General features: G+C 43.3%; 1 long non-coding RNA gene across 2 annotated transcripts; it reads right to left on the reverse strand.

Moving 5' to 3' along the window:
* Positions 1 to 18973: 18973 nt before the first annotated feature.
* On the reverse strand, positions 18974 to 60477 carry Gm46770. Of its 2 annotated transcripts, XR_001783503.1 has the most exons (5): positions 60409 to 60477; positions 45896 to 45987; positions 25906 to 26016; positions 24851 to 24938; positions 18974 to 19029 (listed from the first exon to the last, which is right to left on the reverse strand). It is a non-coding gene; the product is annotated as a predicted gene, 46770 (long non-coding RNA). The 2 variants fall into 2 exon arrangements; XR_001783504.1 differs by lacking the exon at positions 25906 to 26016.
* Between the last annotated feature and the right edge of the window lie 11612 nt (positions 60478 to 72089).

Consider the following 72089-nt stretch of genomic DNA (forward strand, 5'->3'; position numbering starts at 1 on the left):
CCCCTGGGCCAGTGGTCTTGCATTGTAAGAAAGCAGGCTGAGAAACATGGGGAGCAAGCCAGTAAGTCTGGATGCTCCATGGCCACTGCTTCAGTTCCTGCTTCTGTGTTGCCTGACAATGGACTATAACCTGTGAACCAAATCAACCCTTCCCTCGCCATGTTGCTTTTGGTTATGGTGTTTTATCACAGCAATAGAAAGCAAACAAAGCCAACCCCCTTTAAGATAGTCTTATGGAGGTTGAGTTTATCTGTTTTCATGAGGAACTTCTGCAAGGGTTAAGGGGAGTGCTTCACACCTTTAAAAAGTATATCACGTACATGTATGGACATGTCAGAGCAAGACTCACTACTGTATACAGCTTCAGTATTTTATATACTAATTTGAAAATAGTGCATGTGTGCACGGGTTCGGTGGGAGGAGAGCTGAAAACTATGTCTCACCTAACAGGCATCAGGCAGAGTGAAATGAAAACAAGATTCAGGGCCTTGGTTTTAGCTACAGTGGCTTAACAGGGTGGGTAGTCCAAGAAGGATGTACTATCTGCCTATCAAGACCACACTGGTGAAGTTTATAAAGTTCAATGGCTCTAGAGCCAACCACTCCGTTTCTGGCCATGATTGGAAGGGAGAAGCTGAGGACTCTATCTTTTGTACTTTGGGTGCCAATAGAGCATTTTCTGATTTCCCTGGAAGAATACAGTCTGTGCCTCTCTGAAACCTGAGCAGTGAGTAGGCTTTGGAAGGAGACACAAGGTTCAAGCTGTGTTCCATAAATAAACACGGTCAGGGTTGGAAACTGAGAACAGGAGCAGGCAGAGCAGAGAGCTTTTGCCCTATGAGCTGCAGCTTGGAGGAGTTCGGAGGCAGTGGGGAGTGGCAGACATTGAAGGTTCTGCAGCAGGAGGAAAGCACAGGTTGGACAAAATCCATAGGTGTGGCCCCAAGAAATGCTGGATTTAAAAGTCACACCAAGAGCCTATTGCCAATTTTGGGCCCATCAGCTGTCTACACTCCTGTAGGGGACACACACTGGAATTTCATGGGGTTCCAGGAAGGAACAAACATAAGCAGTTACTGTCCTTGGGAACAGATTTCAACTGATAGAGATAAATGTGGAGGAAATTGCCAAAAATTCCTCACTCTCAATGGCTGAGGCCTACTCTCTCCCTCCCATTCTCCTCTTTTTCAGAGTCACCTCTGAGCATGAGTTCCTATCTGCTATATCAGAGGACATTCTTGGAGTCCCTCTCTATGACACACATATGTTCTATAAGTCAGATCTCCAGAGCCCAAGCCATGCCCATGCCCAGTGGCTTCTTGTCTAGTTTAGACACCCTAGACAGATGTGGGATAAGTGTCAGTACTGGCCTCCATAAAAAATAGTTAAGAAAGCAGGTTGTTGTTGTTGTTGAAACTTAGACAAGACTTACAACGTCTACCCAGTGCCTCTGGCTTGTCTGGTATTTTTGTCTCCCTGTGACAAAAATACATCATGCAGAAGCATGGACATAGCAAAACTGCTGAGCACTATTTCCAAGGTTGGTTCTGTCCCTGGATCACAAAACATCCAGGCTTCACCCATACAAAAGCTTTGAAGCAGTCAGAAAACAATTCTCTTACCACCTCCCACATAAAAGAGAACACTCTATACAGAAATAAATGTACAGTATTCCCTTATCTGCAAATATTTTGGCAGGCATTTACCAAGCTGCTGTCTTTGACTCCAGTGTGTGTTTATATATATTGCATTTAAAAATAAAAATAAAAATAAAGAAAATAGAAGTGTCTTGTCAAATGAGTTGAGTGTTATTTCCTTGTCACTAAATCATATCTGTGTTAGTACATGAAAGGCACCATGATTTGTAAATAAAAAAAAAACTGTTTTACTTTGAAGTGACATTTTCCAAACTTATCAATGTTTTCTGTCTGTGAAAGTCACATGAATTAGTATCCTGTAAGTTCTTATGTTGCAATAGATGGAATCTGGGTAACAGTTGGCTCCAGTGTTCTGCTACTGATCCCACCGGTAAAGTCCATGCTCTGTATCCAATATGATCTGCACTGCTTGCTTTATGTACCCAAAGTTCTATGAAAATGTTTGGCTTGTTCCCTTTCCCCGATCTTATTCCAGACAGGTGGCACATCCAGACAAAGGCCCAGAAAAGCCAGCATCCTGTCATTCTAGAACATCATTGACTCTACAAGAGAACAGCCCTTATGGTGTCGTATTTTTAAAGATACTTCTTATTTATTTTATAACAGAAAGACTTAGTCTCATGAGCATTAGTTGAGTCTTTAACAGCTTCCAGTTGTCATATTCATAAAGATTTAATGGCATGTGAGAGCTCACATTGGCCTCAAACTTCATGAATGTAACTGGGTAGCAATCTATAGGCTGCAACAGTTCCAGAAATTTCTTCCACACGTGAAATATGGTGAGGCCTTTCCAGAGTCACAAAACTGCATACGCCACTCACATTCCTCTGAATCTCCGTGGTGACTTTAGTGCAGTCCTTTTTCTTTATCAGTTAAACCTCCACTGATTGTCTTTCTGACATCACAAGTCTGTTTTCTGGTATGTGGATCATGCCCTGGCTATTTCCTGTTTCTTATCATCTCACACATACCCCAGAGCAGTGAGACTATCCAGTCAACCTGGACAGGGGTTTGTCTTACCTTGAAGGTAGCTTCCAAGATGACTGATACAGAGGTCAAAGAATCTCTGTCCAATAGTTGGGAACCTACAAACAAGTCACAGCAGTCTTTCCTTCGAGTCCTCATGGAGCTTGTTAGGTCCATGGTGTGGATCCAAGGGAGGAGGGCATGAATTGCTCAGTGGACAACTGCAGTGCCCTCTCTTGGATCCTGGACTCACTCTATGGGCACCTCTTGGCTTACTTTAGCACTGACCTAAAGGACAGTATGAATTCAGTACTTGAAGTCCAAACCCAGAAAATAATAGAATTGTCTTTGCTATCTGCATAAGTGAGTTCTTCATTGTCTGAGAAGATCAGAAACCATTAAAATGGAGAAGACTAACCCCATGCAACTTCTTTCTTCTGGAATGGATATGGTTGAGGGGAAAGACTTTATTGCTTTGGGGAGTAAAGACTACTCTCAGTGCACAATAGGAGACAGAACAGGCCCTGAAGCTGAGAGGTGTGGGTAACCAATACCAGAGCTTGGCTCTGCCACTCAGACAGTGCAATGGATATTTGCCGAATGATTGGGAGATTGTCCCATCCCAGGAGCAGACTCAAAGTGAAGGAAGAAGTCCTATGTGATGAAACCTCAGGAATGTCCTCAGTCGAGGACAAGAACTCAAGCATGCTTCTACATGCCACTCTTCCACTCCCGAGAAGGACCCTGCCATTGCCATCTTTGAATTATGTATGACTGTTTGCTTGCTTATTGGTTTGTTTGTTTGTTTGTTTTGTTGATTGGCTGGTTTGTTGGCTGGCTGACTGGTTGGTTGGTTGGTTTTTCAAGACAGGGTTTCTCTGTTTTTTCTTTGGCCATCCTTGAACTCACTCTGTAGACCAAGCTGGCCTTGAATTCAGAGATTGCCTTCCTCTGCCTCTAGAGTGCTGGAATTAAAGGCACATGCTACCACCACCATCTGCCTCTGAATGACTTTTTAATAAGAGCAAAGCATCACGAGCTTTTGTGTAGCCACTTATGCTTCAGTGTGCCTTAGCAGTCATGTGTCTCCAGGGCTAGCCTAATGAGGTCATTAGGTAACTATGGGTGAAATCTTATGTACTGTCAGGATAGGTGAGAGCTGGGGAGGGGCTAGGTTTCTCTGTGTGTCCTAAATGTCTGTATTTCATATTGAAAAGTAGAGGTATAAGTTGTATGAGTTGAATAATTCTTTAAAAGTTTCCTTTTGGGGGAATTGAACATATATTTGTAGAGTCTTGTCTTACTTCCCCATTCTTGTTGGATGACCCAGCAGAAGACAGTCTAACTCCTTCTCAGGACCCCGAGTGTGGTGGGGCTCCAGCAGAGTTCTGCAGCCAACTCAATCTTTTCCTTCTTTGTGCGTGAACAGCAGCTTGAAGGGTGCAAAGCTGGCTTTGACTTTCCAAAGGGATTGTCCTAACAATTCCAGGAACTTAAAGTCAGAAAAGGTTACAACGGGTGGAGTGAGATCATTGGCCTTGCTCCAGAAGTGTAGCTAAAGATAAGGCACCTTAGGGCGGTGGCTAAGCTCCCCAGCTTCCAATGCCCAAATAGTTCCCCTGGAGACTGCAGATCTTAGAGACAGCAGCATCAACAATAGAGGATCACTCCCTCCCCATAACAGGGGTAATCTGAATACTTTCCCTGCCAAAAAGCATTGCTCTTCAAAGAGAGGGTGAGGGCCATGTGATGCTTTCCCATCTCTGTACCTTTGTGGTTACAAGCCGGGTGTCTGTGTCTCTTTCCTGCATTGCAATTTCAGCAAACATCTATTTATTTATATTTTAATGTCTGTTTATCAGTTCGGTTTATTCAGGATGAGACGAGAAGGAGATTGGCTGAGCTCTACAGAACATCAATTCTGATTACTGGTTTGTTTTATGTGCCTGAATCACTGATAAGCTACATGATCACTTTCAATGTCCATAGCAAGCATAATCTGAGAGTTTTAGCATCTTCATTGGGCAAAGCATGACTGGGCCAGGTTTTTGCTGCCATGCTTATCCAGTGAGCACCGGGTATCATGTGGGCACTGAAAAAAGCTGGCCTATATAGACTCATGTTCTTTCTCCAGGGCTAAACTGAGGGTGCCTAGGGCTCTTTAGCTATGCAGGTTTCTAACATCTTACTGCCTTAGCTAGATGACAAGCGACACCTACCAGGGCAAAGATCTTACAGAATCCAGCAACAAAGAACAATATGACGAGGAAATTAAGTAAACAACTCCATTTACAAGAGCATAAGAAAGATAAAACACATAGGAATAAACTTAGCCAGTGAGGCAAAAGACTTGTGCACTGAAAATACACATCACTGATGGACAAGATAAAGGAAGTAATGAGTGAGTGGAGAGCCCTTCCAAGACCATGTATATAAGGCAAGATGTACCACTGTTATTATGGCCAAGGTGATCTGGCGATTTAATGTGATTCCTATGGAAATCACAACTGGAGTGGTTTTGCTTTTGTTTTAGAAGCATAAAATTCCATCCTAGAATTCAAGATATTTTCTTAATTTTAAAATTTTATTTGTATGCTTTCTATGTTTCTATATTTGTCATGTTCACTCATATTACTCTCTTTTCTTCCCTTTCCATTCTTTCCTACTTTTATGTTGTTTTATTTTTAATTCATTGACTTTAATTAGGGTTTCTTGCGTGAACGTGGTTGAGGAGTTATTTAATAAAGCATGGGCAACTTACCAGTGGTTATACTACTAAAGAAAAATGACTTCCAACCTCTAGCAACAATAACTGCCAGTAGTCCAAGGCCAGGGGTGGGGACATGTGAGCCCCTCCCTTACCTCTGTAGGAATGTGGACTGGCTTGATTTTATGCAGCTGTGAGTTTCTGAGTGTGAGGTCATGTCATGTCCAGAAGATAGCACGTTACAGCACTCCTTCCTTCCTTCCTACCCTCCAACTTTTACATACTTTCTACCCACACTTCTGCAATGCTCCTTAGCCTTGGAAACAACACTAAAAATGTTCCTTTAGGCTGTGTGCTTTATGATCACTTATTTTCAGCACCTTGGCCAATTATAAGTCTTGTATTCACTACTGCTCAGGGCTAAAAGAAGCTTTTCTGACTAAAAGTGGAACCAATCTATGAGTATAAATATTTAGAAGACAGTTTGAGGACATATCCATCAGTGAAACACAATGGTAGGTTTCCTATCCCTCTTAGAGTCCACAGCCTCCTCAATCACAAGCTTTTGACCAGGTTTTCAGTATTAGATCTGAATTCCTTCCTGTGAAGTCAGCCTCAAATCCAATTAGAAAGCCACAATAGCTATGACACTATTGTACTAGGGAGCACATCTTGCCTGGCAGGTGGGTACTTTACTAGGCAGGATCCACCCCTGCATTACAACACCACTGATGACTTCATCCAACCCCCAGTAGCACTTTCTGGCACTGAGAAGCTAGCTAACTTCAGGCTCAGTTCTAGCATTGTTTTAATCTGTCCTGCAACCAAAGTATATTGTGTTTTCAGCAATGGGTCTTATCTCTAGTTCTGGTGGGCAGTCAAAAGAAATGGTAAAAGCCAAGAGGAATGTAATAAATGTGTAAAGGGTCTAGGTTGTTGCATAATTAGTGCCTTTCATCAGCGTGAGCTTGGCCCCCTCTACGCAAGATTTTCTGTAAGTATGTCTATGCGTTTGTTGTTTCTTTATTCCCTCACCCCACTAGAGTTCCCAGACACAAGCCATTCTGGAAGCTGTAGACAGTCTCTTCAATAAATGATGCTATAGAAATTGGGTCTCTACAGAAAAGAGTAATGACAGCCCTTACCTTACACCATATACAAAATTACCTTAGAATGTACCAAAACCTCAAACACAAGACTTGATGTTTTAAAACTCTGAGAAGAAAAAAGATAAATTCTTATGACACTGAATTTTTAATAACATAACACCCCAAAACACAGAACATAAAACTAAAAATAAATAAATTATATCAAGATCAAATTGTGTGTCAAGGGACCTAATTGACAGAGTGGAACACAATGCATGCAGCTGGAAGAAAGAAAACACCTACAAATTTTACCTGATGGGGGTTAAGATCCAGAATATGTGAAAGATTTAAGATTCAGGATATATATAAAAACTCCTGCAACTGAACAATACAAAAATAAATAAATAAAAGTTAAAAATGGCCAAAGAACAATTCTCTAAAGAAGACAATGTACAATAAACACAAGAAAGGAAATTCAGCATTGTTGGTCATTAGCAAAATTCAACTCAAAAACATCATGACATCCTAATTAAGGTGCTATATTAACAAACGGCAGCATGCTGCTCACCATGTTCAAAAACTCTTGAGCACTGAATGGTACTGTCACCATGGGAAAGAATGACTCTTCCAAAGAATACAACTCAAAGAAAGGTAAATGTGGAAAAATCATCCAATTCAGGGATCCTATTTCTATATATACACACAGAAGAAGTGAAAGCAGGGATATTCATGCTTTCACATTCAAAGCTGCATTGTTCTTAATAGCCAAGAAGTAGGAGCAACTGATGGACCAGGTGTCCATCAATAAATTAATGAATTAATGGAATGTCATCTCTGTGTGCAGTAGGGTATTATTTAGTCTTAAAAGAATAAATTGTGGCACATAGTACAAGAATGAACCTCAAAAAACTATGCTGAGTGAAATAACCCAGTTATAAAAGGTTGCACACAGCCTGGTGCAGTAGTGCACATTTGTGATCTGTGTACTCAGGAAGACAAGACAGGAAGGAGGCTCACAAAGTTGACGTCAACTTGGATTGCACAGTAAGACAGTGTTTCGGAAAAATAAAGAGCATGGGACAGGAGAGCTAGCTCACTGGATAAGAGCACTCTTTGAGCAAGCATGAGGACTTAAGTTTGAACCCATGTAAAAAGCCAATTGTGGCTACACATGTATCCATAACTCCAGTCCTGGGGAGGGTAAAGGTGAAAGGGCTTGCTGGCCAGAAGCTTAGTTAGCTCCAGGTTCAGGGAGAATCTCAAAAGAATAAGTGGAGTGTATCAGAACAAGACATCCAACAGGCATCTAGGTACATGCAGCAGCATTCACATGTACACATATACCACGCACATACTTACACCACCTCCCCCTTAACACATGCAGTAAAATAAATAAATGGGAAATCATAAAAGAATGAATATTGTGTAATTTCCCTCAGGATGGAAACTTGGCGTAATCAACTCCTAGAGACAGCAAACAGAATGGCAGTTGGCAGGACTTGGGAGTGAGCTGGATGGATCCAGAGGACTAGTTTTGGATGCTAGAGTGTTCTCGAGATGGGCTGCACAATATCGGATATGAATATATACTGACTGTGTACATGATGGTCAAAATGACATACATTCTACCACAGATTATTTTTTAAAACATTAAAAAATAGATGCCATGAGCAACCAGTAAAACAGTCCACAGGGAAATCTCACATTTAAGGAAACTCAAGGCATCAGAGAGTCACACTTGGGCTTTGTGTGATCCCCTTCCCTGAGCTGAGTGGGGCCCACCAATACCGTTATCCACTATGATTTTCAGGCAACAATTTTATGTCTCCAAGGGGCTGTACAACTGGTGCAGATGAGCCCACAGACTTATCCCTTGTCCCCCAAGGAACAGCTTTTATGGGGCAGCCAGGAGAAGGGGCTTTCTGTCCATTCGTCTCATACCCCTATCGTCTTAGCTTGAATTTGATGCTGAGGCTAGAGTATCACAATCACATTTCTTTCCGTAATAGCCAATAAAGCCTTTCCCTCGCGGTTGGATTGGTTAGACTGATTGTAATCCCCCCCCCCCCCCCCGTGCTGGGGTCGCCGTCAGGGCCTTGCACATATCGGTCAAGCATTTTGACGCTGAGCTACACCCTGAGCCTACTTGCATTTTTTTATGATCTTGATCCAATCAAATAAAAAGAAAAGAAATTCAAGGAAGCCTAAGGAACCCAGCCAGGCAGATTTGTAAATTCAACACTGAAAGCGCTCAGGCAGGTTTGTAAGACTCCCATGACAGGTCCTCCACCCACTGGCGGAGGACTTGCAGCTGCTTCAGACAAACCTCGCTAAGTTTCATCCCATCTTCACCTCTCAGATCACCCTTCTGAGGTATCAATCTTATCAGGACATCTAGATGGGGCTCTAAAGTCCATGTGGCCTTTGGTAAGGAAGGACAGCTGGTTCCTTGGCTACAGTGATATGGCACTTGAGACAGTTCTACATAAATCCCACTGGTATGTTTTTGGCAAGTATATACTGGCTCTGACTGCCAAGATGCTGTTCTTCCTCCAAAAGCTAGCTGAATAAGGACTTCCAGATGCACAAAGTGAAGGACACATGCTCTTGTCTAGGACAATTGCATGGAAACCTGCATGGAACAGAAGGGGAAGAGAGGTATAGAACTCCAAGTCCTTCTGGGATGCCAACACATTTCCTGCACTCGTGAGTGTAATAATAGTAGCTTCCTGGGGAATGGACATGGACATGTAGGCTCTGGACTTTTATAGACCTGTTTCCTTTCTGCTGACCACAGTGATAAAATAAACATTAAGATCCATGTTTGGCATGGCACTGGGGAAGAAGCATCAGGAGGATTCTTCAGGCTTGCTTTGGCTAGCCAAATCAGGAAGCTCCAGGTTTAGGAAAATACCTTGTCTGAACAGGTAAAGTGGATTATAATAAAAGAAGAAATGACATTGAAAAAAAAAGATACATGTTTGGCTGACAGTAAGAATATTAGTGTAATGTCAGACAGGATATTTGAAATTGAAAGTAAGTTTTAAAAAAATAAGCCTGCCAGGTGACTGGGGAGATCATTCACTCAATGCATATCATCCCACATCCATGTAAAAATCTGGAAATGGTGGCATACTTTGTAATCTCTGCGTTGGTGTCTTAGTCAGGGCTTCTATTCCTAGGCAAAACATCATGACCAAGAAGCAGTTTGGGGAGGAAAGGGTTTATTCAGCTTACATTTTCATCACTGAAGGAAGTCAGCACTGGAACTCAAGCAGGTCAGGAAGCAGGAGCTGATGCAGAGGCCATGGAGGGATGTTCCTTACTGGCTTGCTTCCCTTGGCTTGCTCAGCCTGCTCTCTTATAGAAACAAGACTACCAGCCCAGAGATGGCACCATCCACAAGGGGCCCTCCCTCCTTGATCACTAATTGAGAAAATGCCTTACAGCTGGATCTTGTGGAGGCATTTCCCCAACTGAAACTCCTTTCTCTGTGAAAACTCCAGCTGTGTCAAGTTGACACAAAACTAGCCAGTATAATTGACCCCTTGTCAACTTGACACACAAACACATTACTAGTAAGCCTCAACCCTTAGTTCTTTGTTTTTTTTTTTTTAACTCTTTTTTACTAGGTATTTTCTTCATTTACATGCCAGTGCTATCCCAAAAGTCCCCCATACCCTCCCCACACACACACACTCCTACCCACCCACTCCCACTTCTTGGCCCTGGCATTCCCCTGTACTAAGGCATATAATGTTTGCATGGCCAATGGGCCTCCCTTTTCACTGATGGCTGACTAGGCCATCTTCTGATACATATGCAACTAGAGACATGAGTTCCGGGGGGGGTACTGGTTAGTTCATATTGTTGTTCCACCTATAGGGTTGCAGATCCCTTTAGCTCCTTGGGTACTTTCTCTAGTTCCTCCATTGGGGGCCCTGTGATCCATCCAATAGTTGACTGTGAGCATCCACTTCTGCGTTTGCTAGGCCCCGGCATAGTCTCATAAGAGACAGCTATATCAGGATCCTTTCAGCAAAATCTTGCTAGTGTATGCAATGGTGTCCATCTAGAGACTGCCATATCCGGGGATCCATCTCAACCCTTAGTTCTTATTCATCCCCAAGATCTAAATAACTTTAAAAGTTCCACAGTCTTTACATATTAAAAGTTCAACCCCTTTAAAATATCCAGTATCTTTTAAAATACATAGTACTTGAAAATTCAAAGTCTCTTAACTGTGGGCTTCACTAAAAAACTTCCTTCAAGAGGGAAAAATATCAGGGCATAGTCAAAATCAAAATCAAAATTCAATCTCCAACCATCCAATGTCTGGGATCCAACTCACGATCTTCTGGGCTCCTGCAAGGGCTTGGGTCACTTCTCCAGCCATGCCCTTTGTAGCACACATATTGTCTTCTGGGCTCCAGCTGCCTGTACTCCACTGCTGCTGCTGTTCTTGGTAGTCATCTCATGGTACTGACATCTCCAAAATGCTGCTGTCTTCCACTGTCAACTTGGCTTCAACAATAGCCTCTCATAGGCTCTCTTCATGGTGCTAAGCCTCAAATCCTTTGCATGACCCCTTCAGTCCTGGGCCATCAATTGCAACTGAGGTTGAACTGTTACCAATGGCCTTCCATGGCCTCTCACAGTGCCGAGCCTCAGCTGCCCTGTGTGACCCCCTCATGCTTTCCAAACCAGTACCACCTGGTTAACTCTTATACATTACCAAGTCCAGCCACAGCACAAGGTACAACCTTGGTTATCTCTGGAACACAGCCTCTGTGCTCTCAGAAAACACTTCCCAGAAGATGTCACCTCAATGATGCTGGTCTCTTCCTAATCAACACTAATTTCTTAGCTCCAGCTAACTAGCATCAATAGTCCCAGTAATGCAAAGTTTTTGCTTTAGTAGTTCTGGTGTCTTTTTAATCACAGCTGATTCTTCAGCCCCAGCTAGCCAGAACCACAGAATCTTCACAATCCAAAATAGCAATGGCCCTAAAAAGAGTCTTTAATTTTCCCTCTGAAATTTCACAAGCCAGGCCTCCATTTTCTGCACTCTTCACAACATTATCTTCCAAGCTCCTACACAACATCTCAAGAGGTCTTAACACCAAATCGACCTTCTGGTCCAAAGTTTCAAAGTCCTTTCACAGTCCTCTCCAAAACATGGTCAGGTTGTCACAGGAATACCCCACTCCCAGTACCAATTTGTCTTAGTCAGGGTTTCTATTCCTGGACAAAACATCATGACCAAGAAGCAGTTTGGGGAGGAAAGAGTTTATTCAGCTTACATTTTCATCACTGAAGGAAATCAGGACTGGAACTTAAGCAGGGCAGCAAGCAGGAGCTGATGCAGAGGCCATGGAGGGATGTTTCTTACTGGCTTGCTTCCCCTGGCTTGCTCAGCCTGCTCTCTTATAGAAACAAGACTACCAGCCCAGAGATGGCACCACCCACAAGGGGCCCTCCCCCTTTGATCACTAATTGAGAAAATGCCTTACAGCTGGATCTTGTGGAGACATTTCCCCAACTGAAACTCCTTTCTCTGTGATAACTCCAGCTGTGTCAAGTTGGCACAAAACTAGCCAGTACAATTGGGGAGGCAGAAACTGGTAGATCCCTGGGGTTCACTGTTCAGCCTGCCTACACAAATTGGAAAGCCCCAGGTCCCAGAAGTAGACTGTCTCAGAAAACTAAGTTGTGAATGACAGTGAAAATGTTGTACACATATACAATAGGATAATCACTTCTTTGTGATTGAACTTTTAGGGGGCCAACATTTGACATTAAAATGCTTTGTCCATTGTGTGCTTTTTTTTTCTTTGTACTCTATTTCATGTTTCTAGTTGTCTTGGGGTACACATGCCCCTTACCGTTGGATATTTGGAATCTATGTCTAATTTGATGTGAGTCTTGATTCATGGGCCTAGGCACTCCCAAGTAGCACTACACCCCTTCTGTCCTCTGCTGAGGTTTTAGCTTGTTATTTTTTTTAAGTTGTTTTAGAGTTCATGTCTGTGGTGATCTTAATGAGAATGGCCCCCATAGCTTCATACATTTCAATTCTTGGTCTGCAGTTGGTAGAACTATTCGGAAAGGATTAGAAGGTGTGGCCTTGTTGAAGGATGCTACTGAAGGTTCAAAGGCCCACAGCATTCTAGTTGGCTTGCTCTTTGCCTCCAACTTGCAAAAAAAGGATGTACAATCTCTTGCCTTCTGTTTCCACACCATGCCTGTCACTACTGAGCTCCTTATCATGATGTTTTGTCAAGGCAATAAAAATGTAATTAAGACAATGTCCTTTAAATGTTGCATGACTTTATCATCATGAAGTGACTTCATGTGAAACACACACACACACCCATACCCCTCCCCGTTTATCATGACATTCTGTATTGAGAAATGTCATAAGTGTGGGGACCTGTTGCTATTAGCTCTGGTCCTCTGGTCAGATTTTCCAGAACTCGGGGTTGGCCTGACTTCACTTTCTCAATATGGCATATGTGAAAGGGTGTTGGTCACATCCAGCCCAGAGCAGTCTGATCTGAGTGCAGTGTATAAAGACTTGGCCATGACTGGCAAGACCTAGCTGGCCAAATGGATCTCAGGCTTGACTGATTCTCTGTGTCATTCCTAAAGAGCATTGTCACAGAGCTGTCACAGAACAGTTCCACTTACCGCCAGAGCCCCAGAAGCCAAGCTCAGAACCTGGGCCTTGCTCTTTGTGAAAGATTTTGCTTTCATGCATGACTAGTCACAATGTACTTCTAATGAAGGGGGACCTTCTGTCCCCTTTCTTGCCCCTGCTTCCTGAACATAGGCCATAAGATCTCCAGTGACAATTAAGCCTGAGATTGTTCAATGAACATTCACGTGCCAGCATCAGGCTTACAGATACATAGGGAACATGATTCTCACCTCTAGGGGCAAGTAGTATTTGGGGAACAAACACCTAATTAGGTGACAAAAGGCCAAAGTTCGGGAGAGCCACAGAGCCCCAACAGGTACAGAGATAACCGCTAAAGAGAGGATGGAATCTGAGCGGAAGCCTGGAGGAGCAAGCTAGCAGAGAGCTAGAAAGTCCGAGGACATGACTGTTCCAGTCTCCTGTCCCTGGACTTGAGACCTCCCACTTGCCTGTGTCTCCTACTGGAATCAATGAAACTGAATAAAGGATAAAAACAAACTCTCCCATGGCTTTGTCCCCTCAACACAGCCAGGAAGACTTCAGCATTCTTGTGATCAAAATTAGTATACTCTGCCTAATAGCTCAAGAGAGTAGGGAGCCAAGAGATGGACACATTCTTTTATTCATTCTTTCATTCATTCAGTAAGTCAGTCATAAAACATTTGTCAAGTTTCTACTGTGAAACACTAGGGACTTGGTAAGGAACAAACTGAACCATGTTATGCCCTGCGTGGGGCTTACCTTATGCTAGGGTGACCACCAACAGCCAATTAGACACTGTGTGGTATCAGGCAGGTATATGCAATAAGCAAAATACAAATCATGGGGCCTCAAAGTGGGGAAGGGATGGTATTTTGGGAGGGTGGCCAAGCAATGCCTAAGAAGTTGACATTTGTGCTGTGGCAGGAACCTGATTAATGTTCAGGAATGAGTACTGCCTCGGGTATGGGTAATAAATAATGCCCAAAGCACCATGCTTCAAATTCATCAGCTTGGTTAATACCTGGCCACAGACAGAGTGAGCAGCCAAGCATGGAGAGAGCCTCATAAGGGGTCTGAAGTCAACAGATTCCAATCCACATATCTACTCTCCTTCCTCCTAGGCCCAGGCCTCCAGTTCTTTAGATATGACATGAGTAAAGAGAGATGCCTCTGGGTGGGTTCTATACCAGCAGAAGCATCATTTGGTCCATCCAGGAAAGCCACTAGCTCCATATAAAGGTACATCACAGGACATTTTCTTTGGGATGCTACAACTAGAACTGAGAGATGCTGCAGGCAAGATCCAGCAATTTCTATTTTCTTGTAATTGCACTCATAGCCCATTCCATAGCTTTTATGTTAGAGAGAGATAAAGTCCATACCAGTTGAACATTCTGGCATTTGGGGCAATTTATGGTAGTACACTGAGCTAATAAAGTGACATTCTGAAAATAACAGTAGTCCCTGTGCCTCAACAACACTGAATACCAACCACAGGAATGTCACCTTTAAGCAATAGCACCCTTCCTCACAGCCAGATGCCTAATACCTAGGCCTTGCTTGTGCATCTTTAAAATTTGCTGAATCTTTTATCTAAGCATGCATCATATGAAAGGGAGATATTGTCCTACATGCTTGTGCTACGTGCTAGTACTCTCAAAGCAGGGAAAGGGGTCACCCCTGCAGCCTATGACCAGAAACCCCCAGATAACTTGAAACCAGGCCAATTTCTGTGATGTTATAAGAAAGTAAGACAACATAAAATCCAGTGTGTATGACAGAGTCTGTCATCTCATGATAGGAATGACTAAAAGGGACCTTTTGAAGGGAATGCCAACAACTCAGTCTTGCGTGGATCCTTAAATAATCACTTTAAATACACACTTTTAAATCTTCAGAAAGTTTCCATTAACCTTGGGATTTTAGGGGATGGAAAAAGAACAAAGAAAACTCTTACAGAACCAAGTTTTGAAGTTGTACAAGCCTTTAAATTGTGTTGAAAGCACACAACTTATGGGGGGAGCAAGAATTATTCTACCCAAAATGATTCAGAAAATAAAAATGTAGGAATTCTGGAACTTCTAGAAACTAATTTTCTTGGAAGAAGGTTCTATTTCCACAAAAAGAATGGAGAAGGGAGAGAAGAGGAAAGGAAGGCACAAATACATACATAACAGACAGGGAGACAGACAGACAAGCAGATGATTGAAAGATATTTGATAGGAAGTTATACACACATAGATGAAGATACACATATATGTGTACATAGACACACAGACATTTGTATCCATATATATTTGTGCATACATGTGCACATAAATCTGCGTATCTCTGTGATGTATCTTACTCCTCACATTAGCCCTGATCTTGTCTGAATTATGCTTACTGCCTTTCTTCTCATATGGTAGGCCTGCAACAGGGATGGCTGAGGAATGAAAAGGGTTTTAAACTGACAAATTCATATCAATATTTGATAAATTCTTTTTCTTCTTCACATCTTTTGGGAAGCCTGCATATTCCCACTACATGTTTTAGCTCACCTTGAAGTGAACTTGAGACTCAGACCTAGAGCAAATAGCCTGTTTCTCATAAAAGTGTGATGCTGATTCAGGCAGAATTTTTTATCACCTGTTTCTGGGATTTCAGGGGAAGGAATATCAGGCCTGATGTCCCTAGAAACAGTTCATCTGTGCATGGTCATAGGACAGAAGAGAGTGAGCCCATGTTTTCTATGTTAGAGACTCCTGTTTTGGCTACCCAAAGCTACAAATATACATTTCCAAATCTCTGTTGGCTTATTGCTTCTCTCCATCATCTCAAACACAGGATGTGTTTGGAAGCATAATAATGTTATTTGTTTCTCAAAACACTCTTGACCAAAGCTGGCTCCACAACACAGAAGTCCCTTGAGACATACTATGAAGTATGAGTTAGTTTGGCCTGGAAAGTTTTAAGAAATATATTTTCCCTTGGTTTGGTGTTCTAGCCACACTCTAGCCTTGTTAAGACTCCAAGGGGATTCTCTTGTGCAGGAGTCTCTTTGTCCCAGATCCACTGCCATACAAACCCTTTCCCAAATGTTCTCTTTGCAGGAATGAGAAGCAAGTAAGGAAGAGGTGAGGGTCGCCACTCTTGCCAGACAAGTGTAAGCATCTCTCTGTGGGCTGATGGAAATTTCCTCTTAGCTCTATAGATTCAATTCTGTCCCTGGGACAAAAAGATCTTGTTCCAACACACATACCCCTTAACACACATGCTCACTGACATTCATGGGGCTGCTAATGTCAGTAAGTTCCTTTTCTTCCACATGACAGGTACTAACATGCCAGGGTTTAATTCAGTGTCATTGGTGAATGAAAACAGATGGCTATGACAGAGCATGGCTAGTAACCTGAGACGAGGCTTGGAAAAGTTTATTTAGGTAAAGAAACAAGCAAAAGTAAAAGACAAGAGAGTGGCAAGGGACACTCAGGAGAAAAGAGAAGCCCACAAGGAAAAAAGAGTCTGGGCAGAGGCTTGGTTTAAGTAAAGGGAAAGAAGGTACAAAGATAAGTCTTATAATCCCAGGAGCAACTAGAAGCTAGCAGCAGAGGTCCAAAAAGGAAGATTCTATTGCTGCTATGGAATATGACTGTGATCTTCTATAGTTCGCACTACTGTGCCCTAAAGGCCTATATACTAAAGGCTTGCTCCCTAGCATACAACAAGATAGTGGAGCCTTTAGAGACAAGGTCTAGTGGGAGAAGGTTAGTTAGGGCTTTGTGGGGGACTTGAAGGGGGCTGTGGGACTCTGATTTATTTTACTTCTCAGACACCAGGAAGCAAGCAGTTTGCTCAGCTCCACACTCCACCATGATATATCAGCTCCCTAAGGTCCCAGAATGATAGGTCACTCACCATGGACTAGAACTACAACTGTGAGCCAAAAACATCCATTCTCTTTCTAAATTTCGCATATTTGCTTATGCTTGTGGCTTAGGATTAGGATCTTACCCATGAAAACAAAACCAACTGGATCTCTCTTCTTTAGAAGCTTCATCTGTTCCTGGAGCTAGTGAAATGTCCTTTTACTCATGTTGGTGTGTCAATTGGTGGTGTCTTTGGAGGCCTTGTGCAGGCAGCCACATTGTAGAGAGAGCATTGATATAAAATCTCTATTGTGTCCAGAAGGCCCTATCTCATAGTGGGTGTCTGGGTCCTCGGACTCTTGTAGTCATTTTTAGCCCCCTTCCACAATGTTCCCTGGACCTTAGGTATCAGGGTTGTGTTGCAGATGTGACCACTAGTCATGTATTCTTGGCATTTTGACCAGTTGCAAATTTCTGTTACAGAAACTGACTTATGCTTGACACTGTAAATAACAGAAACCTGAATAACACAGGTTGTTCAAGAGAAAAATGAATAATCTGAAAAATTCTTTAAAGATAAAGTGTCTCCTGACTGGTAGGTGAGGACGACGGGATAAGAGTAGAAGATACTGGAAGCAGGGAGGGTTCTTAGGAGCCTCCAACAGAGAGAAAAGTATGAGCCATGCAACAAGGACCAAGTCAAGATAAGAGTCTGTGGACTAGCAAGAGCTAGCAGAGAGCATATGCTAGCCATGACAAGTGGACACAGATAGGTATGCATCCCTAGAAATGCCAAATCAGGAAGGGAGCATGTCAAAGTGTGGCGATGACAGTCAGCCATGTCATCCCTTTAACCCCATGCAGCATAATATACAACAGAAAAATAAATATAAGCAAAAACATCTTGCTGAGAGAGAGAGAGAGAGAGAGAGAGAGAGAGAGAACTGTATCTTGCTTATGAAAGTTTTTCATGGAAACAATTCACAGGAATGAAATGATTTTATTAAAGTGAAAATCTGTTTATGGAAAACAGATTCTTAGTGAAACAGCTATCGGCCTATCTATTCTATTGTAGTTTATAATGACATGTGTAGAATTGGTTGTGTCTCATCGAAGCAGCTTTAAATTACATCTCCAATTCTCCAAGTGTTGCAGGTCACCCACAGTGAGCCTCCTCCTAAGGCTTCTGGCAGGTTCAAGAGTCTGTGATTAATCAATAAACATTAGTTGATGAGGACCGCACTAATCCAAGCTCCCAAGAGGGTGTCAGAACCAGACAAGGCATGGCCCTGTGCTCTTGGAGAATCGAGTTGAACCCAGTGATTTTTCCAGCTTCTTAGAAGCTGAATCAATTCAGCTAAGTGACTTCTCATGAGAGCCATGTTATCACTGGGCAGAGCCAAGATAAACCCGATGGAATCTGCACAGACCACACAGATGTTCACAATCACCCTCACAGGAATGTTTATTCCAGCGAACCAAACTGTCATGTAAGGGCAGTCTGCGTCTAGCGCAGCACGTGTCTCACATTTTCTCAGCTCACACGGTTCTCCACAGCTGTTAAGAATCTGGATTTAGGGTTAATCCCCATCCAGGAAGGATGAGGTTTAAAACAAGGGGTTAAAAGAGTGAAGACAACATTCCGAGAAGGGAAACATAAAGAGACAGGTTCTTGGTCTGGGACTAAAACAACAAGAGGCACAAGGAATGAATATTTTGTGAAACATGGAGAGAAAAATGCAAAATGCTCATTTTTGTCTGTCTTCTCTTTGCCCCTGCTCACTCCGGGCTAAGCATCTAGCAAGCAATCAACAAAGAACGGAACTCGCTCCAAAATCCTAAGAGCAATACCACTGCGGGAGGGGTGCAATGAGCTAAACTTCCTTTGGTGGAGTTCAGAGCTGCTTATCAGAAAGCAGGTTTTCTGAGTCCCACCCACCCACAGAGGCTGAATCTGGAGAAGCAGCGCTGGACCCAGGAACCTACATCCTTAGCGTGTCCCCCAAGAAATGTGATGAACTTACCTTTGTAATGGATCCCGTCTTCTCCAAAGGGCACCTGCTGGTGTGGACTGGTTCTGCTAAACATTGAAGACGATGTCATAACCAAGAATTCCACCCTGGACCCATCCTGCAGGTAGCAAGCTTAAGAATGTTCTTCATAACCACAGGGGACTAGAGGTGTTTCCAAGTGAGTCCTAATTAGATCAGGGAAGCAGAGGCAGGAATAGTTCCAGAATGTACCCAAGGGCCAGAGCTAACCTGAGTATGACCAGAGTCACTGTTGATGTCTAGTCCAGATATCTTTTCTTTCTGCCAAGCCACTTCCTCTTTTCAACTTTACTTTCACTAGGTTTAAAAAAATAATAGCTGTCCCCAAGCAGCCACAGACAAATTTGTGTCACATTCCCAGCTTCTGATTTGGAAACAGGAGGGAAAGAAGGCAAAGAAGTACGTGAGGTACTTTACAAAGATTTCTTTAAAAGTAAAATGAAGCTGGGGAGATGCTGCTGTCAGTAAAATGGCTACTGTGTAATCACCAGGACCTGATGTCAGATCCCCAGCACACAAGTGAAAAGCCAGGCATGGGAACACACACCTGTAATCCCAGCATTGGAAACAGAGGGATCCCTGGAGCTCACTGACTACAGTCTAGCCAAACTGGCAAACTCCAGATTTAGTGAGCAACCCGGCCTCTAGTAATAAGGTGCAGAGAGTGGTTGAAGAAGACACCCAACTTCCACCTCTGACCTCTCTCGATATATACATGTATATGTGCACATAGGCACACATGCATGTACACAGGAACACGGTAATATATGCATACATAAGTATTTATAATGCAGATGCATACAGGCACAGAAGTAATTATAGTCTTAGAAAATTAAACATTAAGATTAACAGAATGCTCCATAGCTTTATAATGGATTTGGCAAATTGAAAAATATTCACAAAACTTTCCATGGAGAAAAATATCATTACAGCATGATTCTCCTATTGCCCCAATTTGCATACATTTACTCTCTCTCTGTCTCTGTGTGTGTCTGTTTCTCTCTGTCTCTCTGTCTCTGTCTCTGTCTCTGTCTCTGTCTCTCTCTCTCTCTCACACACACACACACAGGAGGGAGGGAGGGAGGGAGGGAAGGAGAGAGGGAGGGAGGGAGGGAGGGAGGGAGGGAGGGAGGGAGGGAAAAGAGAGAGACAGAGACAGATATGCATAGGCTAGTTTTCCTGCTAACCCATTTTCAGCCATTGTTGTGAGGATTAGAGTTTGGGTTCATTTCTTCACTTCCGCTGATTTTCCTCCAACAAATGTGCCTCACTTGCATAATAGCTCATGTTTTTAAGTAAATGGAAACAGCTACTCCCTGCTCCCTATCTACCCTAAGTGCTAAGCCTCAGGAATCTGGAACATCCATTTGCCTGAGGGATTGTGCCCAAGGGACCAAACTCATGGTAAGGCATGCAGCTTTCTCCTCTAACCCCACCTCTCCCTATGAATGAAATACAAGCCCAGGATTTCTTAGCCCAGCTGAGTAATCAGTGACGCAAGGGTGACAAGACATGACTCAAAAAGACAGAGAAAGTAGCGTCACTGTGCATGGCCCAGGAAGTTGCCTCAGTCCTCTCACTTGGAGTTCCAGGCGTTTAGGGGTCATGGCTTCTTCCTCTATGCTCCTTTTCTGGGTATGAAGCAGCGGCATGCAGGAAAGCAGTGGTTTGTGGGGAGGTCTAATGACCACAGTAAGCCATACCACAGTCAGTAGTCACATAGACTGACCCAAGTCTGGTAGTCAAAACAAGGAGCAGCAGGCAGGGGCATAGCATAGGGAGGAGGATGCTAGGATTTAGAGTTTCTGAAGCATGTGACATCTGCTATTCTTCTCTTCCTGTCGCCTATTGCTCAATAGTTGCTAAATAAAAGAGCAACCAGATAGGGGTTTCAACTCTGTTGGGTGTGCTCACTTTTTTAGTCATACATGTGGCTTATGGCTGTTGGGTCTTCTTTTGAATGCCCCCCAGAGAAGTGATTTGCTGCCTCATTTTAGAGAGCTGTACCAGTTTTTTGGTTTTTTGCTAGTTTGTTTTTTTGTTTTGTTTTGTTTTTGTTTGTTTGTTTGTTTTTTCCAAAACAGGGTTTCTCTGTATAGTCCTGACTGTCCTGGAACTTACTCTGTAGACCAGGCTGGCCTTGAACTTAGAAATCTGCTTGCCTCTGCCTCCCAAGTGCTGGGATTAAAGGCATGCGCCACCACACCCAGCGAGCTGTATCTGTTTTAAAGAAGAGAGTTTCCTTATTCTTAGAAGTGTGGCCCTTGCAACTGAGCATGTATACAAATCACTGAATTTAGGGTGGGCCGAGGAATTTGCATTTCTCTTAAGTCCCCAGAGAACTGAATTATGTTTTAATATAAAGACTTACATTCTGCATTCTATCCAGCACCACACACTGAAACTACTGATTTCCAAATACCAGTTTAACACTGACTATTTTTCTCTGCTTCCTCTTCATTCTCAAGTCCTGTAGGGAAAAGGCAGAATGCCAAAAAAATAAAGCAATACACAGATGCAAAACAAACAGACATATGTGCGCACACACACACACACACACACACACACACACACACACACATCTCTCTCTGCCCTGGCTTTAATATTAGGGAACACAGGGCAGGTCCTTTTCTGTTTTGTGTTCAGTCTTTTAAACCTGTGGGTGTGCCTCTCATGTCTTCTTTGGCTTTTCTCTTACCAACTGAATAAACAAGATAGGAAGCCATGGCCCAAAGACAACATTTTCTCTTCTGAGGTCCCAGCATACAGGATCTGTGAGCAGAGCTCAGACCACTTAGCAGGCTTATGCTACCTTCCTCACACTGAGGTCGGGTGAAGATGAAGATGGGGTAGCCTGTGCATCCATAAGCTGCACCCAACTTCCTATTAATGGCTTCTTATTTCCACACTGTGACTCCCAAAGGTTCCCATGAGGATAGGGTTGGAGGGCTGAGATCTTGTGGTGTAATCCTACAGTCCATCCCACGAGACCTCAGAATCAACACAGCTGGAGTCTCCCAGCTTTCCATTCGTGTGGACATGTCTGTGCTCCTAGACAAAATGTGCATGGACTGTCACCTTCTCCTACTCTGATAAGGAAGCTACTCATGGAGAGGGACAATCTGGGAGACCAGATACATGTTTTCAGGAGTCCCTTTCAGACATCCTCTGTGAGTCAATCTTTCATGGGAGAACTTCATCTAGATCCAGGTCCCCAGGTGGCAGGCTCTCTGAGGACAGGATTTGTCTCTTACAGTTGCTGAGAGCCCAAGACACAGCTCAATTCAAGGTCCAAGTTATGTGTTCTCCACAGTAATTGAGAGAAGCAAGCTTCACCCCATCTCTTGGAGTCGTAAACTTGACTCTAAACAGCAACATTACTGCAGTTTGTGTCTCTGGCCTCAGTCTACCTTTCTCCTCATTCCTGGTACCCTATGTGGTTGTCTAGAATAACAAACTTTCATGCAGAACTCACAGTATGTTGGCCTGCCCACTGAAGCACCTCTTTGTATTTTACATATCCCAGAGAGAGTGGGCTCTTTCCACAGCTGATCTTTGACATTTGATACTTTCTATAATTGATAGGATACTATTTAAAAGCTGGACAATCAGAAGGGAGAGGTAGAAGAAAAGAAGCTGAGTAGCTGACATTGATCTAGAGAGTAAAGACATGCAGAAGCCAGATTATTAGTGCCTGGCTTTTCATGCAGCCTCACTATGCCACCACAACAGCAACCAAGCCTCTTCTACTACCCCAGAGAGAATAATAGCCACCCTGAAGCTCTATCGCTCCTGATCAGAGGAAAAAGGCAATTTTATCCATAAGAAACCTCTCTCCGGGCCCTTGGTCTTGCGAAGATCATATGCCCCAGTACAGGGGAATGCCAGGGCCAGGAAGCGGGAGTGGGTGGGTTGGGGAGCAGGGCACGGGGGGTGGGGTGGGGTGGGGGATAGCATTTGAAATGTAAATGAAGAAAATATCTAATAAAAAAAGAAAAAAGAAAGAAACCTCTCTCCGTGTGCATATGTTTATGTGTGTATCTTTCTCTTTCACTGTCTCTGTGTGTATCTGTCTCTTTCTCTCCCTCCACCCACTCTCTCCTCTCTCTCATGTGTGCACTAATACATACATGCACATACACTAGGGAGTCACCCAAGCAACTTTGCTTTCTTTAGCAACCACTGGGAATCTTAGAAAAGAACCCTTCCCTCTTCTTAAGCATTGGACATGGGAGAGAACTGCTCTGTTGCTGAGTAGCCAAGAGGATTAAAGAGAGAAGAGATACCAAACACGGAGGTCTCCACCTGTTTCTCCTGATCCCCATATACCATAACCTCCACCTCTGTTTCTGTTGGAATGCTCATGACCAGAACTCACCCTGGTGTCAGAGGCCTTGGAGAATGAGGGTGCACACCCACTGAAATACATACATTAGCTACCATAGTGATAGCTCCCTGCATAGAGCCCGTGGGCCTGGCTCTCCTATTTACCAAGAGACTATGCCCACATCACCTAGGTTATGCAGACAGCTTGCTTTTCTTGGCAGCACTAAAGTCACCACATAGCATCAGTATAGGAGCAGGGAGGCAAACAATGTTGTGGCAGCCCTGCTTGCTCTGAGGAAAAATGAGAATATTATGAAAAGACCATGTCTCATCCCTACTGCTAAACAATTCTGTTACAACTTTATTGTAATCTGAAAGACCCTGACAGCAGTTTTAGCCTTAGGAAACCTCCTACGTGCCAAACACCAGTCAGCAAACCAGTCAGTCTCCTTACTGGCAGTCTCCTTGTGTCAAAAGGATACTGTGCTTTTCCACTATATAGTCACTATGATTGCTACCCTTTGTCATAGTGTGTGTGCGTCACCTTTGAGGTAGATCTTGCATCCTAATGGGGAATGGAGAACACCATTGCGATAACCCCAGTGACTATGGTACGTGACCTGAAGCCACTTAGCCAAGACCAGCAGAAAATAGCATGTCTGAATCAGAAGCACTGGCCCCTGTGTCACAGGCGTCACCACAGGCGTCCCATGGAGGAATGAGGCATTCCAGCCCCTCTCCTCAAGCATAGATGGTGACTAAAGGTGTAAGCATTTCATTTTGAGGCATATATGTCTTGGCTAATAAGCATTAATCATGTCCCTCTTAGGTAATGCTTGAGCCGTTTTCTGCATTTCATCAGGAACAAAATTTAAGCATTTAGGGCATAGGCCATCTTTGGTGGCTTTTCTAAATTGTTATTTTTGAAAAGGAAAAAAAGAAATATAGATGTAGTGCACTTGGAACTTAACTCAGAGTTTTGAAATACTCTGGAATTGACCTTTTGAAGTTAATATGGAAAGAAGATACAACCTGCAGGGTAAGGCTCAGGGATGAGATAGAGCTGGAGATTTCATCAGATACACCATAAACTCCAGAACCTTCCTCTAAGTCAGACCTTTGGGGTCCAACAACCTTTCTACAGGGGTCACCTAAGACCATCAGAAAATACAGATATTTACATTAAGATTCATAACAGTAGCCAAGTTATAGTTATGAAATAGCAATGAAAATAATTTTATGGTTGGGGTCATCACAACATGAGGAACTGTATCTGGGGGTGACAGCATTAGGAAGATTGAGAGCCACTGCTCTAAGTATATCTATGAGATAGAATACTAACTTCAAACTAACAGAGCAGAACAATAAATAGGCTGTGTCTAAGTCAGGGTTCTCTAGAGGAACAGAATTTATAGAAAAAAATGAGTGTGTCCATGAACACACATGCGTGTGCTCATGCACACGCCTGTGTGTGTGTGTGTGTGTGTGTGTGTGTGTGTGTGTGTGTGAAATTTATTAGAATACCTTAAAGTCTGTGGTCCATCTGGAATTCAGTAATTGTTCAGTCTACAAGGTTGCATGTCTCAGCTGGTCTTCAGTATACCCCAGAATCCTGAAGAAGAATTCTGTTGTCAGTGAAGGAATGAACTTGTCAGAGAGAGAGAAAGAGAGACAGAGACAGACACAGACACACACACACACACACACACACAGAGAGAGAGAGAGAGAGAGAGAGAGAGAAAGCAGATAATAAGCTAGTTTTCTTCTTCCATGTCCTTTAGACTGCCAGAGATGTGGCCAAGATTCAAGGTGTGCCTTCCTACCTCAAAAGACCAATTAAATGTGAATCTTTCCATTTCCACTTCAAATAATTTAATTTAAAAAATTCCTCATAATAGGTGAAAATACTCATGCTCACGCACTTGGGTTTTAGTTAATTCCAGATGTAATCAAGTTGACAATGAAGAGCAGCCATCATAGCCTGTCAGCTACACTGCTTCTCTTCATGATGCCACAGTTTTTATTTGCAAATAAATGGAAAGCTGTCTTCTGTGTTATCCCTGAGGGCTAGTCACTATGTTTAAAGGACAATATTACAAGGCTTAATTTTTATTCTAGAATCAAGAAAACTTTGTTCCGTGAAATAGATCATGTGGCCTCTGGGCTGAGTGGAGGAGGTATATTTCTTAGGCAGAGAAGGGCTGAAAAGAGAAGAAACAAATGCAGAAGTTGAGCCAATTATTTCAAAGTCATGTCCCTTATAATCCAGAGGTGACAGAACAATAGGAAGTTAGCTGATTAGTTACTGTCAGGTCATGTAGAGTCACTTACACAGTGCAAGGACGGACCGGACCCAAAAGGAACATTTAATCCTAGTCTCTTGGAAAGCCAGACAGCTTCATTTTAGGCAAGTGATGGGAATTTAAGCAGAGTTGATTCTATTTTCATTTTTATCCTGGTCTGTCAGAATTTAGTGCATGGGCCTCATCTAAAGCCTGGCCTCCTAGATTTTTTCCAGGGCTAGGAAACCAGGGCCTAAAGGCAAGCAAGCACTCTGCCACTGAGTTACACTCCAGTACCTTCCTGTGGTGTCTGTTTTAACGTCTGGAACACAAGTCAGACAGACCTCACAAACAGCAGATTGGCATTTTTCTAGAAGTCTTGCAGCAGGAGTTTGTTTCCTGGTGTTTCTGGAAGAGAAACATCTAAGGTCAAGGTGAGGTGGTCTAGGCTCCTCTGTAGCCCCTAGCCTTGCTAGGATCTCATGTATTTTCTCTACATGTCTGTGTCCCGCTTGCTGCTTATTAGAGGTACCAGTCATATTAGATCATAACCTGCTCTGATGACCTCAATTGGCCTTATCGCCTATAGAAAGAGTATGTCTTCAAACCAGTTACTTCCTGATGTACTTCCTGGGGGGTGGGGCTTTGTCGTGATAACTAGGGAGAACGGCGCACACAATCTACTGATGGCAGAGGTTGTTCCTCTCAAACCACTGGCTTCCTGAAGATGACCCCACCTCCCACATGTAGCCCATGTGCATGGGAGTGTGAGGATCTTAAAGATAAGCAGGTGAGAGTGTCAGTGTACACTGTTGAAGAGAGAAAGGGAGAGGAACCCCATTACCACTACCATAGTGACCCTCTGGGAATACTTGGTACACCGAAGCCTAAGGGGGAAAAAGGATCTGGGGATATGACTTAGTAGGCATGTGCTTGCTATGCAATCACGAGGTCCTGAGGTGCCCCAGAACTCATGTACAGAAGCCAGGGATGATAGTCTATTTCTTTAATTCCAGCACTGGAGATTCAAAAACAGGGGAATCCCTAGCATCACTGGCCAGCAAGCTGGGCCTAATTCGTGAACTTCGGGTCCCTTTGAAAGACCCCTATTCAAGAAACAAGGCAGACAGCACATGAGAAACTACACTCAAGGTTGTCTTCTGGCTTCTACATTCGCATGCACACACATATACCTACTCACACAAACATTCACACAATTAATTAATAATAAATTAATGATTAATTAATAATAAGTTAATTAATAATAAATTAATAATTGATTAGTTAAAATGAAAAGTGGAATAGAAAGGGTTGGAAATGGATATAAGGAAGAAATTTCCCCATGAAAATCAGGCTCCTTCCTGGGGTTGTAGCTCTGACAAAGAGTTTCCAAAAGTTATGAGCACCAGATGGTCATGAGAGGGTTTGGTACAAGGGGCTGGGTCATCCATTCTTTCCCACCCAACAGAGAAACAAGTAAGAAGCATCCTTTATGTCCAACCTCATAACGATAGTCAAGGATTTGCTTCTGTGACAAGCGTTCTGACTCAATGGTAATTCCTGCTCTTGCTTCTGGACCTCTTAAGCCCCATGAGGGAGATGAGCTGGATGCTGGTCCATACTTTCCCAGCACTTAGGCAGCCCATGGGAGGTCTTGGAAGGAGCTGTGTCTCTGAGGGCCTGTCAGTGATAGCCTGTGTTTACTCTCTGGTACTCTGAAGACGTCACCAAGCATCATAGACAGTTTCCTAGGACACTGTAGCCTGAGGAGTACTGGTCAGAGTAAGGTCATTTGAGTCATTTCCCTAATCATCCTGACACTAGCCTGCCACCAACTGTGTCATTTCAGTTAGGTAGAGGTAGGCAGATTTGCACCAATCTCAGATGGTCAATCTATCCTTAACCAGATACTGGCCTCCCCTGATTAGTTAATACACAGAGCTCTGAACCCACAGCTGGATTGTTAAAACAGCTGGCACAAGTACCCTGCTTCAGACAAAACTCTCAAAGATGAGTCTAAGCTGTGCCCACTACTTTTCACAGGGTTTCTGGTCCCAGAACACTGCAGATGATAGAAAGACAGAAAGGGAAACTTACAAAGACTCATCGGCAGTCACTCCACATAGCCAGCCCTCATTTCAGAGGAGCTGTGCACTTGTCCTATCACCTGAAACAGGACAGAATCCTCTCTTATATTAGAACACCAGAGCTGGCCAGTCTGAAACAGTGTGAGTGTGATGTCAGGGAGTGGAACAGGACGTTGACACAGGATGAGGTTGTGAGCAAGGGGAGACAAGATGGTAGCCAAAAACATCACATCACAGGGAAAAGGGGGATCTGAAGGTGGCCCTGCCCTGAGTTTGCCATAGGTAAGACAATGCATCAAAACCTTTCCTACACAATGCATCCCCTGCCACACGCCACAGAGACACAGGAGGCTCTCGTGTACAGGTTCAAGTTACTCAATTCTTAATCCCTGCAGGCAGTTTCTCGTCATGCTGAAGGTCTCGACTTAGAAATCTACAGAACTCGAGAATTTTTAAAAACAATGTTTGCCTATAGCATGTGACCTTACAGATAATAATTCTACTTAAAGAGAAGGCTACGAAAAAGAGAGAGAGAGAGAGACAGAGACACAGAGAGAGAGAGACAGAGAGACAGAGACAGAGAGACACAGAGAGAGACAGAGAGAGAGAGAGACAGGGAGACAGAGAGACAGAGAGACAGAGAGACAGAGAGAGAGAGCTATGAACAGTTCTCTTTTCCCTGGAACCGAGATGCAGGGCACAGTGTAACATGATCAGCCCTGGCCTGACCTCTTAGCCAGCAACTGAGAAAACCCATGTAACTGCACATTATACCTTTCCCCTGGCTCCTGTCTCAGATGTGCCATATTCTTGCCTCACTCCGAAGAGTTCATCTTATGGCTGCATCATCTTTCAATGCAAGGCATGTTGTTGTATTCTTTATCTGTCTTCCCCATCCCTCCCTCTCCCTCCCCATTATTGGTCTTGGCTTTTTTCTTTCTTTTTTTAATAGGAGGGTAGTATTTCATTGAAAGAATGTTTTAAGTCTGTTTCACAAGGCTGCACGTGTACTTTTCTGGGTTTGATGCCAGAGTTGGTTCCTATATATTCCTTGGTTTTCCATAAATCCTATAATATTTCTCAGAGGCTTTTTCGTCTTTCCCAAGGGCAGGTGGACACTCACTGTGGGCACTGGCTAGTGTTGCTCACTGAGTTCCACTTTTTCTGGACACTGTTAACTCACTTGAAACAATGTGTGCTGTGAGCTGAGCAGGCTGTGAATCAGAGCTACTGGCCATCCAGGGACAGTGAGGTGTCTCTTGCTCTAATATGTGTCTGTCTGGATGACACAGCAAGTCCCTAAAGGCCAACTTGGTTCATCGAAAAGTGACACTCAGAAGTGCTGTGTTTCTTCCCGGCTCCATTCTGGGACAAACAGTCATGACCGGGTCACTTTCAGGAAGTACTGAGTATTGTCTGTGTGTGCCAGGCCAAGGGACCTTCTGTCCTCTACTGTTGTATATCATGTGAGGACAGTAATGGTGCTTAATAAAGTAGATAATCCATAAATACAGTCACTTCCTCCCCCCTAAATATTAAATGAAAAATTCCAGGAACAAACAACTCATCGGTTTTAAATAGCATTGCTATGGTTACTCTGTCTTGTTAGCTAATATAAACTTCATGTTGTATCTGATTTGTAAGGTAAATTTTTATAGATATGTATATATAGAGGGAAACATATCTGGGTTTCAGGTCAAAGTCTTGGGATTTCCTTCCACAAATGGTAGAACTATATTTTTTAAATTACTGTGTGGTTTTGGGAAAGTTACTTGACTTCTTTGAGCCCACATTTCAACAAAATGGAAACTAAATTTAGGGTCCCTCCCAGCATTACCCAAAGGGATTAAAAGAGATTCATAAGGATGCTTCACAATATCCACAGTATAAAACGGAACATAGGATTGTTATCTTTGCTACTCATTGTCAGAAATTGGCTACCATGCCCAGAAAAGTACCTTCTAACCCAATAAACCACACCTCCGCTGACCACAGGTCTCCTTCAGTTGCAGCAATGCTCATTTACTCAAGAGGCAGCAGTAAGGGCACAGCTGTGGAGGAGTGGGATTGCAATCCCTGCTCTATCTCTACACTGAAGACAGAAGCTCAGGTCTAGAGGGCAGTGGGGGAAAGGTCAGCTATTACAATGGGCCTTCTACATGCCCCTGAACCATTTGTTCTGGGGGCCATTGTGTTTTTACACACCATAACCAAAGGGCGATCTACCCACTAGCCCTGCTGATGGAGGCGCCTCCTTGGCCATGTGTGCTGCTCCTGGCTCTCCATAGCTCTGTCTCTGGGGGAGACATCCCCTAGCAGACATAGAAACAACTTGGGAAAACTCGACTTGCACTGGTGCTGACAATGTGGAACAAGAACATAGTCATAATAGGGGCACATAATAGGGAAACCAATGTCCAATACTGTCCTTTGACACTATTTGTGTTGTAATAAAGAGTTGCAACCTTAAAAATAGAAGTTACTTTTTTGTTTTATCTTCAGTATCTGATACTCTGGTACCAGAGGCTGGAAGCAGTTGAGCTGTTGGATCTCTCATGCTGACAGGATATTCATGTGGGCTGATTTACCATCCCACCCTTTGCCTGGAGTACCATTTCAGCATTCGTGGCTCCTGCAGACTGGCTTAAAGACTGGGGTCCCCCCCCCCATATGACTGGATCTTCAGACAGGAAGCATCAGAAGAGGAGGCTGGGTAGATGCACCCATCCTTTATCCCTGCTGTGCTCAGGCTTTAGTCCTAAACCAAAATCTGAAGGTAAGGACAAAGGAAGGGGCTTAGTGCGACATTTCCCTTCCCTGGGTCGCAGTCATTAGTGACAGGGAAACAGGAAGGGGGCAACGCCTTGTTTGGAGAAGGGAAATGCAGAGGAAGTGCTGGCAGGGTGGAGGGAACACAAGCTCCCTGAAGGGGACTGTTCAGAAGGTCACTCCACTCCTAAATCAGGGGAAGCGCAAGCTAGAGGTGGGGTAGGCAACCAGTCCTGACTGGGGACAAAAGGAGAGAGTCACCCCCAAAACTGTATTGTAAGAGCAATTTACAGGAGACATTGTTGGCCATTGCACAGGACACAAAATGCAAGCCTAGGATCTGCACACATCTTGACCCTGGGTTTTTCATCAAGGCTCAGTTCACAATGGCTGAGCTGTAGTTCTCTCCACAAATCCCAGGGAGTCTACCAACCCTAGTGAGCATTAGGATGTATCCCCAGGAGGAGGTGGCCTCCCCAGTCCTCAGCTTTGATTGGATAGGGCTAGATGCTCTGAGGCCCTTCTCAAGTAGATGATAGAGTTCCTGTTGTTACCACTTCTTTCTGCAGCAGAGCTCACTGGGAAATTTCCATCAAAGAAAAGACATTTCTCCTAGCCTGGGCAGGACACCTTTTGAAGGTAATACCTTTGCCAATGAGAAGGAAAGAAATGAAATAAAACTGAACTTGAATCAGCCTATGAGATGGACAGGAGGGCTTCCTGGATGAATGCATGCATTAGCATGACATGATGGATACTCCTGGCTGTTCTCTTCAAAATACACTACTGAGATTTTCGTGTGTGTGTGTGTGTGTGTGTGTGTGTGTGTGTGTGTGTGTGTTTTAGAAATCAGACACAGGGCACTGGCAGCCCCTCTGAGATGTGATTCCACACGTTGAATAGATGTAAAGTATCAACATTTAACCTGGAGCTCTGTGTGGTCCAGCACAGTCAGTCAGAGAAGTGCAGTTCCAAAGCACAAGTCTGAAAGGTTAATTGCAGGTTTCACTCCCATGCCTGAGATTAGACTGCATTCCAGACCACAGCAACACTGAACTAAGAGTCTCCAGATGTATTTTCCTGTCCTTTAACTCTGTAGTCTCTCACTTGAGATGACAAAAAGTGACACATCTGGCCTTTTGGTATTTCCTTCTTAACCCTGTCTGTGCTCTGTGGGCAATTTACAGGCTGTATATTGTCCAGCCTTTTTTGTGTGTGACCTGAACTCTTCCTGAAACAGAGGTGGTGATGTGGCTCAGTGGACAAAATTAACTATTGTGCAAGCTGGACTGTCCAAGTTCAAACCCCAGGACCCATGTGAAGGTAAAAGGAGAGGATCGGTAAGTACAAAGTTGTCCTCAGTAAACACACACACACACACACACACACACACACACACTCAGATGCTTGTAATAATAGTAATGATGATAATAATAATAGAAAGAGGAAGAGGAGGAAGAAGAAGGCAAGGAGGAGAAGAAAAGATAATCAAAACAAAAAAGGATTCTTGTAGGCAAAAAGGATCCAAGAGGCAAGACTCTCTTTTTCTCCCTGCCTTTCACCCACAGTCTTTTCTTTACCCACTCAATGGCTTCTGCATCCCCATCCTAACTGGCTAACACTAAACTTCTCAGGAGTAAGCAAGAGATGAGGCTGAGCTGCAATCTTCAAAGTTCTATAGAAGACATTGGGTGAGGGCACAAAAAGCAAGGCAAGAAACCTAGAAAACTTATTTTCATGCAAATCGGGCTGTCATAGTACTTCTCCTTTCAAGTAGTATAGACTTCTTCATAGAAAATTCCATGGTGATGTATTCCAGCCAGGGCAACACAACACACAGGCAGAGTCCTATTCTCAAAGACACTTATTTTCCTGGGGTGAGTACCATCTCTGAAATTCTCCTGGGCTAATGATTCTCATGTTTCTCCCAGACCTCAGGTTGTCTGATGGATGTGGTAGGGTCTTTGTCTGTGAACCTTCATAGAAGAGGTTTTGCCATGTGTCAGCTTCTTCAGAACCTCTAGTGCTACTATGGTGCCTTTCCATCACTCCACAACCAAAACTTCCATTCTGTGCACACCACAGGGAGCTCAAAGAAAGTATTCAAAGTGACTACTCAATTTCAGTGTGCTTGAGCAATGCCAGCACATGTGTATGGGTCCAAGAAACTAACATATATGCCACTGGCTTTCTAATCCTCAGAGGGAGATGGCAGCACTCTAGCTGTCTTGGCTCCCTCCCTAATGGTACTCTTATAGGTATTGACCCTAGTAAAATTAGTATACCTGTAACTCCACCTTGGCATTTATTTGGTTCACTGTTTGTGTTGGTCAGCTTTCTGTTACTATAACAAATAACTGAGATATTCAGTGTATGAAAAGAAAAGGTTTGTTTGTACCCGCTTGGAAGATTTCAGCCCATGATCAGTCAGTACCATTGCTTTGTGGAAGGAGAATATGGATGAGAATAACAAAGATGCTTGTATCATGGTAGAAAATGAAAGAGATAGAGTGAGGTCCCATGATCCCCTTCAATGTTATGCTTCCTGAATCCAGAAGACCATTCACTAGGCTCCATCTACTAAAGATTCCACCACCTTCCAGAAGCACCATTGTGAGACCTGGCCTTTGGAGTCACTCCAAATCAATACTACAGCACATTATCCTGGGGTCCCTCCACTGGGCTAGTACAGAACAGAAGTCCTGTAAATAACATGTTGAGTATTCTATAAGCCCAGGATATGAGCCCTGTAGGCATAGAATCCCTGTCTATACCCTTGATCTGCTGGTAGAACAGTATCACACAGTATTGATAACATGATATGGTTTAAAGAGGACTCCAAGCATGGGCAAAGCTGGCGGCGTGTGTCAAAAAACAGCAGTGGTAGTGCTATAGTTTAGGCCAGGGTTTCTCAAAGCCAAAGGGACAAAGAACCCACATGTGTTCATCAGATATCTATGTCCCGGTTTTCCACATTCAAGAGGGGGAGTCCCTGGAAGCAACACCTCAGCCCCCTAGAATCATGGCCGTAGATTCTATTTGTTATATATAGGAAGCCCAGCAATGCTATGCAGAGGTCTGCCCACCACCTGGCAGTGCCATGCATCCCAGATGGGCCTTAAGATCTGGTACCCTGAGTTCTAAGTGTTCAAGGAATCACATAGCAGCAGGTTATTCTGCCCTCACAAGAGTGCTCTCAAGACATGGACAGTGGCCTGCGGTGCTGCTGTCACAAACATGGGCAGTGGTCTGCTGTCCTACTGTCACAGACATGAACAGTAGAGAGGTTAGTGAAGGAACTTTGAACCTCAAAATGTGGTTGGCTGCCATTATCCTCCTGTAGACATCAAGATGGGAACCTAGCTTGGGCAGGACCTGGATTTATGGCACACATAGCTACAGAGAGGGAGATGGGAGGCTGCTGACCGAGGAATATCGCCACTTCCACCCTGGCTTTAAGAAGTCTTTAGAAAGGAAGCCATAATCTGCACTGTCCTTAGGGACATCTAACCCATCTTAGTTCCGAACAGGGCATCTTAAACAGCCTGGAGAGAAGGTCTGGGCAGCAAAGAAGCCAACCATGCCCTCTGCTGGCAGAGTCTTGCTCAAACCTGGAAGCCAGTATGTAAAAATGAGATTCTTCTGCACATTTCCTCCCTCCAGGGATTCATTCCCCCAATGACCACACTCTTGTGTTATGCAAAGAGTTGTCTGAGAGATAGGAGGCAGCCTCCACTTGCAGGACTCAGTTTGGGAGTCAGCTGACTCAGGCAGAGAATCTGCATCCAGGCATCATGAAGGGAAGTCTGTGAGTGCTTGGCTCACAGTGGTGGTGCTTGCCAAGCAGCCTGCATTTTCTATGCAGCAAGCCCATGTGCTGCGAAAGGACCCAGAGGCCCACGTGGACTCTTCAACTTTGAAATTGCCTTTGCGTCCATTCACAAGCCTCTAAGGAAAAGTACTTTGATCCCTGTGACCACAACTGACCTTTTTTTAAAACAGTATTGCCCAGCCAGAGCCTTCTTTAATCCATTCAATTAGGTTCACAAATGCATTGGGCAGTTTTCAAAAGAGAGATTCAGTGGCTGGGTGGCAAGGAAGACATTGAAAGGCAAAGCCACAGGTTTGACAGAAAGGTTTTGTTTGTTTGTTTGTTTTTTGTTTTTGTTTGTTTGTTTTTTGTTTTTGTTTGTTTGTTTTTTCGAGACAGGGTTTCTATGTATAGCCCTGGCTGTCCTGGAACTCACTTTGTAGACCAGGTTGTCCTCAAACTAAGAAATCCACCTGCCTCTGCCTCCCAAGTGCTGGGATTAAAGGCATGCGCCACCACCGCCCAACTTTTGACAGGAAGTCTTAATGGGAGCCCCAGAAGCATCATCGGAAAAGCTGCGTCAGGTTTGCAGCTCTGATGAGGTCAGGGTTGAAACCTCATACAACCCTGGGCTTGCAGCATAATGGATGGCAGACACAATTAAGCTAACGCACATCTGCAGACGAACAGCCCCACAGACCAAAAATGAGTCACTGTGAAACATCTGGATACCAAGGGCCAGATAGACTGGAGAGATGGCCAAGGACAGGACCAAGTACATGAGGTCACTCTTGATTCAACAGAAGAAGGAACATAGCTAGCTCTTGCTATATGCCTTTGCAAAGATTTCCCTTCCTCTTGTGTGGAGATGAAGTAAGAGGGTCACAGAAGGCTGGCAATGGACAGCAGAAAGAGCAAAGAGGAAGCCTCACTCACAACCTGGGGTAGGGCAGTGGGGAGCAATGAGAACAGAGCCTGAGAGACCATATCCTAGCAATGATGCCTTACTGGCAACTGTCACTTTTTACTGCAAAGGCAGCATCTCGGGCTCCTATATACCACATCACCTGGAAAGCTTTATAAAGGACCTTGCTTCTAATTCCTGGATGCCTGAATTTAACTCAGATTCTTCTGATATAACAGAGGCTTAAGAACTACAGCCTCCTTTGTCACTTACAGTGGGGGAGACCTGGCCCCTTGGTCACGAGAATGGGAGACTCGCCCTTGCCCCTCACCCTGCAACACTCTGGAGAGAGGGGTCCTGCACCTTGCCTGGGCAACATGGTAGAGCTAACCCTGGTGGCATGGGTGTGGGTAAGCCCACCTAGGAAGGAGTGAGCATGGGAGAGCTGGCCCTGCCCTTGCCTGCTTTGACATTGGGTGAGCTAGCCGAGGCAGTGCTGGAAAGCTCACCCTGGTGGTGTGAGCACAGGAAAAACCAACATCCATAGTAGAGTGAAGATACTTGCGGTATCAGATACTCCTGTGAAGTTCTCCCTCATAAGCTTATCCTTCCCAGAATTCCATTGCCCTGAATCATCACTTCCTTGCCAGTGTTTCTATTTGTAAACAGAGTAAGTTAGCTTTATGTGATTATTGAAATCTGTGTCCCTGTGTTTAAAACGACAAAGCTACGGCAAAGTAGCCAGGAGGTACAATAAACTTTTCCACGCTCTTTAGCTGGATTCCCAATTTTAGTGTTTTACTGTTGTCTTTGTGTCTTAGTCTCTGTGTATGTATATATAACATGTATGTACACATGTGTATATATATTTGTTGAACCGTAGAAATAAATGTGAAACCCTGGGTGCATATAAAGAACTATGGCCTCTTCAAAGCCCTTCTGAGCTGGGCTGGGTGGCACCTTCAGCCTGAGTGGTCCCCTCAGAGAGTCTTGGCTAAAGGGACAGGAGTCTTCACAGGCAAAACAAAACAAAGGTTAAGCTGGGGACCTCAGAATTACAGATAATTTATTGTTTTCTTGTTTCTTTTTTAATTCACACCAGGCTAGAAGAGAAAAAAAAATCCTAACCCACCCTCTTTCAGCATTCATCCTGGGACGAGAGCTGGGACCATGGCTGGGCTTAGGTGAAGTATCAAGCTACCTATCACTGTCACACCAGTGTGGGCACAGAAATGGTGGGAACAAGCTGATGGTGGCCTGTCATCAGTGAAGAGATGCATTTACCTTGCAGAAACACTCCCTTTGCTAAGATCATTCTAACATGGGAGAGAGGGCCCCTCCCTGCTAGTAGGAATTACGGGCAGTGCTACTGGGGCCCTGTTTTCCACTGCTCTCTGCCTCTGCCAGCTCTATTCATTTAGGATGTTTTCCAGGAGAAAAAAAAAAAAAACCTCCATTCACTGTGAGAAAATGCATACACATTCCTGAGATATCTGATGGACAAATATTATTTCATGATCCATCCTGCCAGCCACATTGTGGGGATGTGGTTTGGCGTCCCCTCTTCTATCAAGAGGCTGGCCTAGTTGAGTTTCCATCTGTCCCCTCCTGTGCTCCTCTCTTCTTATTTCCTTTTCCCTTCCCTTCTGTACTTCTATTCCTGGGCTCTGTATCTCTCACCCACTAAAATATTCAGCTTCAAAAAGGAAAGATTTTAAGTTTTTTCAGCAAGTGTCAAAGAGAAGGAGATGGAGGCAGGATCAGGGAGAGAAGATAGAGAAAGATAGACAAAATTTTTCATTGGAACAAATTCAAACGGACCTTTACCAAAAAAGGGGGGTGGGAGGTGCTTTTTAGGGTTGTGACTGGGCTTGTCCCATCAGGATGATAGGGGCTATTGGTAACAGTGCTGCTGGTAGGGGGTCAGTAGCCCACAGGGAACATTCCCATACCTCCTACCTTTCTCAGTCTCAGAGATCACAGCCTGTGCTTCAAGCCAGGTTCAGCCACTCATTTCAAAACACCATTTAAAAAGAAGCAATACCGAATGGCAGAGAAGCACCTGAAAAAATGTTCAACATCCTTAATCATCAGGGAAATGCAAATCAAAACAACCCTGACATTCCACCTCACACCAGTCAGAATGGCTAAGATCAAAAACTCAGGTGACAGCAGATGCTGGCAAGGATGTGGAGAAAGGGGAACACTCCCCCATTGTTGGTGGGATTGCAAGCTTATACAACCACTCTGGAAATCAGTCTGGCGGTTCCTCAGAAAATTGGACATGGTACTACTGGAGGATCCCGCAATACCTCTCCTGGGCATATATCCAGAAGATGTCCCAACTGGTAAGAAGGACACATGCTCCACTATATTCATAGCAGCCTTATTTATAATAGCCAGAAGCTGGAAAGAACCCAGATGCCCCTCAACAGAGGAATGGATACAGAAAATGTGGTACATTTACACAATGGAGTACTACTCAGCTATTAAAAAGAATGAATTTATGAAATTCCTAGGCAAATGGATGGACCTGGAGGGCATCATCCTAAGTGAAGTAACCCAATCACAAAGGAACTCCCACAATATGTACTCACTGATAGATAAGTGGTTATTAGCCCAGAAACTTAGGATACACAAGATATAAGATACAATTTGCTAAACGCATGAAACTCAAGAAGAACGAAGACTAAAGTGTGGACACTTTGCCCCTTCCTAGCAATGGGAACAAAACACCCACGGAAGGAGTTACAGAGACAAAATTTGGAACTGTGACGAAAGGATGGACCATCTAGTGATTGCCATATCCAGGGATCTATCCAATAATCAGCTTCCAAACGCTGACACAATTGCATACACTAGCAAGATTTTGCTGTAAGGACCCAGATATAGCTGTCTCTTGTGAGACTATGCCGGGGCCTAGCAAACACAGAAGTGGATGCTCACAATCAGCTATTGGATGGGTCACACGGCCCCCAATGGAGGAGCTAGAGAAAGTACCCAAGGAGCTAAAGGGAACTGCAACCCTATATGTGGAACAACAATATGAACTAACCAGTACCCTGGAGCTCTTGTCTCTAGCTGCATATGTATCAAAAGCTGGCCTAGTCAGCCATCACTGGAAAGAGAGGCCCTTTGGACTTGCAAACTTTATATGCCCCAGTACAGGGGAACACCAGGGCCAAAAAGGGGGAGTGGGTGGGTAGGGGATTGGGGGGGTGGGTATGGGGGACTTTTGGGATAGCATTGGAAATGTAAATGAGGAAAATACCTAATTAAAAAAAAAAAGAAAAGCGGACAATGAATTTGCAAGAGAGCAAGAACATGAGCTCATGGGAAGGGCTAGCGGTAAAAAGGGAGGGGAGAATAGGATGTAATTATATTTTAATTTGAAAAATAAAAATAAATTTAAAAAAATTTAAAGAAAAAAAAAAGAACCAAAATAATAATAGAAAGCAAAATGTTGAGAAATAATCAATGAAGCCACATTGGGAAAGGAACAAAGAGATCCAACACATCCTCCAAGTCTGTCTTTGGAGTCTTAAAGTTTAAATACAGAATCAAGGATATGTACATCGAAGCACAGCTAAGCAGTCCTGGTGAAGGTATGGTCCCATCTACCGTGGGCTCATCCTCGTCTGGACTTTTGTATTTCCCTGTAAGGTAACAAGTCTTAACAAGTGGTTAGAACTGTGTTTAATCTCGTTTGGGAGACAAGTTCTCCCTCCGTCTGGAGCCTTTTGCTTCTTCCAGCATGTTGTTCCCTAGAGAAATCCCACTTTTCTTGGGGACGTGGTTTCAACATTCTGGTAGAATGAGAGACAGAAGCTTCTCCTTAGGGTATATTTATCTCTGCCAGGCTGGCTATACTGCCTTCCAGAGATACCTCTTATTTCCCATTCCTAGCAGACCTGTGTCTTCAAAAGATACCCAAGTACCTCATGTGTCTAGCATGAACATTGTCACAGACCCTGGCAATGTCCAAGTGGTCCCCAGATGCCAAGGACCAGCCTCAACATGGAGAGGGGCTCTGAAAAAGGGGTATCTGGGAGCAGCAACTTGAAGTCAAATAGGCAGTCCAAGTTGGCGGCCTAGGTTCTGCTGAGATGGCTTTCCTGACTCTCTCTCTCTCTCTCTCTCTCTCTCTGTCTGTCTGTCTGTCTCTCTCTCTCTCTGTATGTCTCTGTGTGTGTTCTGCACTGCTTTAGACAACTTTTTCTTGCTATTCTAAAAACTCTCTGGTTGAGATAGCTCTCTCTGCTAGTAAAAATTCTAAAAGTAATCAGGATAGCTTATGACTTTTCTGACTAAAGTTAGAAAAGTTGCAATAAAAAATGATTGGATTTTCTGACCAAGTCAGAAATCCTGTTAAGAAAAAATTCTTGAAAAATTCTTGCTCCCCAGAGATCTCCAAACAGCTCAGCTTTTGCTAGAGAAAAATCGAAAGAACTGCTATTGCTTTTTGCTAGCTCATCTCATGCAGACCAAAAGTCCAGTTTTTATTTACATATCAATTCAGTTATTTATTCCAGGTTCCCTTTTGGTTATCTTATAAACGAATCAGCATCCTGTGACCCCAGCCCTTTGATTCTTAAGAGACTTTTTTTTTCTTAACATTGGAAAAAAAATTCAGAGATCTGTCTGCCTTTGCATAGATGATAAGTTAGTTGGGTGGAACCTTGCCCTAAAATTACCATTTCTCCCATGCCTGGGTCTACTCACTCTGTCCTAGGCAGATGATGAATTTAGGAATCTACCTGCTTTTGTATCTTTCTAACAAACTGGATCATAGTGTTCCTTTATTCCTTTAGATTCATGAAGCCCTTCACAGTTCACAATGTGTCCTTATATTTTGCATATATTTAGAGCTCTTTTCCATAGCTTTAAAGGCTGTCCTAAAGGTGCTAGCATTTGCCATTTTGTGAAGACATAGTCACACCCTAGACTCTTGGGCTTGTGCTGTTTCTAATTCTCATGGAGTAATTAACATGAACAGAGTGGACATTTCTCAGAGAAATGTGAAAATATGTACATTATTACACAAACAAACCTTATACCCATAGCAGCCTTCAACACTCATGGAGGCCCACACCAGGGCCCTCTCCCAGGGACAAGAAGCATGGAACCATGCCAGTTTGTCCCCATCAGGGACACACAGGCTTAGCATCTCCTCGAAGCTCACACTGGAGCCCAGTCCTAGGGACAGGAACCATGTTACTCTGTCCCCACCAGTACTCCCCAGGGCTCAGCACCCAGATATTTCTATCCCAAGGCCAGGTTAAAGCAGCAACCAAGGGAGGGTAAAGCATCTCTGGATAGGTTATCTGGTGACAGGCAAGTAAGATATCTATAGACTCCTCCAAGAATATTGTGGATAATGACTAAAAATACAGACTCCAGAAAAGTATCTCACCATTCATAAAGTACAGCCAGAGGCTTTGGCCCTGTCTGGTCCCTAAGGCCTCCTGGACCATACCTAGAATGAATGAAGGACTTACAAAGATCATCCAGGAGGCATGCTTATTTACTAAGGACAAGATGCCTGCTTTAATATGTCTCAGAAAAAGTCTGCACTTTGCAAATGTACTTACATTTTGCATCTTCAGCAATGTGGAAAATTTCCTACATAACCCAAGAATGCCAGGCAATGGGACTTGAGTCAGCATATATTCTGATCTGGCTCTATTTTATCTCTATTTTATGTGTGGAATGCTGCAGGAATGAGAGCCAACACTCACTTAGGAACTCTTGAGCCCAACATGTGCTAGGAAAGCTCTGTTGTGGATGCTGTAGATGGAGAGGCAGAAAGTACAGAAAGAGCTCTGTGTGTCTGGGGTTTATGTTCCAGTGGGGGCAGTTCAGATAACCACACACAGTACACAAGGAAAGTGTTCTTCCCCCAAACTAGTATTAAATGATATTCTGTGATAAGGACTGCAGAGAGTGTCTCCTTAGACAGAGTGTTCAGAGACAACGTGTCCACTGATCTGGGACCTGAGGTGACAGTGAGGCTAACTACAAGGGTCCTGAGGAAGGCTGATGGTTGGGGAAGTCAGGGAATTCAAGGATCCCAGAGGCTAAAGAAGCTGCTATGGCAAAGAACAAAAACAAAGTTAGTGTAAGAAGAGCAGAGCAACACTAGGGCCCACCATGAGATACTTGTCCAGCAGGAGGAAGAACCCAGCATCCTTCTTACGGCTGATGATGAACTAGAGTGATGACAGTCGATACCTGGGCCAGCCATTGTGTGTTGTGAATTCTGTTATGGAAAGCCTATACTAGCACCTCTGTAAGGACAGATTATACTTAGCCTGTCTTTGAAACCAAAATGTTATTGAATATCATCCCTGTTTAGTGATCGCCAAAGATCTTTGAAGAATGTTGTCCAAGAATATAAACTGATGTAGCCACTGTGGAGACCAACACAGAAATTCCTCAAATAATTAAATGTACAAACTATCAAGGGATCCAGCTACAGGAGTACCAAAAGACTCCAAATCACCATACTTCATGTTTGCTGAGACACTTGTCACAATAGCCAAGCTATCAAAGTAACCTGGGTGTTAACTAAGAGAACCAGAGCACATTTGAAAATGTAGTATACTTGTCAAAGAAGCTTCTCTGTGCAGTAGATGGTAATGGTCTTAGGGTTTTACTTACTATGAAGAGACATGACCACAGCAACTCTTATAAAGAAAAACATTTAATTGGGGTGGTTTACTGTTTAAACAGTATGGTGGAGTACCACTATCATCATGGTGAGAAACAGGGTGGCACACATGCAGACACTGTGCTAGAGAGATAGATAGCTGAGAGTTCTACACCGAGATTGGCAGGCAGCAAGATGAGAAGACAGTGAGCCACTAAGCCTGGCTTGAGCTTGTGGGAGCTCATAGTTCCCGGTTGAGCTAAGGCTCCAAACCTCAGAAATCCTGAAGGAATGGTAGGTGCCTCACCTGTTCCCTGGCACCATGCCCCTGTTACTAGCCACAGCTCCCTTTAGATTTGTAGCCATCAGTCATGTCAGGGCAGTGCCCCAAGCCCCTCCATTTGTGGAGGATGTGACCTGTGGTCACATAGGCTCAAGACAGATCTCTATTTTAATGAGGTACCTAAAGGCCTGGAGGGCTTAGCCAATAAGCTTTCCTTCCCAGACGTTCCTCCCTGCAAAATGTATCTAACCTCAGGCCCACCCTGAGAAGTGGGGTATGGTTTTACTTATCCACTTTCTGCCAAGACAATAAATGCCTTAAAACCATGTCTCTGGGAGCCATGGAGAAGGCCTTCGCCTACAGAGGCACCAAAAAATCTCCCGTAGAAGGCCTCTCTATGCTCCCAGCCACGGCTGCCACCAAGCCCAAGCCAACCACAGTCAAGACAAGAATTCTCCCCATGGGACCAGTCAGAGATCTCACTTTCCCTCCTCAGCCCCAGGCAAGATCCAGCCCATGGGCCCCCACTCAGTTCTCAGCTCTTCCACGGCTCCCAGTGGTGCCTCGGTGTCTAAGAGCCTGAGAACTAGATGGCCCCAGCCTCCTTGCAGGCCTGGGGACCCCCAAACCAGCTCCAGCTGTCCCTTACATCAGACTGTGCTTCCCCACCCCTGGAGTGGTGTCCTGGGGCTTCCCTATAGCCCAACACTGGCCTGGAGACAGCTTGTGGGGGACAATAAGCAAGGTCAACTCCTGTGTCCCACCTTCCCAAGCGGCCGTGCCCTGTGGCTGGGTGGACCTGGGACCCCAATAACCCTATACACCCCTAGTGACACATCTCCTCCAACAAAACCACACCCACTCCAACAAGACCACAACTTCTAATAGTGCCACATTCCCTATGAATGGGACCATTTTTACTCAAACCGTCATAGCAATTAACATAGAGGACCACAACTGGTCATGGTTCATAGAATAAGAGACTGTGATATGTTTAATCTATCTGAGACATCTGTGGATTGTAGTGGAAGATGAGTAGAAAGGCTGAGAAGATGAGTAGTAAGAGCCAGAACTGGTGGAGAACTACAAGAAAAGTGTTTTCTAGACATATCAGAGTGGTTTACACATGAATTCGCAGCAATTGAGACATCATGCACAAGCTTAATCCAGAAAAAGTTTCAGAATGAAGGCCTTTCCAAATAACACCGTCCATTGGGGACCAAGTATTCAAACCGCAAGCCTTGTCTTAGTTAGAAGAGACATCATGACCAAGGCAACTCTTATTATATTAAAAAAAAAAAAAAAAAACATTTAATTGGGGCTGGCTTACTGTTTCACGTGTTTAGTCCATTATCATCACAGTGGGAAGCATGGCAGTGTGTGGGAAGACACGGTGCTGGAGGGACAGAGAGTTCTACATCTTGATCTGAAGGTAGCCAGGAGAAGACTAGATGTGTTTCACTCTGGGCATAGTAGCTTGAGCATTTAAGACCTCAAAGACCTGCCTCAACAGTGACATACCTCTTCCAACAAGGCCACACCTCCTAATACTGCTACTCTCCATGGACCAAATTCAAATACATGCATTCAAATACATGAGTCAAAGGCATGTGTCAGAGCTGTGAAGGGGGCCATACCTATTCAAATCACATAATAGGGTAATGCCATTAGGGTACATTTATCCCTCAAGCCATATCTGGGTTCTCCCTAAGTCGACATAAAAAATGCCTTTGATTTAAAGAATATAAGATACATTGAAGCTGGAGAAATGGCTTAGTAATTAAGTGAACTTGCTATGTAACTATGATGTCCCAAGTTTAGATTCCAGTGTTATATAATAATCTAGAAATGGCCTCTGGCATTCCTGTAACTCCAGCACTGAGAGAGGCAGAGACAAGAAGTACACTGGGGCTTACTTAATGTATGCCAGCCTAGTCAAAAATGTGAGCTCCAAGTTAAGGAAAGGACCTTGGCTCAAGGGAATAAAGTGGAAAAGACTAGAAGAGGTCACTTGATGCACACATGTTCACATACTATGTTCACTCACACACAAATATGTATTCTTAACACAGAAAATAATTTACAGTGATTCAATATGAACAACCATGGTTCAGGAGCACAAACTCAATTATATAGATACAGAGCCATGTGCTTTCATGGAAGAAGTGGCTTGAACTCTAGCCACAGAAGACATAAGATAATACATCTATGTATTTATTGGACATACTGACAGTAAAATAAGAAAAGAGGGATTCTGCAGAGCCAGATCTCTCTCCCATAGATGTTAAGTGTTAGGCATTCTTGACTTCAGAACTGATGCAGACTGAAGACCAGCTAAGTACAACAATAATTCTAAGATTTACAGCTCACAGCCACAAGAACATTAGTTCAGATGCAGGAATTGGTAGTAGTGGCTATTAAAGGCACTAAGGTAGCCCAAGATAACTTTTACTTGAGACTTGAAACATTCCATCATGAAGTCACTACATCCTAGTCAGCCGTGGTCAACAGTCTGCAGATGCCTAATACAGATGTAGCTTCTTCAAAGAGCTTCAGTTCACAAAGCCAATGTCATTAGGTGAGTGGCTGAGATCAATCCTATGCAAGGAGCTCCAAGAAAATGAAAGTCCCAGAGCCATTCTGACAAGGACAGGAATGTAGAAGAACTCAGAGCACTGCAGTGAGGGGGCCTGGCCTTCAGAGCTATGGCACATGCCTTTGAAACCAAGTGCATCTCCAGTGAAAGTCAATTAGGATTCATGTCCACAGCAGAGAGAAGGTCCAGGGGAGGACAAATGGCCGGCCATGATACAAAAAAGTGAAACCTCTGGGAAAGATCATTAGTGAATAATTTCTACTACATTCTAGTCGGCACAGGCTGTTGTTGGTATCAAGGGGTGAGAGGTTCTCCTGAACCCTGGGTGATGTTGCATCTCAGAGGGATGTTTTATTTTCTTACCTTCCTCATTCTGGTCTCCCTAGGGTTATTTATGGAGCCTTTACTCTCCACCTGCTTCTGTTATTATGTCTTCTTTTGATCATGGTGCAGCATAGCTTTTCTCCTTGGATTTTTATACCCCTAGTACACATGCTTACCATTCTTTACATTTTCAGACTCTGACTGTATCCACAGAAGAAGGAATCTGTCCCAATGTGTTCTGGTTAGCTTTCCATAATTTGTCTGGTCAGTGTGGCTAGCTCCTGACACAATAATCAACATCAGGAGGCTGGAACTAACTAACATGCTCATCATGGGATAAAACCAGCCAAGAGTCCTCGCACACTGAGAAGCACAGAAGGTTGGGGTCACCTCTGCTGATGACAACTACCATCAGAACAAGACTACAGCAGAAAAGAAAGTGGCACCACAACCTCTGAAAGTTGTAGAATAAAGGATAAGAACATACATTTTAAAATGTTTCTTTACATTGTAATAAGTAACCTAAAATTAAATTTAAAATTTAATTCTATTTGTCATATTACCAAAAAAATAGGATACTTAGTAATAGATTTAATGAGAATAGTACAATCAGGTAAAACATATAAAAATTTTGCTGAAATAAATGACAGAAGACTTAAGCAAATGAAGATATTCCGTGTTCATGGATTGAAGAACTCATAGATGTGATGGCCATACTACCAATGAAATCTACACAGGTTAACTTGTGTATTTTATAAATATACTTTGTACTTGACTAATAGGACAAAAAGAAGGGGAAAAGGCAAAGAAAATTAACAAGTTTCTACCTGACTTTGAGGAGAGAAACAAACCAGAGATCCTTACCTTTATCAACATGATGTCACACTGAGTCCTTAGCAACTGTTCCAGGCTCACTTCCCATCTTCCCTTAAACATTATGCTTCCGGATAAGGAATCTAATAGCAGAACAAGATGGAATCGGGTATTTAGTATTTATATAACTGAGCTATTGTGCAAAAGGGGCGGTAGGAGATCAGACTTCCTTTGGTCCCTCCAGGATGGTCCTACAGCCAAAGGCATATTTATTTATTAATATATATATATTCTTGACAAGCTTCAGTTCAGAAGTAACCAGCCCTTACACTTGAGATCTGCCTGTCATGAAATACATTATACTTTCTTCACTACCAAGTTCAACATAGACTCCTGGGCCTCCTTCTGAAAACTTCAGAGGGACACATTCTGTTGATTATCCAAATAGTGTCTCATTCCTTTTGTGGAAGCTCAATGTCATACTCTCCTGCCTCAATACCCTTAGTAGAATCAGGCACATGGCCTCTGGAGGTTCTGTACAAATTCCTGTAATTCAGGAGGGACAAACTTAGGGATAAAAATAAGAAATGACAACATGGAGGAAGTCATGAACTCTGCAAAGAGACAGGCCCCTCTAAATTGTTCAAATCTGGTAAGATACTGATGCCTCAAGAACATGTAAACAGAATGGAGTCCTGCAACTCTTTGTATTCATCCAGGAGTAAGAGACTGATCCCAGAGGTGTCAACTACATGGCCTAGGAGATTGCCTGGGCTGAAAAGAATACCTTTTCTTTCTTTTTTTTTATTAGGTATTTTCCTCATTTACATTTTCAATGCTATCCCAAAAGTCCCCCATACCCTCCCCCACCCACTCCCCTACCCACCCACTCCCACTTTTTGGCCCTGGCGTTCCCCTGTACTGGGGCATATAAAGTTTGCAAGTCCAATGGGCCTCTCTTTCTACCGATGGCCGACTAGGCCATCTTTTGATACATATGCAGCTAGAGTCAAGAGCTCTGGGGTACTGGTTAGTTCATAATGTTGTTCCACCTATAGGGTTACAGACCCTTTTAGCTCCTTGGGTACATTCTCTAGCTCCTCCATTGGGGGCCCTGTGATCCATCCAATAGCTGACTGTGAGCATCCACTTATGTGTTTGCTAGGCCCCGGAAGAATACCTTTTCTAAAGGCGCACTCCCTTTTAGGAGAAGAAAAAAAAAACACTTCAAAATCAAGGCATGGTAACTTGTATCTCTTGTCTCTCTAAAACAACTCCAAAGAGTCATTGAAGCATCAGAAATCCATAGCAGAATGAGATCTCAAGAGTTGATATCAGAGATACTGTGCCTCTCCCCATCCTGTACCTTGCTCACCCCATCTCTGAGATGGTCTCAGGGACACTTCATATGGGGTTTGGCTCTCTCTTCCCATCTCAAGATCTGTCTTGCTGAAAGTCTGGCCAGCATGTCTTCTTTTGCCATGAATGTAACACTTTTTCCTGCTGTCTAAAGAGTTAAGTATAGTCCCCATGGTTGCCATATACATCCTTCTAGAAGCCACAAGGCATGGTTCTTTGTCATTGCATGTTTCCACTCTCTTCATTAACCACAACCCACTATAGCCATGTTAGCAGGGGCTCAAAAATGTTTGCTGCACTCATGACCTTGATACAGACAGCCTTATTGGCAACAGTAAGACAAGGTGAGTAACAAAACTCCCATTTAAGGACAATGAACCGTCATCACCTTGAGCAAAAAGCGTACTTCTTCTGGGCTTCTATTATTACTGCTATGAGAAGAAGGTGGTAGACCAATTGTATCTAAGGCCAACTCCATCCATAAAAGTAAATTTGCTGCACTCGAAGTAAGAATGTCAAGTACCAACCACCTTAACCTTCACAGGATTGATGCCACAAGTCCTCCTGATGATGCTATCTACCCCATTTTGTCATAATTCCTGAAATATCTAATAGTTGGGACACTTTCAGAGCCAATGATATGTCTGTGAGAATTGAGAGTGGACAGGGAAGACTAGTGTGTGAGCTCACCTATCTTCTCAGCCTTCCCTAAAGAGGAAAGGGGAAGAATATGTTTCCTTTAGCACCCCTAGCTCCAAGCAGCTCTTTCCATAAGAACAAAATGTAGCAGTGTGATTCCTGCTTTTACTTTTTTTCCCCCCAACTAGAGCCAATCTAGTGGCTTGTTGGGGCTAAATACTGATGTGAGTGGAGGCAGTCACCAGAGCAGGCAGACCCAGGAGCTGTGAGCTGTTGCCCTTCCTCTTCCTCCACCTCTCAGGGAGACAATGACAGGATCCAGTTGCTTATCTGCTTGCTTACCCCAGCAGCTGCTGCCTGGTCTGGATGCTCTGGGGCCACAAGGCCCTCAGCATTGTCTTTCTGTCTTGCTGGGCTGACAGAAGGAGGTTCATTGAGACCTTAAAGTCCATAAGCTGTCAACCCTCAGTGCTCTCTCCTGAAGAACAGGTGAAAACAAACCTCCTCGCATTAAAAACTGGAGAGGAGTAAATTATAGAAGGTAGGATGCACACAGGATGGCCTCCCCAAAGACCAGTGACAGGCATCATTGTCTCTGCTCTCTGAACATGGACTCCCAGGTCTGAGATCACTTATGGGGAGTCTGGTGACTTCCTTCCCCTACAATCATCTTTTGTTGACACTATAATCATCCCTATGGGTACTTTTGATGAAGAAACATGCTTTTTCCAAAAACCAGATCATAAGACCCTTTTCTGCTTCCTGGCTCTTCGTTTTAAACACTTTATTGTTATTGAGTCTTGTTTTCTCAGTTGGCAGTGGGTCTCTGCAACACCATCTCTATCGGGTGAGTGTGAGTCAGAATAACAAGCCCGCAAGAGAAGTGGTCTTGCCTTCCAGCAGGGGTTCTCTGCTTGAGAAGCCACAGCTTGGAATGCAGATGTGGTTTAATGCTGTTAATAAGTTCACCTGGCCAGGAGACACAGGGGTGCCTAAACTAGAGTGTTGTGGGTTAACAGTGGCTGGCCACAGAAGGCCCAGGAAACTAGACAGAGGGGTTTATATGATGGTGACTTGAATAGGCTACACTTGGAAATGATGGGCAGCATTCATGAGTGTTCTGCACAGATCCATCTTTTCTTCACACAGGCCGATGTCAACTTCCCTAAATATACTAGCTTGACCCATGTCATTGAACAAACCATGTATGATCTCCATTCTCATGCTCACTCCACATAGGAGACTTCCAGTTCATCTCTCAAAAACCCAGCTCTACTGCCAAGTCTTCCAGGAGAGTTTGTCCAGCACCAACCCACCTATGGCCAGGGCTAATGAGGGCAAGTAACAATGAGGTTAGTAGTCCTCAGCCCTGAGAGAAGTGCTATTTAATGTCATCATGCCTTATGTCATGAATAAAAACTGTAAAGTAATTATTAGGGACAGACTACTTGTCATCACAAGACTAAAGATCTCTGGGTCATCTCTCTCCAGCAGGAAGAGCAGACAACTGGGCAAAGAATCACAAGGGGGGATACAGGATACCTCCTGGAACATGGAGAAGTATAAATTCAGAGCCACTGTCACAAGTAAACAGAACTTAGGCCCATGAAAGTGGTGACAGGATCTGGAAGAAGTCCAGAATAGGCTGCTTGTTATTCAGTTGCTGCCCTTTCCTTCTAGATAGAACTACCCGTGGGTGTCACTAAGATGGTTCCCCCGAGTCTCATCCTGCATATTGGCAGCTGCCTGGACAAACCCTTCCAAGGGATCAGAGAGACATAGCAAAGGTCAAGAAAAGCATCAGAACTATAGCATCTGCCGGGTAGACTGTGCATGAGCGTCAGGAGTGAACTGGAGTGACCTCTTGCAGTCCAGTCCCCTCCCTTAGTCTCTTTCCAAATCATGGACCACACACTGTGCACTGTAGCTCCCTCACTACATTGAGTGGAGGGTGGAGGACTAAGGAGAAGAGAGCCACCCAGAAGACCTCAGAGACCCTGCAACAGACCCTTCCTGAAGCACCAAGACCTCCCTGGTGACGATCCTAAGTTGGGAGCAGTCTTCTCCTTCCTGAGGTAAGGGTCCCAGAGCAATGTGCCCTTCCCAACGTGGTAACAATGTAGAGGCAACTGTAGACAGAAGATAGGATAGAGCTTACCTCACAGTAGGGCTAAATGAATATCACCATATATCTCTTAAATAGAAAAACAGAATATAGGATTCAGCCTGGGCCCAGGCACACTTGCCGGCAGGATCCAATCCAGTATCAGGAGGGTAGTTACCAATCTCTGATATCGCCAAGGCCAAGCACCACACGTTGTCCCTTTCCTTGATACAGCCTTCCCATCCCTTTGCCTTTAGTGATCCTTGCAGCATCAAGGAGCCCCTCTGTAGCAAAGATCTGTTGTCAATGAAGCTCTTTGCAATCTGTGCTATGTGGTGGAAGATGTGTTGCTTGAGAGTCTACTCTCATTCCCAGAAGCCTCCCTTTCGATAACAGACACTTTCATGAAGCTCCAATCAAACCTCTCTGTCTTTTTCTGGCTCAGTAAATTGTCCTCATCTGTCCCTTCCAACACCATCCTTCATCCACTCATCTTCAGTAGCCACAGTGCCTCTTTGAGTGTTGGTAACCACATTTATCTAGTACCCATGGTCTGTGGAACTCTGTGGTTAGTAATCCCATCCCATTATTCAGACAGGAAAGGAAACTGCTTGAGGTTAGTGAGGTTAGTTGTAAAGCTAATAGATTTTAGGTCTGGGATTTAAACTCTCAGTATTTGGGCTTATAGCATGCTTTACTTGTTTGTTTGCTTAGTTTTGTCACAGCAGGTGGCCTGTGGGAGGATTCAAGGCCTTCTGGCATTTTAAAACATGTTGGCGTGTTGGACCACCAAGGAAGCTGAGATACTCCAGCACTGCTTCCTCAGCTGTTGACGCCCTCCTCAGAGGGGTTCCTGGGGCCACCCTTCCTGGGGTCACCCTTTGTGATGAGGAAAGCAGTAACTATTTCTCAGGGGAGAGGATTAAGGAATAGCAGCGGTGGTCACTTGCCTCAGGCCCTACAGTTACATGAAGCTTAGGCTACAATGCAATTTGCTCACACCCCTATCCCCTCTGGAGTCTGAGGACACAGACATGACCCCATTGCATCTTACAGATCCTCAGCAAGCCCTTGAGACTTCAACTCCACATATGCATTGCCAATTAATTACTAAGAGGCAATTCTTCAAGCACACCTAAGGAAGGTTAGGCTCTGATGGAATGACAAACACAAGTTTCAGACCTGATGCTCCAAGTACAGACAAGTCAGAACCCATCATGCACTGGGCTGTTTCAGACACAGATAAGCCTCAACCCACGGAAGCAGCATCATGAGAATGCAACGGGGCAGAATTTCTCTCTCCAGATGGGGTGCAAGTTTTTCCCAATTCACCATGTAATGTTTCTACTTTACTATGGTGTGATAGCATACTAATACAACCATTCTGGTTTTTCACCTTCAGCATATTACACAGTGAGCTCCATCAGGGATTCAACACCTTATCATAAGATCAGGTTCACATGAAATTGTCCAACAGTAGGCTAGTGTCAACTGCTGAGCACTTTTATAATAATAATAATTTTTATTATCATTATTATTATTATATATCTTCTTTATTTACATTTCAAATTTTATCCCCTTTCCTTATTTCCCTTCTGAAAACCCTCTATCCTATCCCCCTCCCCCTGCTCACCAACACATCCACTCCTGCTTCCCTGTCCTGGCATTCCCCTACTCTGGGGCATTGAGCCTTCAGGAGACCCAGAGCCTCTCCTCTCATTAATGTCCCATAAGGCCATCCTCTGCTAAATATGCAGCTGGAGCCTTGGGTCCCTCCATGTGTACTCTTTGGTTGGTGGTTTAGTTCCTGGGAGCTCTGGGGGTACTAGTTGGTTCATATTGTTGTTACTCCTATGGGACTGCAAACCCCTTCAGCTCCTTAGGCCCTTTCTCTAGCTCTCCTCCATTGGGGAGCCTGTGTGTTGAGTACTTTTAAAGTGGCCTGGGTTAAACTATCATGGAAGTAGATTACACGGAGAAAAGGCACTTTTTACAAAAAGAAATTTACTTTTTATTTTCTTTTTTTTTATTTCATGTATACAAGTGTTTGACTGAATGCATATATGTGTACCACATACACGCCTGGCACCTGTGAAGGCCAAAGGAGGCCATTGAATCCTTTGGAAATGAAGTTACAGGTTGTTTTCTGAGCTATACATTGTAAGAAAATCAATAAGAAAATGAGTGAAGGAGATGTGGGTATAGAAAAGGATAGAGGATGGATGAGATGCTGGAAGATGAGACTCTATCTGTATGTCTCAATCACAAAGTTTCTAATTCCTATGGTGAGGGACTTTATGGGTATTCTTAGATGAAGGATCAGTTGGGAGGCAAGGAAACAGGGTGATTTTATTTTTATCAATGGCTTAAAGATATTTAAAGATCCTCTGTATTCTCAGGTAGGAAGTCCTTTACCCTGAGATGAGTCCTCGCAGAGGAAGGATTTAAGTTATGTAAACCCCAGCCAATGTGATCAGTAACTCTTGCAGCTTCTATAATCCCAGCAAACACTTTTAAGTAAATAAGTTCTGGGCCTTGAAGGAAAGCAATACATAACACAAAAGAATGCTAGGGTAGAGTTAGGGTAAAGTAGCTAACTCCTGTTTGCCTTCGAATCTGGCATAGGATTTTCAGGCAAATGACAGAACTTCCCCATACATATTTTCTTTAACTCTCCTAGAACTGTCACTTGTCCCACCTGTCATTTCTATAAATGCATGTGAGTTTCATACTGTTTGACATAACCTGAAGTGACCCCTACACATCCTTTAATGTTCAAAGACAACTGCCAATAATGTTTGGTACTTACTAGCTATACTTTGTTGTTGTTGTTACTATTATTATGGATCCTATTGTTGGCATCTGTATACCAATCCCTGAACTAAATTAGCTCACACACAGGCTCTTCATGCTCTGATGTTTGATCCCACAAGCCTGATTCTGTCCTTATGCCAGTAGGACAGTAACAGAGTCTAATATCTCTGACAGAGGTTTCCTAAGATATGCTGACTGATATTGTCCATCTTGTCATGCCACCATACAAAGAAGGTCTGCTGACACCATAGAGCATTTTCTAAGCCATTAGACTAATGGAAGAAGCTGTTGAAATGACAATCTGGGCAAAGAAGTATCTCCGGGACAAGTCCAACACACCATACAGTCTTGCACCCTCCTCCTCCATCGTTGCTCCTCAAAGACCCTAAGACCAGGGAATGCAGAACCTCTGACCAGCAGGAGACTGCAGTTACAGATCTAGAGCTAGGGTGATCATGGGGAAGGAGTGCTTTCCTCTTAACTGCTCCAGAAATTTTGATGACAGCTCAAATGCTACAAGCTCCTACTCCATAAGCTCAAGGTGAGCCAGATCTGCAGAAGGAGTCACCAGTGATGGAACTTTCAGCCCTTGAGGGGCGGGGCAGCTAGACTCTTCTATTTTCAGTTCAGCTGTAAGAGTGAACTGGAGTGACCCAGAGAATATTTTTGACATGCAAACCACTTAATCAAGGACCATCCCTTTCTAACTGGCTTGAGCCCATTCTACCTTCCTTCACCTCTGAGAATTCTATTATTTTCTGTTTTAAGCATTCTGGTGCCAATGGAAGACAGCTCAAGACAATCACTGTGCTCAAACAACAACCCCCACCCCAAAGTAGGCAACAGACCTACCATAAATTGCTGATACTGCCCTCTCTTTCCTTTTCCATGGAAACCAAAGTAAAAACTGTGGATCTGTCAGCTCTCTCCTCATTCCCATCTTTAGCCACCTGACCAAAACGTAGTAATTCCCCCTGCCATCCTATACAGAATGTGACAACCTCTTTCCAGGTCTGTGTATGAGTTGTAAGTACTGTTCTGTTTCTCTTGCATCTCCTCTTGGGGGCACATTACCTCCATCTTGTGAAACAGCACAAAACATTAACTGTTGAGCATTCAAATGGTATGAAGAATGGCCCCCCGAGCTCCTGAGCTGAACAGTTCATGGCCAGTTTCATGTAGAACTGAATCTGGCTATCTTTCTTAAGGGCCAATGGGAAGGGGCCTGTAATACACTGTACCCTAACCTTCTAATTCTTAGAATTTAATCTAAGAAAAGAGATAGTTCAACATAAATATGTATGCCCAATAACGGCATATCACTGTTTTATTTATAATTATACAAGTTTAGAATTTGGAACTATATCTAATGATAAGGGAAAAGAACCTCCTGTAACAACATACTAAACTGCTATTAAAACTGTGTTTGAAAGAAATGCTCTGTTCCATGGGCATGTATTTAATATATGATATCAAGCTATGTCTAAAGGTTGGACCACAATGTATTTTAAATAATTCTATTCAGTTTAGCTGCCTAAGTCTACATATAGTTCTAAGAAAATGCCCCAGTGGAAAAATCAACATTGAAAAATTAGTTGTATTTCTATCCATTTATAATGAGTAATATGAAAAGGTAATTTAGAGAACAATACCATTTATAAAAGTACCAAGAAAAAAAAACCTCATTAAAAATAAACATATCAAAAAGAGTGAAAGACATTTGTATTGAAAGCTGTAAAATATCAATAAAAGATATATTTTAATGGGGCTATGGAGATATCTTAGTCAATAAGTGTTTGTTGCATAAGCCCGAGGACCTGAGTTCTATGCCTGGTACCCATGTATAAAAGCCAGCCATGCTAGAAGGTGTTTATGATCCCAGGACTGTGTCGGGGGTGAGGGGATGCCTAGGACTTGTCTAGCCAACCTAGTGAGTTGGTAAGCACAAACCAATGAGACACCCTGTCTCACAAAGCAAGGGAGACCTGGAGAGATGGCTCAGTGGTTTTGAGCACTTGTTGTTTCTGCAGAGGACCCACACAGGATCGACTCCCTGCATCCACATGGCACCAGGGAATGCAATGACTCTTCTGTCCCTCATGCGCATTAAACACATGTGGTGCACATACATACATGCAGGAAAACACTCACACATAAAATAAAATTAATAAATCTAATTTTTCAAAAATTAAAGGTACCTCTCAAATACATGGCTTGCAAATATTTTCTTCCAATTAATGGGTTACTTTTCACTTTCTTCATATTGTTTTTGATGCCTGAAAAGTTTTAAGTTTGGGTCACCTTTAGCTTATGCACATTTTATTTTATTGCCTTGTACTTTGTTTTAATGTACAGTTGATTATAGTCACATTTGATTAGTCTCCTCCTACGTTTTCATATAGTTTTAGCTCTTACACTTAGGTGTCTGATCCATTCTGAATTAACTTTGTATATGGTATCGTGTGAGAGCTGAACTGCATTCTTTGGCATTTGAACATACAGGCTCCCTAAGACCCTTTTGGGGAGGTCTGTCTGTAATCGCATCAAATGGTCATGGTACCATTTTTGAAAATCAGTGGGCCACACATGAAAAGGCTTAAACCTGAAAGTCTTGATTCTATTCATCTTTATCTTTGTCTTCACACTATCCCCGCACTATTTTGATTACTATAACTTTATGGTAAGTTTTGAAGCAGGAAGATTTCCAACCTTGTTTCTCTTTTTCAAGATTCTTCTGGCTACTTGGAATCCATAGAAGTGAATATGAAGGTTTGAATGGAATTCTGTAACTTCTATAATAAAAATGTCATTGCTATACTTATAGATATTGAGTTAAATCTATTACATTGGGAGGAATTGACATCTTAATATTAACACCCATTCATGAATAGAAGGTTTTCTTTTGACCCAAGAATGGAGACTTTTCCATTATTTGTTCTCAATTTCTCTTTTTGTGTGTATTTATGTATATGTCTTTGAGTGTGTGTGTTAGTGTGTAGAGTAAGTCCATGCACATTGGTGCATGTGGAGGCCTGAACACAATCTTAAGATATCTGTATACACAAGAGGAGAGGGAAATATATAAATTACTATAGCCAAGCAGCAGAAACAAAGGACATGGGTAAATATTTCCCCCAAAACATTTACTAATTCAACAAAGAGGTCTAACCCTGTAGGGATGAATCTTTACTCTAGGCAGACCCATAGCCCCGTTCATTCATGTCCTTTCAGGGGCTTCTTTCCTGAGTCTTTGGCATTTTTTTCCTAATGTATAAACTCAGAAGAAACTCTGGATATTAAGGAGACCCTGTGCATATCTTTGGAAGTGCTTTCTCTATCTATGCAGATTTCTTCTTTTGGGAGTTCTGCCCTATACATTTTAGCCATCTGGCTTTCCTTGAACTCTCAGTTCAATCATTTAATTTGGAGGCTCAAGGAAGCTCTAGTCAGGACTCCCTTCCCCTTGTTCTGTGACCTGGAAACTCTCAAGGCAGAAGCATCATGGTCATTTCTTTCCTGTCCCTCGGGCTTTCTTATCCTCCCTTGCCGGCTCTCTGCTATATCTATTCTCTCTCTCTCCCTCCTCCCTCCTCCCTCCTCCCTCCTCCCTCCTCCCTCCTCCCCCCTCCTTCCTCTTCCCTCTCCCCTCCTCCCTCTCCCCTCTCTCTCCCCTCTCTCTCCCCTCTCTCTCCCCCTTCCTCTCTCCCCTCTCTCCCCCCCTCTCTTTTTCTTAAGATAGGATGTCATGGCCCTAACTGGCTTGAAATTTGCTATGTAGACCAGACTGGCCTCAAGTACACAAAGATCCATACACACAGCAAAGAGATTAAAGTCATACACTATCTCCCTCAACTTATCTGCTATCTGGAAAACCATTATTTATGTGTGCTTCTGTTAATTAATTTGCTTTGTTGTTTGTTGCTTGTTTTTAGGCTAAAATTGTCCCATTTGCCCAAAATTCAGCCCATCAGTCTATCTTATGAGTAAAAACAGTCTTTTCTAGGAAAATGATATCTTAAAAGAGGTGTGATCCCAAGCATGTAGCTGGATCACCCTATGAGAGGCCATTATATCACCCAGGGTACCCTCTTACATTGCCACATGAAAAACAATACCTCTTAATGCCAGTAGGAGGCAGTGCAATGCTCAGAAACCATGGTGAATGGATCACCCACACCTGTCCTCTCATAGAGGAAACTGCACAGCCTCATTGCCTCCTAAAATGAAGCAACCACTCAGTGTTATATTTTAGTGCTGAATGACAGGCACCAGCTAATCTTTGGAGACAACAGAATCTAGTCCTTTTTGCTTTTACAGAGGAAGAAATAAAATGTCAGTAAATGTCAAGGTCAACAGAAACTGGCATACCAGGAGATGAGACATTTCCATGGAGCCCTAGAGAGTGAAATGTGCCTGAATGGATGGTATAGGAGGCAAGAAAGTCAGAGAATTAGGAACAGAGAACCCCAGAATATTCTCCTGGAATGCCCATGCAAGCAGGTCATTTCCACACATTGAGAACATTTCATCTGAAAACTCACTGCTTTGATTCAAGTGTATCAATGTTCATATGAAGAAGCAAAATCTCCCCCAAAGCCTTGATTGAGGCCAGACAGAAAGTTCAGCACTGACCTGGGATCCCTGCCAAGAAAACCTGAGTCTTAGTGAGACCCTCTTGCATCTGAACCATTGAACATTCTGACAAGTGGGATAGAGATGCAAGGGAAGAGACTCTGGACTTCTGAGGTGACAAGACCATTTGATGTGATTAGAGACAGACATCTCAACAATGGTATTAGGACACCTGTATGTTCAAATGCAAAAGAATAAAGTTCAACCTTCATATGACACAAGACAATCCAGAGCACAATTTTGTCATGAAGTGCCAAGGAGTAAATGGGTGCATTATATATCTCTTTGATTGGTATATTGGAGTAAGGTGGCCAGCCCTAGCTTGTTGGGACTGATAGAGTCCAGGCTTGGATTCTATAACCACTCTAGTAACATCCACGGGCATAAGAATAGAAGAGAGAGGTCTGAGGTTCCTCGCAAAGCTTCTGGAATGCACGAAGCACCTTTTCCACTTCTTCTTTTCAGCCAAGAACTTTAATAACTTTGACAGTGCAGAGTCCAAAGGACAGGAGCCATGTGATTCCAGGTCACTCTGCAATTAACTCAGAAACCCATGGGAAGATGTTTGTTCTTGTGAATATACACTATTTCTGCAGTCCCAGGACTCAGCCCCAAGGTCGAAGTAAGCCCCTGATTGCATGGCTACTGATGAACAGATTAATATTTTACTTTGTTTGTATTTGTTGGCAAGAAACCTGCAGCCATGTAGCTCCCAACTGGACTGCAGGGAAACACAACAATGATCTGTTCATTTCTTTTTAATTCATAATCTATGTCAAATCTGCTTACTTTAATTTCTATAGACTTTCTTTTGCAAAGCAAGTTTAGGTTCACTGAAAAATTGAGCAGAATCATTTTTAAAATATAAAGCACATTGGAATTAATGCCTCAACACTAGGCCCAGTGAAAAAAAGGACCAAACATGCAATCCAGTCAGCTATGTCTTATTCCCCCTGCAGCTCAATAAACATGGGGTGATGGTACCAGGCTAGGGAGGACTGGTGCTCAGCTATCATGAATACAACAGGGTATATGGCCTGTCAAACTTCCAGTGTTCAAAATATTGCCACTACGGACCAACTTGAGGATAGGGGATTTGGACTCTGGCACAACCACCCTGTGGCAGAGACCACTAAAACCTATTATGAATAAATGGTGAAGGGCCTCTGCCTTGCACTGTAGCCATGTGAGTTGTCTAAAGAGTCAGGTGTACTTGTGGCTGAAGCGGCCTTCCTTTGGTCAGAACATTTGGGTTGTATGAATCCAGTAACCTAAGCCACAGACCCCATATGAGGCAAGTGTTCTCCATACATCAGGATTCTACACTGGTGTAGGCTTGGTTGTTGCCCCCCTCCCCACTGCACCTCCAGGAACCTGTGTCCGAGCCTCATTTATATCAACAGAGAGGAGATACTTTTCCACTGTTGGAAAAGGCACTGTCTTGGTCTGTTGTTTCTATAGCAGACTATTTGAGAGTGTGTGATTTATTAAAGAAGGAGATTTGTTTAGATAATACTGTGCAGCTGGAATTCCAAGACTGGACAGCTTTACTTAGCAAAGGCCTCACACTGTATCATAGAATAGCAGAAAAGCAGAAGGACATAAAAAAGTGTGGAAGAGAGAGCACACAAGAGAAGCTCATGGCTTTGTTGACAAGCTTCTGTCTTGGTGAATAATCAGGTCTCACGAGTAAGACCTCATGCACTTCCTCTAGAATCTGCCCAGCTCCCTAGTCCTAAAAGGAAGAACAGCCCAAATCCCTTCAAAATGGTAGATCACCATAACCTAATCACTGTCTTAAGGTCCCACCACCTCTCTACTGTTATACTGATGGCCAGTTTTCAGTTTGAACTTTGGTGGGGACACATAACAGCTACACAATAAGCAGACTCATTTAAGTCATAAGGATGAAGAAAACAGTCTGAGGCCTAGCCTCCCAGTGTAAACAAAATGGGGAGGCAGGAGGTCCCTTCTGGAGGTGAAGAGGGTGGGAGGGGACAGCTAGAAGAAGAGAGAATGACATCCAATGGAAACCAAGGGCATGGTAGGCTGGGCTGAGCCAGAAGATGCCACAAGAATCCTGGAGCTGAAGCATTGATTCCTAGTAGGCAGCAGGGACCCAGCAGGAAGCATGACATGTGATGGGACTTGGCAGACTGACAAACATAAATGGGGGGGGGGGCTTAAAACTTACCAGATATCCTGGAGAAAGTGAGCATCCTTCAGGAATGGGTAGGAAATGAATAGAGGTAAGTCTTAATGGTCACTGCCCCAACTGATGAAGAAACTGTTGGAAATGTGACTTTTTGTCATCATGTTCTTAGCTAGCATGATCTTTGAGGTCAAACTTCTTCAAATCCTACTGTATTTCTCATGAGCCATGTCACCACCACAGGTGACTGTCATTTCATCTCCCAGAACCCAAGTTTATCCATCTACCCAGTGTCTAACCCACCACCTCTTGTGGTGTCTGAAAATTAAATGAACATCAAGGACCAGACACAGCATCTACCTCAGATCAGGAACACTAATATCAGGTAGGTGGGGGTGGAGAGAAATAAGCCAAATACAAAGTAAATTCAATTTCCGAGGGAGATAGGTGCCAGGAGGAGGAATAGGGAAACAGGTGAGGATGAGTAAGAAAGAACTGAAGCTGAGGGTGACTTCTCTCAACCAGGGTATGTTCTCAGCTCTCCCAGGCAGAGCCCTCTCTCTACTCACCTTTGCCTTACGTATTTCTGTACATCCTCTATACCCACTGGAATGCTGAGCTCAGCTGGTCAGGGAGCCCAAAAGTCTCATACCAATCCCCCAAAGACTTTCTTCATAAACGACACATTGTATACTGCATCGAAGGCTTTGCCAAAGAATAAACATCATAATGTTATTCACATTTGAGCTGGAAAGATCACCAAATGATTCCTGTTTTTCAATCTGATTGTTAGCACTTGGTAAGTCAGCTAGCTTATTTTTATTAACAAAATCACTGTGTTCCTCCAGCTACTGTGATACTTACCTGAATTAACGGAGATTGGAGGCAAAAACTGGCCATAGGGAGTACCAAGGGCTCACAACAAGTTTCTATTAACAGACTAATTAAAGCAGGCTTTGATGGTTTTAGGAAGTGTGGCCCCATCTGGGTGTGCAAACAAGGGCTTCTGGGTCATGGGAGAACTAATAATAACTTCTCTTGGCTGCGCTTTGCAGCAAAGTCTTAACTCATTAGGCCACTGGTAGTGTGCATTGTTCAGCTTTCAGAAAAATATTTTTGTTTTGAAGCTTATTAAACTGTTTTTGCTCTCTAGTGTCAGGAGCACACTCCCTTCGAAATCCCTTACTACTTTAAAGTTTCCTAAATGGTCCTTGTGGAAAATCCAGAGGGCCAAACAAGAACACGTCATTCTTGCCACAATCTCCATGCCAGTTGCCAGTCACGAAGAGCCTGGATGTTGTCCTTGCCTCAGGTGCTCCCAAGGGATACAGCTCTGGTTAAGATACACTGTCTCCTGGTCAGCTCATGAACAGGCTCTCTGGTATGGAAATCTGAGGGATATTATAAAAAGCCACTTAAAATAAGGCCTGAAAGTGGATATTCACTCTTATTACCAAAATGGGCAATGTTTAGAGACTACTCAGAAACTAATTATCTAGAGGAATGCACCTGTGTGTAATCTGCCGTTAAACCATTATTTGAGGCAGGGCACAGGGACTGTGTGATATTCTGGAGGACCCATCTAGCAAAGGCATGTATAATTTCTATCCTTTAGAGAAATAAACCCCAATATTATGTTTATTGTCCTGCACGATATTAGCTAGTGGTGTCACTGTCAGCAAACTTAAGCTACTTAGGGTTGGATTGGCTTTGTATTTTGAGATGGGATCTCATTACATAGTCCAGGCTTGCTGCTAACTCATAGTGATCCTCCTGCCTCAGTCTCCCAGAGCTGGAATAATGGGTAGGCATCACCACAATCAGCTTCAAGATTGTGTGTGTGTGTGTGTGTGTGTGTGTGTGTGTGTGTGTAAACTCAGCCCCTCTTTACTTTGAGTCAGCTTTTCCTTCCTACTGAGTTCTTACTAATGACCTAATAAGACATTTGATGTTCATTCTCTGAGTCTTGATATTAATTTTTTGCAAAAGAAGAAAAAATTATAAACCTGGTGACCCATATGTTGGGTTCATGAAGAGGGTAGAGCCTGAGCTCCTGTCAAAGAGTCACAAATAAGAAATACCCACATTCTTTATTTCCTAAAAGCAGATTACTGCATAAAACTGTGCCCTCATGTGCTTAAAAAAGACACCAGACAGCCCCTCTCTTTGACAAGCTCACATATGTCCCCAGTTCTCTTTCTTTGCCATATCTATGATCAGCTGAAATGATTCTCTAACCACTCCAAAGAAATTGCCTGTCAAATTCTGGGTCTGGATGAAACAAACACCATTGACTCCCACAACCACCCTCTGTGGGGAAAGAGAAACAGCAAAGGAAGTGGGGAGGGAACAGGAAAGGGGCACTGTCCGTTTCTTGTCAACTGTCCTATCCAGCCACCTGTTAATCTCACTTCCCATAATATTTCTTTGTAGCTGTGCACACTCCTCCCTTTCAAATAAATTTCCTTTCTGTTCATCTGACCTCTGATATATTTGCTGTTATGGTTTGAACATGAAATATCCCCTGGCGGCTTCTATGTCGAAAGTTTGATCTCTGGTTGGTTGGTGAAACTATTTGGGGGAATTATAGAAACTTTGAAAGGTGAGCGCTCTGGCTGGAGGCAGTAGGATAAAGGGGCATGTTTGGAAGGCTAAATCTAGCCTCCATTCCCTTCTTCCCATCAAAATTAACTTTGTCCCTTAAGTTGTGCTGTCAAAATATTCTATCATGGTAGCAAAATAGTGCAGCTCTCATGTCTCTGGCTTCTCTCTCTTGCACTGGTATCCCCTCCTATTGCAGTACCATAGCCTCTCCCAATGAAATTCTATGTCTTTGAGTCCTGAGACATCCCTATTTGATTCTATTCTGACTTCAAAGGGAAGGCTGTCCAAGCTGAAGTTTTTGCTATAGCCTTACAATCCCAATGTTCCTTTTTGCCTCTCTAAGAAATTGAGACTTGGATTCCACTTGGCTCCTAAGCTATCATCCAGAGCCTGGCTTCCTTCAGCAATAACACCTACCTACAAAACACATTTCAATCACTTGCCCCTCATACCTATGAGTAACATTCCCTACAGCAGCGGCTCTCAACCTTCCTAATGCTGTAACCCTTTAATACAATTCCCCATGTTGTGGTGACCCCCAGACACATAATTATTTTTGTTGCTAATTCATAGCTGTGATTTTGTTACTTTTGTGAATCATAATGTAAATATCTGATATGCAGAATATCTGATATGAACTCTTTGTACAAGAGTCCTTCGACCCCCCCTCCCCCCGGGGTTGTGACTCACAAATTGAAAACCACTGCTCTAGTGCCTTTTACTCAAGGACACTTGTCAATTTGTCAAAATTCATCTCTCCTGGAACTCGTGTCAGACTTCAGGAATGAGAATCTCTATCTTAATATGGTTTCTTGGGGATGAACATGGCATTCAAATATGAGAGGTACCACTACAGAGCAAGCAGCGGTGGCCTAGGACTGCCCTATACCATTGCTCTCCCATGGCTTCCCATACAAGGACACTCGTCCCAGTAGAAAGTCTTCTGGGACCCCAATGCTGTGAAAGAGAGTCAAGCCTGAGTACAAACACTCATAAATGCATTTTTCTGTGCTGGCAAACTCCCCTCATTAAGTAGCCAGCTCTTTTACAATCAAAATTCTCAGTTTCTTTTTATAGAGATGGCCACTGTGTCACGGGTATTTAGAACACTTGAGTTATTCTCTGAAACATTCTTTTCACCTTGTAAGAAAGCATTAAAAATGCATGGCCCAGCTCCCACCCATTTCAAGGTCCTTATGGCTAGATTCTACAATTTGCGCTGCTCAGACTCTTGGTGCTGTTCATTCAGTTGAGGAGGAGACATTCAGGGTCTGGCAGCCCAGATATGCTTCACTATGTGAGATATCAAGTCCCTGTCTCTGATCCTCTTTCTATTCACTCTGCCAACTGGCCTATGTGCTTTCATCTCCCTCTTACAGAGCTGGCCTATGCAAAGGGATTCATTCCTGAATGGAGAAGTTTTAGAGGAAAAGATCACTAATACAAACTAATACAACCTCCTGTTGTCCCACCACCTTCAACCAGGGTGCAGCATTGCTGGAAGGAAAGCTTATAGGGTGGGGGACAGCCTGACCATGCCAGCCCAATTCTGAGTCCAGTTTGGCCATTAATTTCTGACCTTGAGTTATCTCAGCTGTAAAATGGAGAGATTTTCCTAAGAAGTAGTTCAAACATGAGCATATATCAGCCTCCACCCCTCCAAGAGGAGTGTTGAGTCCCTCATGGCCAGATCACCCTGCCATGACTAGCAACAAAGACAAGAAAATATGTCAGTGTCCTATAGAAATATCTGTCTCCAAAAGCCTGCAATGTCCTATTCCACCAAGCATAGGGCTTTTCTAAAGAAGGGTTTTTACCAGCAGTCCCTGCATGATCCCTGAAACATGGTAGAAAGGCAAACCTTTAGCTCAACTCTAACCACCCTGATCTGAAGCCGAGAGTGCAGAGCCAAACTCTAGAAGGCCGACACCGCAAGCATGGCTCCCTCCAGCAAGCCCATGGCTTAAAAGGACATTTCATCTCACCAAAACAACCAGGTCTCTCTGCCACAAGCAATGTGGGCGCCGACCCCACTCTGTCTTTTGCAGAGCCTAAAACATGTTAACTAAGCACAGAGAATAATTTTCTCAGGTAAAGGCCTCCAGTGGCCACTGGTTTCTGCAATACCATTTCAGGGGTTCAGAATTCAGACTCTGTGGAGTGTTGAAACTGCATTGTATGAACAGGAAGGGAAGCTGAGAGATGGGAGCACAGTGTATTCTGAGAAGCTGTGAACAATGGGTTATCACCTCCTTGGTGTATCAAGCCACTGCTATCAGATAGTCATTAGAAAGTATTGCATGGAGAAAGATAGCTTATCATGTTGCTGTATTTATCAAAAGAAGTAAAAAGGCTTCACACATGGATAATAGTCTCAACAAGTGATATTCAGATCCACAGAAGCAAGTTCATATATACTCGCAGGAACTTCAAGGGTCCAAGCTAAACTAAAGGAGCAACTGGATGACCCATGCCCTGTTAGCAACCCAGTTACTATTTTCACTGCTTAACCTTCAAGACTGACCTAGTCACTCTAAGCTTCAGAGTCCTATATATCTAGACTAGCATGGGGACAGACATCCCGCTGTCCTCTTATTTAACACCAGAGTGATATTTGTCACATTGTAGTCTTCCATTTATTGAACAGAAAAAAATGGCTTTGTGTAACAATATTATTCACCCCAAAAGTGATTAAAAGAACTTATTGGAAATATGTGATAATTTTGAGTATACTGCCTGACAAACAGCCGATACTTAGTGTTTTCTACTACTACTGCTCTAGATTTTTATATGTGAGAGTCTCATGTTCTATTCCACTTTTATCTTTATCTACAGCGACAGGGTGGAGGTATCAGTGAGTTATATGCTAAGTTTGTATCTAAACAATATAAACTTCAAGATCTCATGTCTATGCAGACTTATGCGTTCATGCAAAGCAACAAAAAAAAAATGCTGTCTGATGGGCAGTGATTTGATGAAGGAGGCAGGGGACATAGAAGGTGTTTCACTTTCCTGTTGGCCCTAGTGAGGTTAGCACACACATTAGCTCTCAGGTAAGATTCTCATACCTATTTGTTCCACTCTCTACATGCCACCAAAAGGTGCTTGAGGCCTGACCACAGATGGAACAGCTCTAGAGTTACTGGCTACCTTCTAGGGCACAAGGCTTCCAAAGAACACAATGATAATGGAATTTTCCCTGAAAAGTAGAAAATCTGATTGAAATTCTTAGGCAAGCTACCAAAGAGCCTTGCAGTCACCTTCTTTTTCTTGGCTATACTTTTGACAGATAGATAGCAGCATATGTCTACTCTGACTCTAGGGTACATGACTCTAGGGTATTTGTTATGTCATTGAAGTCCATGATGTCTCCCCTTGATGAAGAATCCACCTTATGGACATTAGGACATTAACCAAGCAGACCCTCCTAGGGTAGAATAATTATTCTTTTCTTCTCAATGTGAGGGCTCCATGAGGAGATTAACATTTGAAGAACAAGAAAGCATTGCCACATAGTGCTCTTGCCAGGACCTTGACTTTGAACATTCTGATTTCTAGAACCATGAGAAGAAAAGATGTGTCCATTTAAGTGACGATGCCAGGAGTTAGTTCTGATAAATGGGAGAGCTGCTGAAATACCTCTAAATATGGAAATGTCTTTGGAACTGGGGGTAATGAGACATTGGAAGAGCTTTGGGTGCATGGTAGAAGAAGACAAAGTTTAGGATAGTGAAGTGAGGTTTCAAATCAGTTCTAGTGAGATCTCTTTAAACAATGAGAGAGCTACAGAGAACTGCTTCATCTTCTCAGACATCATGTATGTAACTGTGAGCAGAATGTTGGTGGAAAGACAGATGGAGCTGGAATGATGGTAGGACATGCTCCCAATTCTCCTGCCTCTGCATTTGGGAACCCAAACCAGTCACAAGGTTAGTGACTACAAAGACCATAGAATGAGATTCTATCTAAAAATGAACAAAAAAGGAAAATAGCAAGCAAGCAAGCAAGCAAGCAAGCAAGCAAGCAAGCAAGCAAGCAAGCAAAGGACAGATGATCAAGGTCATTCTGGTGAGATCTCCAATGAAAATGAGGAATGTGTTTTGGAAACTGGAGGAAAGGCATGGTTTGTATGAAGTGGGAATGAATGTGGCTGGGTCATGCTTGTGGTCTTGTGTTCTATTGAAGGTGGGGCTTGAAAAGGCTAGTGATGAAATTTCTAAGCAGTGTTGACAGAGTGTCTTAGTTCCTCTTGGCTGCTTATAGCAAAAGCCAGAGGAAGAAGTGACTCCAGGACACACTTATTAAGCAAAGAGGCAACCAGACATTCAATCTTTGAAAAGTCTCAAGCTATTTATGTGGCCAAAAAAGAGAAATGCTGCTGGAAGAGAACACACAGAGAGTGGCCAACTGACCCTTTGATAAGGTTAGTGTGGGTGTGAACCACGGACATAATCAGCTACCCCAGCAGGAAAAACTGCCAGTTTGGACAAGAATATGAAGGAATGAAGCAAAGTTATCTGATGTCTAGGATTTTATAGGACAAGTTCATGGAGCTATTGGCCCTGAAAGTGTCCTATTCTTCAAAACAAGGAAAGACTGACCTCACAGGAAATCCAGAGATCATCAGGGTCACCTCCTTGGCTTTAAAAAAGGGAGGCGACTGGTTCACATTCAGCAGGCCAGATGACCTTTTCCCAAGTCCTTGGCTTTCCACTTCTCCTCAGCAGAGGTGACCACAGCTCCGGTGGGTCTGTAAGCCACAGAAGATTATTCTCCAGGCTTAAATATGCAGGAGGCGTGTTGCCAATATGCTTGGCAGGTGTCACTCTTTGTCTCCATTCACCATTCCTGTCTTCTCTCCACCTTCTCTTCTAAGTGAGAATATACCCTGTGCCCACCACATTACCTTAATCTGAAAACATCCACATTGTCTGGTTTGATACATTCACCTATGAGGAAGAATTCTATCTCCAGACAAATCAAAACCTTGAGATTCACTCATATCCTATTTAGATGATATTTAAATTAAAACTTTGAATTTTATACTTTAGAGTCTAGAATGAGCTAAGATTTTTGTGAGCTCTTGGAATAAAATGGGTAATTTTTGTGCAAGAAGAATATGATTATGGGGTGGAGTACAGGATTGGAATGTTGTAGACTGGATAGGTCTGTCAGGATTTTTATTTTAAACATTAACCCTGCTGTGATAGTATTAGCAGGTAAGGTTAGGTCATGAAGGAGTCCCTGATGAAAGGAATTAGTGCCACTGCATTCTAGAGAGCTCTTCACCCTTCTGCCACTTGAAGACATAGAAGGAAATAAATACATATCACTAGGGAATATATATTACTAGAGAATCAGCCAATATTGTGAACTTCATCTTTCAGTGCCCTGGGCTGTAAGAAGTACATATTTCTTAAGCCACCCAGTATATAGCCATTTGCTGTAGCAGTCTGAAATAAGAAAACATGTCAATGAGGTTTGTTGTTGTTGTTGTTTTGTTCTTTTTGTGTGTGTGTGTGGTTTTTTTGTGTTTTTTGTTTGTTTGTTTGGTTGGTTTTTCGAGACAGGGTTTCTCTGTATAGCCCTGGCTGTCCTGGAACTCACTTCGTAGAACAAGCTGGCCTCAAACTCAGAAATCTGCCTGCCTCTGCCTCCTGAGTGCTGGGATTAAAGGCGTGCGCCACCACGCCCAGCGTCAATGAGTTTTAAATGACACAATAAGTGTCAAGGACTGGACCAATGGGAAGAATTGTCAGTGAGTATTGACAAAGCTCTAGACTAGTAAAGGAAAAGGGGGGTCTAAGCCTTAGAACTTAGAATGAGCAGGGGCTTTGAAGTCACATTCTAAACCAGGCATAAGGCAAAGCTAACTCTGAGCAAGGAATTTGGCTATACTGCTTTTTTCATGCCCCAGACCTCCTCAAACCCTAGGACTACTTCCACAACCACCCAGAGTATTCTTTCTGTCTGTCTGTCTCATTTTCCTTCTTACAGTTTATCCCTGATCTCCATTATCCACAACGATCTTTTACACACATTCTAGTATGTTATTCCTCTACTCAAAGCCCCCATCCACTCAACACTGCTGCATGTGTCTTTCCTGTTGGCTTTACATTAAGATCTAAACTCTTCTTGGCCTCTAAGGATGCCTATGATCTGACTTCTGATCCAAACCAAAGCCTGCTCTTTCCACTATCAAAGCATTCTCTCTCCTGCCCAATAGAGCCACCAAAGTTCTTCCTGAGCCAGGCTTCAGACTCAATTTTGAGAGATGTCCCTCCACATTTCCCATAGTGAGCTGCTTCTCATATTCTTAGAGCCCTCTTCTTTGCAAAGTTCTTTCCGGAGCCCACATCCCATGCTTTTTCTCTTGGTAATCCTCTTCCCTCTCCCTGCTCCACACCTTCCTCAGTGCCAGTACACATGTAGGTGTAGCCTCATAGAGGCTGTGCTTAGGTAGGAACTTTCACTTTCCAGGGGAATCAGGACACTTTCTGTACTCCCCTGCCCAGACATCACAGCTCTCTGTTCCCAACCACAATCATGGCGTCCATCCAAACCTGGAACCCATTTGCGTGTTAAGTTATGCACTGACTCAAACTTAATGCCAAGATATGCACATTGTAGGTGAGTTTTCTCTTTGAGATAATATGCAAGTGCCTCAATGGGCTGTGGTGTCTTGATTTAGTTAATGCTTGGGAGGGTTTTGGTGTTTTTTCATTCTCTTGTACTGGGATTTTGGACAAGGAGTCTTCTATGTTTCTTTGAGGGTCTGCAAACGATCTCCACCACACAATTATCAAAGATCAGCGCAATAGATTGGTAAATTGTACGCCTACACTTTGAGATAAGCCCTGATCTCAAGCCCCGGAACTCGAGGCTTCCACCATATGACCTGTGAGAGCCAAATACCAACTTCTTGTCCTAGTGACTTGGAAGTGGGAAAATAATGAGTGTTATTGCTATAAAGAGGACCAAGCTTATAGTAGATAATGACCATCACCTTGGACATTACACATAGAGAAAAGTGCAAAACACATCAAAGTTGTGACCACCCCAGGAACCAGATTCTCATTTCATTCTTTTTTTGTTTATTTATTTATCTGCCTAGGAATTCCATGATAACTAAAGTGATGACATTTGTAATGAAAGGATGGTATCAGCCTGGAATTCCTGCTGTCAGGATAAATAGAAAATCCTTTGCTATTTGATTGTCTGGGATGAAATTAATCGCTCCCCATAAATATCGAATAAAATGATCTGTTTGTTCTAGGAGCAGCTGGAACAATCTTCTGTTTGCTTTCTCCACCCTCGTGCTTATCCTTCTCCTCAGAGTAAGATGACTAATTGGCTTAGCAAGGTCATGAAGTCACATGCTCTCCTTTCACACTGCAAGAGTCCTACAGACCCAGTTGGTGTGCGTGCCATGTCGAGCCTGTCCTGGAGAGTAAGCTGCCCTGTGCTGGGCACTGTACTGATTCCTCCTGTTTTCTTACAGTTGGTGGTCTGGGTCTCCTCCAAGCACTGGTTGGAAGCCTGAGGAGAAGGCCCTGGAGGGGCTTTCCACTTGTATGGAGACAACTCTCACCATGTTCATCTTCCTAATAACCAGGCCTGAAATACAAACATGTATGCAGGCGTGGGCCAGTTCCCCGAAGAAACAGCCCTCTCCACATTAGCCTTTACTCCTTCTCCCCTCTGGTCCTTTTCTACTTCCAGTGCAGTAATATTAAGACATACTATGAAGAGTAGAGTTGCTTCCTGTTGACAATACATGCATATATTTAGATTCTAACATTATAATAAATCTTATCTGGTTTTATATACTCCAAATATTACCATTCTTAGATACAAATTGCTGAGATATTTTAATATTCTTATGTTTTGTACAAAGTCTTCAAAATCCAGTGTGTTCCAATGCCTTAGTACTCACTAATAGCACTTGACAAGCTTAATAGCCACCCACATATGGCAGTTGGCCACTAGACTGGCCAGCATACTTCAGATAACAGAAAAACCCCAAAAAGTTTTTATAAAACAACTGTACATGGTTAATGAGAGAAGAAACAATAACAAATCACTGCCTATGAATACAGATACAAACAACCTAAGCAAAAATATTTTCCAATTGACGTCATGCCACATATAAGAACCTAAGAAACTGGGCTAGAGAAATAGCTCAGTGGTTAAAAGAACTGATTGCTCTTTCAGAGAACCCAACTTTGATTTCCAGCAACCACATGTCAGCTCCCAACCATCTGTAAATCTAATTTTAAAGCAAACTGTGGGTCATGACCGCTTTGTGTATGTGTGTGTGTGTGGGGGGGGGGGGGTGTCAAAGGACCTTTTTACAAGAGTCATATATCAGATATCCTGCATATCATATATTTATATCACAAGCCATAACAATAGCAAAATTACAGTTATGAAGTAGCAGCAAAATAGTTTTATGGCTGGGGATTCACCACAACATAAGGAAATGTATTAAAGGCTATAGCATTAGGAAGGTGAAGACCACTGTTCCAGAGGATCTGACACCCTCTGCTGGCTGCCGAGAGCATTGCTAAAATGTGCTGGACACACATAATTATGGACACAGCTATAGAGATAATAAATACATAAATAAATCTAAGAGAGATTACCTAACACCCTAACCTTCTCCTGTAAGTTCCACAACATTTTATAAAATCTGCTAATACTTTGAAAGTCAAGAAACAGATAATTAAAGTACCAACTTGTATTTCTAAATCAATATGGCAGGTAGTGTAGTTTGGTGGTATAGCATATGCACAAGGCACTGGGTTAACCATCACCAAATGAATAAATGAAACTCTAAGTCATTAAGGGAAAACCACCCATAACTGTTTTTGTTTGGTATATGAAAATATGAATCCTGAGAAACAGTGAAAGCTGCTTCCATATAACTATTAGTGGAAATGTCACAGGTAACAAATGTGACTAGAATGCATTAACAAAGTGACACGTCCACCCAGGAGGCTCCATTTTGAGACAGAAAGTGGGTCACCTAGGGAAATTAACTCTTTCACCTGAGCTTCTGTGAAACTGACCTCCATGGACTTTCCTGCTTCTCTGCCAGGAAGTCAAACCCAAGAGGAGCTTTACAAACAGGAACTACAAAAGACACGGTCAACAATACGCTCCCCAGAGTCAGCTGCATCTGACTCTATGAGGATGGAAAGCCTGTTCTACGTGTTGTGACCTTATAGTGGGCTGTCCCACTTCTAAGGGGTCCCTGGGCCTACAGGTCTTATAGACTCAGATCAATCTCTGGAAGGCTTTGAGCCACCAGCAGCCCTACAAAGGAAGTATGGAGTAGATCCTGAAAGAGGCTTTGGGGAGGAGCTCTATCAGTAACTCCTGTGTCCAAGGAGCAAAGATATTTCATGCTAACATCTCATTTATTAAATATGTAAAAAAATTGAAGCCTCAATTTCCTCATAAATATTAAATTTGACTTACAAATTATTGTTTGTACATTTTGGAAAATACATGCAAATCTAAGTAGACTTTCGTTTCCTCTTTGCTCAGCACTTGGGCAGTTTCATGTAAACTGATTAAAACAGTCTATATTAGTTTATTACTTCCAATGATTCCTTTGAAGCATGCTACCCACTAGTCCTTCCTTATCCACAGAGGACACAGTCCACAGCCCTCAGCTGATGCCAAAGACTAGGGGTTGTGCCAAATGCTAGATCTGATATGTTTTGCTATACAGACACATCTGTGATGAAGTTTAATTTATAATTTAGGCAGAGAAAGAGATTGACAACAATAGCTAATGGCAAAGAAAACAATTATAACCATGTTATGCTGGGACACGGTTGTGTCCTTCTTATCTAGATCAGACCAACATGATCACAAGAGGCCTTAACAGTGACAGAGGGGACAAAAGGGTAGGGGCAATGGCTCTGCCTTTG

The sequence above is a fragment of the Mus musculus genome, chromosome 2 (genome assembly GCF_000001635.26).
Source record: "Mus musculus strain C57BL/6J chromosome 2, GRCm38.p6 C57BL/6J".
In the NCBI taxonomy this organism is placed as follows: Eukaryota; Metazoa; Chordata; class Mammalia; order Rodentia; family Muridae; genus Mus; species Mus musculus.